At 40.7% G+C, this 66,654-nt stretch overlaps 2 pseudogenes; both read right to left on the minus strand.

The window, feature by feature from the left end:
• Positions 1 to 9,114: 9,114 nt before the first annotated feature.
• LOC150055136 (putative fatty acid-binding protein 5-like protein 3 pseudogene) lies at positions 9,115 to 9,501 on the minus strand (annotated as a pseudogene).
• A 5,276-nt stretch (positions 9,502 to 14,777) lies between these two features.
• LOC150055137 (epidermal growth factor receptor substrate 15 pseudogene) lies at positions 14,778 to 51,350 on the minus strand (annotated as a pseudogene).
• Between the last annotated feature and the right edge of the window lie 15,304 nt (positions 51,351 to 66,654).

Genomic DNA, 66,654 nt, shown 5'->3' on the forward strand with positions numbered 1-66,654 from the left:
TATAAAAACACCGAAGATCAATTGGGTTATGCAAAGGAGGCCTATTTACAAATAAATGCTGCAGCGAGAGAGGCTTGGAAAAAGTTACGCAATTCCAATCGTACAAAAAATCTAGTAGAAGTTAAACAGGGACCGAATGAACCTTATCTAGAATTTTTGTCTTGATTAATGGAGACTGCAGACTGCCTAGTACAAGATGAGAATGCAAGGAAGAGTATAGTTAGACACATAGCCTATGAAAATGCCAACGCCGCCTGTCAGGCGGCTATCAGACCCCATAGGAATAAGGGAGGAATCACGGACTTTATTTCACTGTGTGCTGATATTGGACCCTCCCATGTACAAGGCCTTACTTTAGCCGCCGCTCCTCAAGGAAAGACTGTTACTGAGTCTCTAAAATATAGAGGTCAGCGGCATTCTCGGGATGCTAGACCCCCAGGGCGATGCTTTTCTTGTGGACAATTAGGACATTGGATGACGCAATGCCCACGCCAGGCCAGGCAAAAGAGAGAAAAATCACCTGGCACATGTCCACACTGTGGTAAAGGGAAGCACTGGGCTAAAGATTGCAAGTCAGCAACAAATCGCAATGGCCGCCCGTATTTGGGAAACTGGAGAAGGGGCCAGCCCCTGGCCCCGCAAAACTATGGGGCAGTCCCTCCCTCTTCTCGGCCACAAGTGCATCTTCTAACAACCCCCAAGATCAGTCTCCGGCCTCCTCCGTGCCACCCCAGGAAGTGCAGGATTGGACCTCTGTTCCTCCACCTGCTCAGTATTGACCCCAGAGATGGGGACACAAGCTCTCCCCACGGGGGTCTTCGGCCCCCTTCCCCCGGGAGTGGCTGGATTGCTGTTAGGGCGAAGTAGCTCAGCCCTTAAAGGGATACAGATTACACCTAGCAAAATTGACCAGGATTTTACTGGAGAAATCAAAGTTATGGCCTCTGCCCCGAAACACGTGGTATAGATCCCAGCCGGTCAAAAATTAGCACAATTAATACTTGTGCCTTTACCTCCCGGGGAGACTGCTAATTCCCCATGTGGACAGAGAGGATTTAGATCTTCTGATATCTATTGGGTACAAAGCATAAAACAAGAGAGGCCTGAGATGACTATATTTATACAAGAAAAGCCCTTTAAAGGAATATTAGACACTGGAGCAGATGTGTCTGTGATATCTAAAAAACATTGGCCAGCTCAATGGCCCCTGACAACCCCTATGACTTCCCTACAGGGGGTTGGGCAAGCAACTGACCCACAGCAGAGCAGTGCGATCCTTGTTTGGAGAGATGAGGAAGGGCACTCTGGTCATTTTCAGCCATTTGTCTTGGATCATCTGCCAATTAATTTATGGGGTCGTGATATCATGGAAAAAATGGGAGTGTATATGTTTAGTCCTAGTGCTGCGGTCACTAAGCAGTTACTTGATCAAGGCCTCCTCCCCTTTAGGGGACTAGGCCGAGCAACACAGGGGGAGCTAGAGCCACTCCAACCCCAGTCTCACCCTAGGAGACAAGGATTAGGGTATCCCTTGACGGGAGCTGTCATTTGCCCTCCCCCTCATGCTGATCCCATAAATTGGCTCTCTGAACAACCGGTATGGGTTGAACAGTGGCCTCTTTCTCTAGAAAAGATCATTGCAGTTCAGCAGCTGGTACAGGAACAGCTGGACTTGGGACATGTGGCCCCTTCTAACTCTCCATGGAATTCTCCAATTTTTGTTATAAAGAAAAAGTCAGGTAAATGGAGGCTGTTACAGGATTTGAGAAAGGTTAACGCGACAATGGAACTGATGGGGGCCCTACAGCCTGGCTTGCCTTCACCCATGGCAATCCCAAAGGATACTTATAAGATTATTATAGATTTGAAGGATTGTTTCTATACTATACCCCTGGCGCCTCAAGACTGTAAGCGCTTTGCCTTCAGCGTCCCCTCTGTTAATTTTAAAGAACCCATGAAGCGATATCACTGGCTTGTGCTCCCACAGGGCATGGCAAATAGCCCAACTTTATGTCAAAGTTTTGTAGCTAGAGCCATTTCTTCCACTCGTGAAAAATTTTCTTCTGTTTATATTGTTCATTATATGGATGACATCTTGTTGGCTTGTTCTGACCCTATCGTCGTATGACAAGCCTTTGGACAACTAAAGCAAGATCTGAGCCTCTTTGGCCTTATAATAGCAGCTGAAAAGGTTCAGGAACACCCCCCTTTTACATATCTAGGCCATATATTAGGCCCACACTATTTTAAAAGCCAAAAAATACAATTAAAAACTTCACACTTAAGAACTCTTCATGATTTTCAGCAATTCTTAGGAGATATAAATTGGCTTCGGCCTTATCTAAAGCTCTCTACAGGAGAGTTAAAACCCCTTTTTGATCTCTTAAAAGGAGATACCAACCCTACATCCTTGCGTGAATTAAATCCTGACGCCAGGAGGGCCATCCAAATTGTAGAAAAGGCAATTTCCCAGCAACAAGTGACCTATTGTGACTATTCTAAATCATGGGGAGTTTATATTTTAGCTACTTCTCACTCCCCAACTGCTGTATTGTGGCAGGATGGCCCACTTTTATGGCTTTATCTACCATCAACACCTGGCAAAGTGCTGACCCCCTACTACGAATTGGTAGCTAATTTGATACATATGTGCCGAGTGGATTCCCGTAAATATTTAGGTCAGGAACCTCATTTTATCTGTGTCCCATATAATCTACAACAACAAGATTGGCTATTCGCCCATTGCGATTCTTGGGCCATTGCTTGGGCCAATTATACGGGGAAAATTTTGCATCACTACCCGTCTAACAAACTTCTCCAATTTGCTGCGTGTCATAAGTTTCTATTTCCTTCCATAGTACAGGCCTCGCCTTTATCTTCTGCTGCTTTGGTATTTACAGATGGATTCTCTAATGGAAAGGCTGCTTTGACCATTAATGGGAAAACTCAATCTTGGGTTACGGGTTTTTCCTCCGCCCAAGAGGTGGAATTAGAGGCTGTTTTACAAGCACTCGTCCTGTTACAAGACGAGCCCTTTAACTTATACTCAGACAGTCAATATGTAATTGTGCTCTTCAAGTCATAGAAACTGTTCCCTTTATTGGAACTACTAACTCCAATATTCAGACCCAATTTCGCCAAGTACAAACTTTGCTTTGTTCTCGCAACCACCCCTGTTTTTTTGGCTTTGTTCGAGCTCACACTAATCTTCCTGGCCCTTTAAGTGAGGGCAATGCAGTTACTGACTCCGCCACCAGAGTTTACTTAACTCAGGTTGAACTTGCTAAGCAGTCACATGCCATCCATCATCAAAACAGTCGAGCCTTGCGCCGACAGTTTAAATTATCTAGAGAAGCAGCACGACAAATAGTTAAGACTTGCTCCAACTGTGTCCCTTTTTCAGCAGCCCCCCATTTAGGCATAAATCCACGAGGACTGCTTTCTAATCACATTTGGCAGATGGATGTCACACATGTTCCATCATTTGGCCGATTAAAATATGTTCATGTTACTGTAGATACTTATTCTAATTTTATCTTGGCCACCCCCCTTGCTGGGGAAGCCACTAAACATTGTATCTCTCACTGCATTCGATGCTTTGCTGAGATGGGGATTCCCTCGCAAATAAAAACAGATAATGGCCCTGGCTATGCAAGCCGAGCATTTCAATCCTTCTGCCATTCCTATAATATCACTCATATTACAGGCATTCCTTACAATCCTCAAGGTCAAGGCATCGTGGAGAGAGCTAATGGATTATTAAAACATCAAATTGCTAAAATACAGAAAGGAGAGTCATATCCCGCTACCCCTGTGAATATACTTAATCATGCTTTATTTGTTTTAAATTTTTTGAATTTGGATTCAAATAATTTATCTGCTGCTCAGCGATTCTGGGAAAGAAGAGCGCAGCGTCCTTTTGCCTTAGTAAAATGGAAGGATCCCCTAACTGGTGCTTGGCATGGACCCGATCCTGTTCTAACCTGGGGTCGAGGGCATGTATGTGTTTTTTCACAAGGAGAAAATGACGCCCGCTGGCTGCCTGAACGCTGCGTTCGGATCGTGGAGAGTGACAGTGGCCATCCAAGCAGCGATTCACTGGGCCTACACCCCCAACCCTCCAGTGGTGCATCCTGCGACGTGGGAAGGACCTGAGTTATTTGTGCATGTCAATCGGGACTGCTACTGATCCACTTGTTCCACACATTCATATGAGCTGTGTTTCTCCTCCTTTTACTATTATGTAGGGACCTTTTAACATATTTATTGACTCTACACAATTTAATATGTGACATTATTTTGTCTTTACCAGCCCTCTTCTTAATAACCTTTTTTGTAAAAGATGCCCAGGTGAAAAGCAAAGGCCTCCAGAGGTAAGTAGAAGTCGGCCGACCCCCTTGTATGTCTGCGTTTTATTTTATTTTATTTTATTTTATTTTATTTTTGTTTGTTTGTTTGAAAAGGTGCACTGTGGGCCTAAAACAGAGGCCTGGGTGGTCAAGGGACGCCTTGACCCCCCTCCCCTTCTGAGTTTCTTATCGATAACAAGGCATACCTGAGAGTCCCACCAGCAAGACATGTCTAAATCTAAAAATAACTGTTTGGTGAAAACATTCATTTGAGCTCATGTTTTTTGTGTTAAGTGTATCTGATTGAGTCCAATTTTCTTGTTATATGTCAATGTCTGATTATTTAAAAGTCTCCGTTTCAATGTCTTGTTCATGTTACATATTTTTTCTTGTCCAGTTTTGTCTTTAAAATTGGTACCATTTCTAAGTATGGATCCTTATGGTTTTTCTGTGCGTACTCAAGCACACATCCTTGTTATTTATTTGAACATTTCTGGGCCTAGCATGGCCGCTCCCCCATGTCTGCAGTTGTGACAAGCCCTGGAAAAATAAATTCCAGCTAAGTTGCCTTGCAAAAAGTTTTGTTTTGAACCTGGTTCTCACCTGTAAGAGTAAAATTGGCAAAACTCTCTTGACACAAACTTCTGGAAAACGAACAGCCAATATTAATTTTGCGCACTTTATGATCTTTGAGTATGAATGTGTGTGAATGAGTGAGTGAACATGTTCAAGGTTAAATTGTCAGCATGCTGTATAAAACAATGGTTGAACTCATTTGAAACAAAGGCAATTGGGTAAATCTAAGTCTAAACTTCAAGAAAATTATTATGCTTGAATGTTTCCTATGTCTTAAAAGTATTATTGCATTGTTTTAAAGAAAAACTGGTAAAAAGTATTTTTCTAAAGATCCTGAAATCTGCATTTTAAAAAATCTGGTATTGCAATACATACAGCTGTTTACATTGTAAACATTGTATCCTGTTCAGCACAGAGGTGTTAGGGAATTTGGGATTTATTACTTTAAGTTAAAGTTTGGAAACATGTATTAGAAATTTAAATGTAAAATTGTTCATTAACGTCAGAAATTTTGCCTGTCCTTTCTTGCAAACTGACACTAGAAATCTGATGGTAAAATGTGGATAATGTGATTAGTATTTTAAAGGAATGCTTAAAGGTTTATCTCCATGCTATTGGGTGTATTTTAAAAAAGGAGAGGAAACTAAGTCCAGACTTAGACTTTTGGTGCACTGATGTCTATAGTTCTTGAATTAGGGAAAAACTGTTATTTGAGTTTAAACTGTTGTTGGAGTTCTAGACAGTAATCTAAACTGCAAAAGAGCCCTTTTTTCTAAAAGGCAAGAGGAGTGCCTTGAGCCTTAGAGGGCCTGGAGGCAAAGGGAATTCCTTTAGCCTTAAAGGTTTTTCAAATGCAAATAAAGACCAAAGTGTTAAGAGTTTAAGTTAAAAAGTGTAAAAGTTTTAAAGAAAATTAGAAATGATTTCTGAACAAAATTTAAAAGTAAAGTTGTCCTAAAGCTTTGTTTCAAAAAAAGAAACAAGGAAAATTAGGACTACCAAAATGGTTGCTTAATTGCTATTTCAGCTTACTCTTGTAAGTTATTTTATAGCAATCTCCAGAAGGCCCATGGAGAAGGACAGCAGATCCTCATTCAGATGTAAGTTTGGCCCTCACCAAGTTCCAGGTAAGATCATGCTTAGAGACTATTTCTGAATTGACCACCTTGTTGCTTCTAATTGGAGTAAAGTGGCCTTTTGTAGGACTCATTGATCTGAAAGCCACAGTTTTGAGCCTGCCCGGGCAAAGCAAAGTCCCTGTGAGACTGTGGTGTCTAATCTGCCAGCAGGATGCTGGGACAGAGTTGCTTTGGAGCTCGAAGTGGCAGAGTGCTAGCTCTGAGCTGAAAAGCTGGGGGGAAGCACTCAAGCACCAAGCTCGGGACTCACAGTGGCAGGGTGCTAGCCTTGAGCTGGAGAGCTGAGAGACAGCGCCCAGACCCTGAGTTCAAATCCAGCAACCAACAAAGTGAAATGCCAATGGGATGTTTATCCCTGTGTGGAGAGACACTACTGGGACAGGAAAGCCTCTGCTTGGATGGCAGAGATGGTGTCAGATCTTAGAGTCACTTGTGCTTGGCCATTCAAATTAATCAGAGCCGGGAGGTCATAGAATAGTTTGTAAGCATGCCTTACTAATGCCCGTGCCTTTCATAACTGGGCAGGAACTTGTCAATCTTCTGTGATAGTGGGTAGTTTAAAGTCCTAATTGAGCGAATTTTTTTATTTTTGACACCAGCCACAAATTCAGGAAAAGTTTGTGGATCTGAGGCTTGTGTCTCTATTAATCTGTTTAGATCTGACAACTGAAGCATTGTTAAGGTTGCAGAAATTTAGTTCCCCAGACAATCAAGAAAAAGCCTTTGCAAATGGGTGCTAGGTAGGCTGCGCTGTTGTGGCCAAGGATGGTTTGTGCAGTTGTTGAATGTCAAGTATGATTTCTAGTTTGGAGTAGATTGTTGTTCCTGGTGTCTAATCCTTGCAACCCCTTGATAAAACAGGCTGGGCTTCTTAAGGTCCCTGGTCAAGCGTGGAGACGGCGCCCCTGAGTCAGCTTGAAGAAGTCATGGAAGTTGAATCTCCGCCCATCAAATCCCCGTTGGACCAAGGGACCAAAGTCATTTTTGGAAAATGTGACAGGATAAATTAGGGGTATAGAAAAGAGTAAAAATTGCACTTGTGTTTCTTTTAAAATAAAAAACGGGGACATGTTGGGAGCCAGAGTGGAATCAAACTGTACCTTGACTTGCATCAGACGATGGCTATATTGTCTTATTGCTTTCTGGCCCTATTCTATGTAAATGACCTGAGAATTACCATATGAATGTAACACCTGGAGGTTCCCTGGGAGAGGAGGAGGGAAGAAGGGGGAGGGGAAAATAAACGCGGCAGTCTCGGCAGTCTTTGCCTGGACTGCGGACATCCCGGACCCGGTGTGTCTGTCTCTCTTCTTTTTCTTCCTAGTCCTTGTCCCCTATTTCAGGAACCCCAATCTGCGAACCCTGGTTTGCTGCCGGTTGGCCCCGGCAACCTGGTATATAGTATATATGTTTACTTGTTTATTTGAAATAGGGAAGGGAAGTGGGGAAAACAAGATGAATGGGAGGAGGTGTGGGAGGGAAAAGGGGATAAAAACATGAGATGGGGTGTCAAGGTTCAGAAGTAATGCATCTACTACCCGATGGATGTAACTGTAACCCCTCCATATGTTACCCCGAGAATAAAATACAATTAAAAATAAAAATAAATAAAACAAGAAAAATGTAGGAATGCTTTCTTGAGGAAGACACAAAAATCATTAATGAACCACAAAGAAATCAGTCACTTAACTCTCTGCGCTGAATTCTTCCAGCAGTGAGGACATGGCTGAGTGGCAGAGCACTGGGTATCCAAAACAAAACAAAACAAAAATCTTCTGTACCTCAAACATCTCTTCTATGTAAAAACTTGTGAATACTTATGCATCTTCTTACTTTCTTTCTTGAACATCTGTTCAGATTCTCCATCATCACTGTCATCACCACACCCATCATCTCACTGCCATTATCCCTACCCCTTACCCCTCACCATCACTATCATTACCACCATCAACACACAAACACACACACACACACACACTCCACCACCACCACCCCCATCACCACCATCACCATCACCATCAGCAACAGCATTCCTTCAAGGCTACACTTTGAGAAAGTACAGGCCTTGGCTAAGTCAACTCTATTCTCAAAAAATTACGTTCACGCAGCATCTGATAAATGACAGATTGGCTTTACTTTTAGAAATATCACTGGTACATATTTACAATGGATTTGTACAAGGTCTAGAAGTAAGAAACAAGCTGTGCTGTTTACTCTGACTTATCCCAAGGCCTGTGACCCTAGAACAAACCCATTCCACTCTGTAACATGTTCTTCCAATATCAAGTGAATCTCATTCTTAAGAGGCTATTTTATTTTATTTTTGGATATTTGGCTAAGGTGAGCTCTTGATCAGAAAAATATGTTGTTTTCAATAAAGAAGTGTGATGTACAATGGAATCACCTAGTCAGCCAGCAGCTTTTGACCTCATAGGTTTCTTTTATTTCAGTCCCCCCCCTCCATTTTGTCATCACTGAGATCTGAACCCAGGGCCTCACATTTATTTGACTCGCTTGCTTAACTGACACTCTCTCACTGAAGTCATATCCAGACTGGCTTTTTGCTTGTTAATTGGGAATGGAGTGTCACACATTTTTCTGCTCAGACTGCTTCAAATCTATATCCTCCAGATCTCAGACAGCTGAATAGCTAGGGTTACAGTTATGAGCCACTAGTGTCTGGCACCACTTGCTTGTTTTGGCATCTCCTGATTATTATTGCCTTAGTGAAGTATGACAGGATTGTAAATGGAATATTTCCAACTCTCACCACATTTACAATATCCAGCATGTTTTTTTCCTTCCTTCCTTCCTTCTTTCCTTCCTTCCTTCTTTCCTTCCTTCCTTCCTTCCTTCCTTCCTTTCTTCCTTCCTTCCTTCCTTCTTTTCTTCCCCCTTTCTCTCTCTCTTTCTTTCTTTCTCTCTATTATTTAATACATTTCCATTAGTTAGACCCATTCTTTTTTTTACTTTGAAACTGTTGCATTTAAAATGTTTGTGATATAGATTAATGAACACAGTAGTGGGGAAAAAAGTAGTTTTATGGAGATTTACTCATTGAATTGAGCTTTTGCATTCTTGCAGCTAATTCCTGTCCAAAATGCTAATGGAATTTTTATTCTACTTTCTCGGATCACCTGAGTACAGGTGACAGGGTTCATGACACATTCCACCACCAACTTTCCATCTTTCAGTTTTCTTGTTATTGTGCTTTCCTTCCCATCCCATGTCTGATGCTGAACCAAAGCACCGTCGGTGAAGTTACAGACCGTCTGTGTTTTCCTTCCATCAGCTGCAGTTTCTTCAAACTGCTGTCCCTGGCCGCAAGAAAACTGTGTGGTCTTCAGAGTGCTCTCAGTTTTGATGTTGACCTTGTTGCCATCGCAAGAGATGATGCAGTTGGATCCGCCCATGGCACTCATATTTTGGAGAGCTAGTCCCACTCCTGTTTCCTTCAGGTACTCGTCAAAGCCTTGGCTGTCCACCAGTCACAGTCTTCCTTTTGATTGCTTCAGCGTGGCCACGGTGGGCACGGTGGGTGGAGGTGCCCGGTGAGCCGAGAGGGTAGGGTGCAGGGAGCGTGCCTCATTCTTTTTAATGCTCTAATGATTCCACATTTAGCCAGTGGAAGCTCTTTGAGCTGAAGCCTGTCACCTTTTAACATGGTAGCATTAGTTCTGGAGCATTTCCTTACTCTGGAATGAGATGTCAAGATTCACCTTGAACTCTTCCCGCCCAGAGAGAGACTCTGCTATTCAGAAAGAGCCTTAGTTCCTGCTAATAGAAAATGCTGTCTAGGATTCTGATTATAAAAGCAATGCATGTTTGTCATAGAAAAAGCTGCCAGACAAAGGAAATACAAAGACAAAAAATTGAAACCACATCATTGTCTATCATCTAACCACAGAAGCATTCATGCACTTACTTCCAGAGTTTTAAGCATGTATTTATAAATGAATCGTTTAAATTTAAATTATGGGTAGATACTCCATATTTGGTACTGTGCCCTGCTTTTATCAATATCATGAGCTTCTCTCCATGTGAATAAAGCACTCTTTGAATTAATCATTGTAATGGTTGTATTATTGACACTATGTCTTAAAGTATTTTAATCTTTCTCAGAGCATAATATGCATCTATTTCAATTAAAGCCAGTCCACAGCTACGAAGCTGCAGCCTAAATCTCCAAGAAGTTGAATAGCAAATAATAATGCTTTGGAATGGATTCATCTCTTGAAGACAGAAACTTCCATAAAGATTTTATTCCACATTTATCATATGTCAGTTGCTGGCAGGGAGTGGGACATTTTTGCTTTGGGTTTTTTTTTTTTGGCCAGTCGTGGGCTTAAGCTCACAGCCTGAGCACTGTCCTTGGTCTTTCTCAAGGATAGAGCTCTAACTCTTGAGCCTCAGCACCACTTCTGGCTTTTTGTATGTATGTGGTACTGAGGAATTGAACCCAGGTCTTGGTGCCTGCTAGGCAAGCACTCTACCACTAGGCTAAACCCCCAGCCTGGCCCTTTGGTTTTTTAAAAGACATCCACTGATAACAAAGCACCATGAGTTTTGTTGTAAGTGTTCCATAGGTGGAACTATTTTTTTTAAATACAATTAACCAACAAATAGAGATTGCCCTTCTAATTCTTCCTTTCCATATATGTGGCCATGGAAATGCTATTTCACCACTCTGTAAGGTGCTTATTTTATAAGAATACAGAATATTGGTATGACAATTGAGCTGTGAAGTGTTTATTACAGGGGTTGGCATTCAGTAAGGGCTTGGTAATTGCTAACTTATTAGAATTAATAACTTAATCTGCAGGGTAGAATGATGAGTAGGATTTGAAATAACATTAATGGAAGAATAGGATTTAGGTTCGTGATGAGGCAAGGGGGTATTCTGGAAGAGAGAAAAAGAGCAGAGTTCAGAACATATTGCTCTATGGAGCAAATCTATTAAACTGGAGTAGCCATGTGTACTGGGATGATTCAGTACAATAGCTAAATATAAGCTTTTCTATCTTCCATTCTTCTTTGTACACATACAAGCCTCATCCACGTTCTGACTTGAATTAAGACAACAGAGGTAGTTGTTGTAGGAAAGAGTTGAAAATTTGCCACAGGAAAGCGAAAGTCTGAGGCTGGATGTTAGTAGTTCCTAATGAGATTTCTTACAGCTTTGAAACCATTTTAGCATCCACTAAATTGTAAAACCTCCCTACTCCCATGTCCCCTTCCAGATCTGATCACTGATGATCAAACACATGCACCGGTCCCTTCTGTCTGTGTGACTATAGCAAACCACTTAAGCCCTGAGGCCCACCGTCCTGAACCTTCAGAACAAGAATCACAACAATGTTGCCTATGCTATAGAATGTCATTGTGAGAATAACATAGAATGTCATCTCTGTCACACCTGTCACCATGCTCTCTCTCTCTCTTGCTCTTTCTCTCTCTCTATAAAACAAAACTGAAATTTATGTAGGATACTACATACTACACACTTGAGGTTGTAAACCCTTCCAAATTTCAGCATTCAGTTTCTTACTATCACCATGATTCCTTACTAATGTGTGATCTAAACTATCTAAGATATAGTCAATGAGGAAACTTTTCATATTGGCAAAGAATTGCACTTAGGTACTGGGAGCTCACTTCTGTCACCCTTGCTGTACAGGAGACTGAGATCAGAAGGATATTGATTTGAAGGCAGCCCAAGAAGAAAAGAATATGAGGTTCCATCTCTAAAATAGGCTGGGAGTGTTGCCTATTGGTAGAGTTCTTGCCTAGCATGTACAAATCCCTGGGTTCAATTCCTTGTTACCACATATACAGAAAAAGTGGGAAATGGTACTGTGGCTTAAGAGGTACAGCACTAGCCTTGAGAAAACCCAAGGATAGTGTCTAGGCCCTGAGTTCAAGCCCCAAGACTGGCAAAACAGCAAGCTAAAGCTGAGCTGGAAGCAAGATTCAAGTGGTATAGTGCCAGCTGAATGAACAAGCAAACCGAGAGAGTGCAGTGTTGTCAGATATAACCCCTATACTGGCAAAAAAAAATTCACCTCTGTCTATTCCCACCATAGGCATCCGGGCAATGCATCCATCAATTCTTTCAACAAAGGAAGACCCTTGAGGACCAGTGCAGAGCCTGGAAGGTCCTAGACATTCATGTTGCCTGTGATAATAGTTTTGGAGTTGAAAGTCAGAAGTGTAGCATGTTTCATAGTAACAGTGCTTTCTAAGAAGTGGAAAATGATATTCCACATAAGAATTAAGGACACTGAGAAGGCATATCTCCCAGGCAGCCTCAAAGGGGAGAGGGGCATTTGATGGCATTGTTTGGAAACATGCTCTCTGGATTAGGATGTCATAAGTAAGTGAGTGCATGGCTCTATCTTATGTTTGGAGATCTGTCATCCTGGAAGAGAATACTGACTCAGTGACAAGCCAACAATGAACATTTTAGTTCTGGATCCCCCAAAATTTATTTCAGGAAGGGTCCTTCAAAAATGTCCTGGGCTTGGGGACAGGGTTGATGAGATAGTGTACAGAATGCTTCTGGAATAATATACTAACTCCAGACAAATTATACCAACTCTCCTGGGACTAGCTGTGGAGTTCTGTCATAGTCATCAATGAGCACTTACTTCCACAAGAATAAAAGAAAAATGTGGACGTGACAGAGACAGGATGAGGAAGAGATAGAAACACTACCACCTGATTGGCCTCCTTCCCTCATTCACTGAACGTATAACCTTGTGTGCCCTTCACATGTTCAAACACTGGGCTTGCTAGGTGAACCAGGTTTGTGTCAAAGTACTCTTCTTGGGACACAGTGACTCAGAGACACAGTATTAATATACTTGGAATTTTTATTACTTACCCCCAAAGCATCCTGAGAGAAAATGAGAGTATTTTTAAGTTTAGTATGTGATTATCTAATGTTAGTTTTCTATAAGGAAACAAATTAACACCATCATAGTATAAGAAGTAGAAGCAAGCTGGGTGTGGTGGCTCACTCCTGTAATCCTAGCTACTCAGGAGGCTGAGATCTGAAGAAGAAGGTTCAAAGTCAGCCCAGGCACAAAAAGACCTGAGACTCTTATCTCCAATTAACCTGTAGAAAATTGGAAGTGGGGCTTGGCTCAAGTGTAGGGTGGTAGCCTTGAGCTGAAGAGCTCAGGGACAGTGCCCAGGCTGGGTTAAAGCCCTATGACCCACCAAAAAAACAAACAAACAAAAAAACAACCCCCCCCCAAAAAAAACAACAACAACAAAAAACGAAGAAGAAGTAGAGGCATCAGGTAAGTTCCTCACTGGCATTCTTTTGTTATTTTTTTTTGAATTAGATATTTTGGAATTTATTTATAGGCCGGGTAATAAGTTACTCTGATTAATACATATCAAAAGGTTTTCAGGTGCATTTTTCTTTGTCTTGCTATTCAATACACTAAGTCAGGAATGTAGGTTAAAAAAAGGTTATAATTTGCAGCCTCCTTCAGTCTATTTCAAATTCAGCTTGTCTGCTAGGTCATTTTTACAGAAACTGAGCTTTTAATACAAGCAGAGGTCTTTTTCTGTTTTAAAATCTCCCAATTAAAAAAATAAATTTTTTGGTTAGCTTGCCAATTTTATAGGTGAAAAACATGAAGAGAGTAGATAAACTAAACCACAAAGTACACAAAATACAAAAAGATGCAATACATGCCACTTTTTCCATTTATATTCAGTGGAAGTTTTTTCAAGTAGCTGAACCTTCATTAAAGAAAACAAAACAAAACAAAAACTATATATGAAAAAGTGAAGTACCTTCCAGTTCCAGCTTGCAAGAGTTTCTTGTGTGAAGTTCAAGAACAAACCTGTCATGAGCTACAGAACAGTACTACAGTACAGGAATAAGGGCTGCATGCTAAGATTTCTTACATACTGATGGTATATTTTAAATGACACATTTTCTCTACCATCTGACAGGTAAAATGAGTATTTCCTTATAAATTGTTCTTGTAAGAAATTTATTTTATTAATTAGCACACATATAGAGAGGTATCAGTTGATCTAAAATTCTTTTAAGTCCAGAGAGTATTGTTTTTCAAAATATATTTCATATATGTGGCTTTAATATTTTCATTTAGGGAAAATGGGATTCTCAAGGTATAATGGTTCAACCTAATGCAACCCTTTTCCAATACTGGAGTTAAACTATACAAAATATTTTGTATTTCTTATCTCTAAAAAAACAATTAAATAGCATTTTTACTATAAGGAAATTTAAAAAAATGCACATTTGCCAATTTGCAACAATCATAAAAGAAATAGGATCTTCTTTCCCTCCCCCTCCAACCATTGACATCCAGGAAAAATACTGAAAACATTAAGATATCTTCTGGTTACTGTCAGAATAACTATAGAACAAGGGTAGCATAGGGTGAGACTATTTCTCTATATTCCAGAAAGTAGAAGCTTGGGTGCTCTAGCTTTATGAGTAAAAGTAGCACAGGCAGTCAAAAGCTCACAATAAATGCACACCAGAACAGGGCCTAGGTGAAGCCGATTAGGTTACTGCTTTTGGAGAAGTAAAATAAAAGACAGATATGAAAGAGAGAAGAAAAAAGTAGACTTTTGTCACATTTACAGGATTCTCAAAACCCTTGTTTTCCCATGCTCATAGGTAGTTTTGATACACATGGTAAATAGCTTCGGTATTCCAGGAAGAAGAGAAGTGTGTTGTTGACAAAAGACAAGAGAATTCATGCTTCTGATATCTCAGACTTGCTGAGTGCAATAGGCAGTTCTAAGTCTTCTTGCTCTTGTTGATTGAGTCGGGCAAGCCCGACTTTCCCTCTTGGCCCATTCAATCATATTTTCTTCAGAGGGATAAGCACTGAAGTTAGCAAAATTGCTTGGGTCAGCTTCTTTAATGGTAGTGGTAGCAGTAGAAGTGAATGGGTCAGAATACATACCAGGATCTTTTTCTTTGGGGCTATCATTGCCTTGGAAAGGCTGAAATGGATCCTTCAGTTTAAAGGGATCAGAAGATTCCAATTTGTTGATGGGTCTTTTTCCAGGCGGTGGTGGGCAGGGTCTTGTAGGAGTTCCAATCTTTGGTGGCAGTGCTGGGGGTACATCTTCACACTTGACTGATGTTTCCTCAAACATATTTTGTGAAATGCTCTCTCGGCCGACAGAGCTTGATGTGGCTGAATTAAAAGGATCTTCATTGTTCACCTTTGATAATGTGCTGAAGTCGGCAAATCCTTCTCCAAAGGACTCGTTTCCAAAAACAGAAGCAAAGGGGCTGTGACTGAATCAGTTGCTGCAATAACAACCGTTCCACCAGGTGCAAAGGGATCATTGTTCTTCAGTGTTTCCCCAGATGTATTACTGTTATTGCTGAGTGCACTAAAAGGGTCAGTACTTGAAGTGGCAAAAGGATCAGTAGCAGATTGTTTGAAGAAGCAGTCAGATGAAATGGACCTGAACCTTTGACAGGATCACCACCAAATGGATCAATCTTCCCAAAAGGATCATCTTTAAAAGGATCACTTCCAACAAAAGGATCAGATTGGAAAAAATCCAAGTTTGTATCTGCAGCTGGTTCTGTCAGTGAACTTGATTCTACATTAAACGGATCTTCCTCTTTTGGACGTCCCTCATTGTCATATTCAGGACCAACTTTCTCATTAACAGTCAGTACTTCATTTTCATCAGTCACATCAGAAGGTGGTAGTTCAGGCCTACTTCTCGCTGAGCTGATTTCCTGCTGTGAATCATGCAGGTGCTGCTGAAGAGGTTCCGGCCGAGCCTTCCCTGACTCCACACTCTCCTCTAATTCTGCTGTCTCTTGTTGCCGGCGGCTCAGCTCTTCTCTAGTTTTGGCCAGTTCCTCTTCATAAGTAGAGATCTGTGATTCTTGACTAGTTATTTCAGCTTTCAGAGAAGAGATCAGCTGGGCCTCCTCTGCACATTTCTTTCTGCCTTCCTTGAGTTGGTCTTCCAGCTGGGCTTTCTGTTCATCTAGTTCTTCAAAGAGTTCCTGTACTTGCTGTTTCTGGGCCTGTAATTTCTGCAGGTTAACATTTTCCCTCTGAACTTCATCTTGAAGATCCTGAACCCTCACTTGTCCTCTGTTTAATAGTATCTTCTTTTTCCTTAAGATCCTGCTCCACATTATTCTTTTCCCTCTGCAGGTCAACTATTTCATTGTTTCTCCTTAATAGCAGAAAAATCTGCAACAGGACTTGAGCCTATGATGTTCTTTTGTAAGCTGGTCCTGTCTGATGGTGGAATCATCTCAGGAGTAAGTGTGTGAGGAGGCTCAATGCCCTTTATTAACTTTTGATTAAGTGAAAAGCCAAGGCAAACTGATCTTTTGAAAGCTTCCCACAGTCCTTTGTGTCACATAATGACCATATGTGGGCTAGTAAAGTAGAAGGCAAACCTGTTTTCAGGACTATTTCACGGACCTCCATTCCAGACACAAATCCATCCATATCTTTATCAGTTTTCAGGAAGATCTCATCAGATTTAGCTTTTTCTGCAGAAGATACAACCCCTGTTTTCCTCTTAGAAGGTGGCATCAAGGCTGCAGGCAAGGACATTGGCACAGGTTCTTTCTCCAGGGCGTAGTATATCAAAAACATGGCAACTGCAAATTCATCTCTGTCAAGTTTTCCATCATGGTCAATATCACTTAACTCCCAAACCTTTCCAAGGATTTCCACAGGTAACTTAGAGTTGAGCAACACTGGTTTCACTTTATCACCAGACAAAAATCCATCCACAGGGCTTAAGCTGTCAAAAAGAGCATCATATTTGGCCTTATCTTCAGCTTTTACAGCCCTCGGGAGCTCAACTGCGGAGGTTCCACTGGTTAACAAAGGACTACTGCTATCATGAAATCTTGGTGAAGGAACAGCCAGGTTTAAGCTACTCAGTTTGTTTTGTTTTGTTCTCTCCCTTTGACCCCACCCTACCCTTTCAAGTAGCAGTTTCCTGGTGTTTATTTTGTTAAGCTTTGACCTTGCCTTTCTAAGGAATAACACTATTTCAGTTCTCCTTTGAAATGACCATATTTTTGTTTATATATTTATATACAGCTGCATAACATCTGATGTACTTGTTTATAAGTTTATAAGCTAAATGTAGCTTCCACATAAGAGGGTAAACAAGCAACTTTTGTCTCTCTAGGCTCAACTTATATCACTTAACATGATTGTTTTCCAGGTCTTCCCATTTCTTTACAAATGGCCCAATAGCATTCTTTCTAATGTATGAGTAAAATACCATTGTGCATGTATACTACATTTGCTTGATCCATCCATCCATGAGGGCAAACTGGGTTGATTCCATACTTTGGCTATGGTGAATACTGCTGCATTCTTTTCCACTGAACATCTGGATAACAATCCAGTTGTCTCTTTCCTATGCTATGGTCCTGCTGGCTTTGCCCTGAAGGGATTAGCAGAGTGGTTCATCTCTGACCACTTTGTCATGATCCTGCTCATTACTAAGCTCGCTTTAGCTCCAAGGAAGCTTCCAGAAATCATGGCATGCACACCTGAAGGGAACAGATGTGTGTGTCTACTCGCCCTTGAAGCCAGTTCCACTTTTGCATTGAGAAGAGCATTAACTGGACTGGATGAAGGCTCTTGGATGGCGGTATTGTCTGGAATAGACAGCATTTAATGGGCCTATGGCAGAACAGTTGAGGCATACTTGGAGAGAGAGGACAAGGATTTCTTTGGTGATGGCATTATCAGGGCTTGGGTGGGCTCCCAACTCAAGTCTCAGACAGCCAGGCATCTGTTGCTGGCAGCCATCCACTAGCCATATTCACATGCTGCCACCATGAGTTCCTTCTGAGAGAAGTTTCTAGAAGTTTCTGTGAATTCTGTGACATTGTTTAGGCAGGAAGAGCAGAGAGCGTGGATTTCCATTCTTACATCAGTGTCCTAACATCTGGCATGGGATGAGTTTCCTCTTGGTAAACGATGAAGAAATACATATGCAGGCCCTACATGCCTCACCATCTGCTCCAGTCCTAGCTTCTTCCCCATTTCTCACCTTCCTTTCCTGCCTTGCTTTCCCATCAAAGGGATTTTACAGTTCTGGTCCCAGAAGGGCATTTTGGGTCTCACACTCTGCCCCCATTCCCAGCACTATAAACTGCAGCTCCCATAGCCTTGAAGCCTCCTTCTCTTCTAGTTTTTGTTCCATAGGGATTTTTTAAATGCCTCTTCTTCAATGTCTATTTTCCTCTGTGCTCTGTGCTGTTCTGGGCTCCATTTTTTCCTTTCTTCCTCCACCCTGGGTCTTTCATCCAAGCCCACAGTTTAAAATCTCCACTGGGTCTCTAGTCTGGATTTCTCTTCCAAACTCTGCACACTTTTGATGTCTCCTCCAGGATATGCCACTGTCATGCTTGGATTCAACGCAGCCAAAATTGGAGACAGCATCTTGCCTCGAAATGGAATTGCTCTTTTTTAAAGGACACCAACCTTCATGAGTGTCATCTTAATTCCTCACACATCCTCTTTCCTGTTTCAGTCACCCTTATGGAGACATCCACAATTGATATGTCTGGCAATGGGATAAAGAAATTGTATATATTTCTCTCTATATATACAATGTGGATTTACATGTTGGTTTGCATATTGATTTATCTATCTATTAATAAATAAGAATATTGTATTGTATATTTGTTTATTTGAAATAGAATAGGGAAGGGGGAAAAACAAGATGAAGGGAGAGTCTGGGAGGGAAATGGGGACAAAAACATGAGAAGGGGTAGCAATGATTGTTAACAAATGTACCTGCTATCTGGTGAATATAATGTAACCCTTTTATTAATTACAATAAAAAAAAGAAAAAAAAAGAATATTGACTTTTTTTGCCACTCCTGGGCCTTGAACTCAGGGCCTGGGTGCTGTCCTTGGGCTTTCTCAAGGCTAGAGCTTTAACATTTGAGCCACAGCACCATTTCTGGCTTTTTTTTCCTATGTATGTGGTACCGAGGAATTGAACCTGGATCGTAGTGCATGCTAGGCAAGCACTCTACCACTAGGCCAAATTCCCGGCCCCCAAAATATTGACTTTTATTGATATTTCCCGCAATTTTCTGATTTTTCTCATCTATAGTTTTTACTGAGTATATAATCATTCCAGTGTTTTCTTTTATGTTTTGTATTATTTATTTTTAACCTTAAAACAAACTTCTATGACTATAACTCACTCACACATTTAACTATATTTTCCTAGTATTTTTATGTTTGGATGTGCTTTCATATTTAATACTTTGATCTACTCAAATTTAATGTGATATGGCACGTGAAATAGATATTACATTTTTTTTTCCTCTCAAGAGGTAAACGGTTGGGTAAGTACCCTTTTGAAAACATTACAGTTTGCATTGCATTGGATTTGTTAGTATCACATTTTTGTTTATTTGTTAGCTTACTCATTGAATAATATTCAAGGCAAGATTGCTACAAGGAAGTCAGGGTAATGTTCCGAATTAATGAAACAACCTCCTCATGTATCTGAGATCACAAGTGAAGGGCCTGGTTCCCCGAGCCAGGAGCGGCGTGGGTTGAGTGTGTAAGGCATCAAGGCAGGGAATGAATTCCATTTCCAAAAGTAGTAATCACTGGTATCCTTACTATGTGGCTATTAGATCCAAAGAGTACAAGAGCGAGGACTCAATATTGGCATACCCAATGCTATGGACATGGTAATGGAAATATAAACAACTATATAGACATAAAAACTTATGACTCTATAGACATAATGTTTTCTTTCACAAATTAATATGTTTCTATGACATACAAACTCACAGCTTAATTTTATTATGTTCTAAAATCTGTGTGCCAGTGATTGTATCTAGAGATTCTTTTCTTGAACACTTGTTTGTTAAACTTGTCATTTGAAATATGATGTAAAAATCAATGTTAATAAATTCTTTAATAAAAAACAAGTAGTAATCACTGTGGTGGCACCAAGTAGCTGAAGCAAGGATGTGGTTTTGGACCTCTCAGGCCTAGAAATCACACCTAAAAAGCACTTAATCCAGCAACACTTAGATATGACCGTGCCAAGCCATATCTACGGAGATCAACAGATACCATGAGATGGCAGCATTTCAGAGCCTTTCTGTTACTTCATACCCAGAGTCAGTCCTTGACCCCAGTCATGAGGCTTGAGCTCAGGGCCTGAGCACTGTCCTTGAGCTTTCTCAAGGCGAGAGCTCTACCACTTGAGCCACAGCACCACTTCTGGCTTTTTTCTATGTATGTGGTACCAAGGAATTGACCTCAGGTTTTCCTGCATGGTAGGTAAGCACTTTTAACACTAGACCAAACTCCTGGCCCTATTTAGTTTATTTATTTTTGCTGGTTCTTGGGATAACATTATCCCATTTGAGCCACAGTGCCACGTCCAGCTTTTTTGAGTAGTTTCTTGGAGACAAGTATCTCATGGGGACTCTTCTGCCCAGGATTGGCTTTAAATAGTGACCCCCAGATCTCAGCTCCTGAGTGGCTAGCACAGTAGCCATGATGCTGAAACAGTGACTTTTTTTTTTTTTTGGCAGTCTTGGGGCTTGAATTCAGAGCCTGGGTACTGTCCTTGAACACTTTTTCTCAAGGTTAGCACTCTGCCACTTGAGCTGCAGTGCCACTTCTACCTTTTTCTATGTATATGGTTCCAAGGAATGGAACCCAGGGCTTTGTGCTTGCGAGGCAAGCCACTCCACCACTAGGCTATGCTCCTGGCCACCAAAACAGTGACATTTATGTCCACACCTTGAGGTTATTTTAAAGGCTACAGAAATGCAGTATAATCTGAGTGAATCCAGATTTCTTTGCAAAGACAGAGTTCCTTTAATGATGTTTATTCTGTCGGGGCTAACTTTCTCATAGGAAAGAAATGGCTGTACAGATCCACTTGGTCTGGTTATGGACTGAGAGGGGCTGAGAGTGACATACAGTCATCCCCCTTCTCAGCATATCTGGGTTACAATCTAGGAAGCCACATACAGAGCTCAGCACGGCTTGCCAAGGAGCTCAGGACTGGCTTGGTAGGCTCAGGCAAGCCACTATGCCTACTTGTGCCTTTTCAGCCATCATAGCAGAATAACTTTATTTCTGATATCAGCTTGACCTTGCAGAACCTGGGCATGCACAAAAAAGGGGAGAGAGAGAGAAAGACAGAGTTGCAATTGTATATTCAAACATGCTTTCGCGATACACAAACACGCATTTGGCTTGGCTTTACTTTATTTACTTGGAAATAAAACAATGTTATGGTTGAAAGCTTATAAAATCGACCCAAAAAATCACTAAATAAATACAACAGATCTTTATATTACCAAGACATGGACTATATGCAAATTACTCATTTTTCTCTAAATTAAAAAAAAAGAGACAGCGGGCTCAAGCTGGAAGACACTCACATCGTGACTGTGGTATAGGGCTGCTCTGTTACATTCTGAAGTTTGAAATCTATTTTTCAATATTTTTTCTTGTTTATTATTTCTAGTACTCTCTGTTATTGTTGTTGTTGCTTTCTGGGTTTGAACTCAGAGCTTGGCTCCTAGCTCTACCAATTAAGTCACACTTCCAGCCCTTCTACCTTTAGTTTATTACCAGATAGGTTCCCATGGGTTTTGCCCCGTACTAATTCCTCCCACATCTGGAATTAGAGGTGAGCATCGCCACGTCCTGCCTGTTTCTGAGCTAGGGTTTCACTAACAATAGTTTGCAGAGGCAAGCACACTGTTCCATCTCTACCTCCTGCCTCTCCTTGGAGTCCTCAGTTACCAAATGGCCAAGCACAAGAACTGTACCCTCACTGTCATGCTCACAAGCACAGCTTGTTGTCTTGCTCATGGTAAAACATGCAGGGCATATGAAAGATGGAGTTGGTGCTATACAGCTTTCAGCACCACCGTAGCCAAGCAAACGCAACGATGTATCTTGTTCTGTTAGATGGTCCTGCAGGATGAACAAGACACTCTGCATCCATCGCTAATACATGATGAAGGCAAAAACAACCAGCACAGGCAAAAATAACTTAGCTACTGTATCAAAGATGAGGATCTTGACTTTGACTGCCCAGGCCTCTGTCTTTCCTCCTCTTTGGAAGGAGAAGTAGAAACACAGAACTGGAAGCTTTTCCAGATGAATGTCCCTGTCAACCAAGTCAGATAAAGGATCAAGTATCTTCATGACCTACTAGAAACCACCAGAAGCTTCTCTAACTTTGATCCTGAGGCTCAAAGTTCCAGAATTTGGTCACTCATTTCTAGCAATTAAAACAAATAATAATAATCTGACTTTGTTACCAAGTATATTGTATATACATTTATTTGTTTATTCGAAATAGGAAAGGGAAGGGGGAAAGCAAGATGATTGGGAGGGGGTGAGGGGAGAGAGATGGAGACAAAAACATGAGAAGGGGTGTCAATGTGTGAGAAGTAATGCACCTACTATCTGGTGAATATAACCGTAACCCTCTATACATTACCCTAACAATAAAAAATATAAATAAAAAAGTAGAAATGTGGTCCACTGGTAATTTGAAGAACTATGAGTTGTTGCCTTTTGTTTCACAGAGATTTAATGAGGCCTAAAGTGATATAGCTGTAGAGAACTTCCCCTCATCCACAGAGCTTTCTCAAGATGATTTGAAGATCATGGCTCCCACCTCCAACCCTAAGCAATATTGATATCTTTCTGTCTAAAATTAGTTGTGTGTTCCAAAGGCATCCCATGAAAGCACTCATCTATGCAATAATGTAGGCTTTTGCATCTGGCTGCTCTGTCTTAGTGAAATGTTTCAGCAGTTTGTCTGTGTCGGTTTGGGTTGGTAGTTCTTTTGTTTGAGCAATGAATGTTATTCCATTGCATGCAGTTAGCACGTTTTGTTCTTCTGTCCTTCAGATAGCAGATAGGTGGAAAGTTTAGGGAATTGTGAATAATGCTCCCGTGAAAAGTCATGGCTACGTTTAACTTTTTGTGTTTGCTAGTACTAGGGCTCGAACTCAGGGCCTCAAACGCTCATTTGGCTTTTTCTCTCACAGATGGTGGTCTACTACTTGAGCCACCTCTCTACCTCTGTCTTTTTTGATGTTTAGTTGGAAACCAGAGATTCTCTGATTTTTTCCCAAGGCTAGCATCATACCTAGATCCTCAAATTTCACTTCCTGTGAATAGGTGTGAATCACTGGGCCCAGCTTATATTTAACTCCTTAAGAGACTTCTAAGCTGTTTTCTAAAGTAGTGTTACTTTCCTGTCAGTGGTGCATGAAGCTTCCAATTTCTCCATATCCTTTCCAGCTCCTGGTATTGTCTGTCATTCTAATGCATATGTAATGCTATTTCACGTGGCTTTAATTTGTTACACTAATGAGGGATGCCATCAAAAAACTTGTCATGTTCTAATTTCCTTTTCTGTTTTTTTTCCTTTGGTACAAGAATCATTCCTAACTTTTCTTATTCCTTTTTAAAAAGATTTTATTTCAAATATCATGTTTAACAAACAAGAATTCAAGAAGGGAATCTCTATATAATCACTGGCACACAGATTTTAGAATATAATTAAAATTAAGCTGAGAGTTTGTATGTCATAAATACATATTGATCTAAATAACATTATGTCTGTAGAGTATATATCTCATCATAGAACTTTTCTTATTCTTGATCTGTCAGTTTTTAAAGTACTTAGAATGGACGTAAATCTTTTATTAGGTATTTTATTTATAATCATTTTAGACAATATTCCATGTCTTCTTTTTTTAAGGATATCTTTGAAAGCAGAAAAGATTTTATATTTGATAATTTATCAGTCATTTGTCTTAGGCATCATGCTTTTGATGGAATAATAGCATTTTATAACTGAAATTTTAATATTAAATATGCCCAATCTAAAACATATTTAACATTGTATTAAGTATTTTTATGAAGGAAAGGAAAGTTTTCTCCAGGATCCCTCCCAATCTACTTTGCATTTTCTAAAATAAAAATTCTCCATTATAAACTGATATGAAAGTTTCCAAAACTACATTGAAAGAGATCCACTATCCATCACCTAGCACAAGCGACGCAATAGGATACTTGAGCCTTAGCCCCAGTGCCAAATATTCTTCCAAACAGAACTTCATCCTAAACAAAACAGATACGCTTCCGCTGCCTGGTCAATTCCCTTCCTGTCCTGTACTTCCTGTTTGTGTTTTTACCATTTTCTTTTGTGTGAGGGTTCTCTCTCTCTGTCTCTCTGTCTCTCTGTCTGTCTGTCTCTCTCTCTCTCTCTCTCTCTCTCTCTCTCTCTCTCTCTCTCTCTCTCTCTCTCTCTCTCTCTCTCTCTCTTCCTTCCTTCCTCTGCCAGAGTTTTCACTGTGTGAATAGGAGACCCTCAAGTCCCCAGGAAAGCAATTTCCCAAAGGATTGCTGGATGGGCTGCTTTTTCATTGTACGTGAAAGCCGCTTTGCTTGAACGGGACAAGCATGTCAGGAGGGAAGCATACTTAAGTCAGTGTTTTGTGCTCCATGCTTAGCATGCTGAGCAAGTTGGGCTCTAGAAATAAAAAGAAATGGATTGATAGTGCAAGTAAAGTCCATTTTTCACATGATAAGACAGATGGATTAAAAAAATAACTTCAATTCTGAATAGCAAATCCAAGAGACATCTGGAAGTATTTACTCCTCCTGAATTGGCCATCAGGAGGCAGCAAGATCTGACAAAGGATGCTAGGAGTGCGGATGAGAGGGAGTAAGAAAGAGGAGAGAGGAGTCTAAGGAGGCTGAATGAGTGGCACAGGGGGAGGGGGAGGGGAGAGGGTGGGCAGAACATGATCACTGGCAAATTGGGACCTGCAGAGATGCAGACAGCATGGTATGGATGCCAGGCTGGAGGCACTGAGCTGACCTGAAGTGTGAGCACTCATCCTCTGCAATGAAGGGGAGGGCAAGGAAGAAAGGGTCGCACTTGGGGCGGACTTGTTACCTGAGTGAAGAAAAGAAAACATATCATCCAAAGGCTGTAGAAGTTGGGGAATTATCAGTGAAGAGTTGGAGACTAGAGGAAGCAACAGATTTGTTAGGAGTTCAATAGACACATGTAGAGTGAGCCACAGTGTGAGGGATGCAAGGTGAGACTGCATTCATGCAGGTGTGTGAGTGAGTGTGTGTGTGTGTGTGAGTGTGTGTGTGTGTGTGTGTGTGTGTGGTGCAAAACAGTATGTTGTGTACTGAGTATGTTTCTGTGACTCATCTGCCATTACTCTTATCAAAAGCTACTTACTCATTTCAGAGATAAAAGAACTGACACAGGGGCAATTGGACCGTGATTCTCAAGGTGGACTCTGCAAACTAGCAAGTATCAACATGATCCATTTGCCTGACATGGTAATAAATAATGCAAACTAGAAATGCAAATTCTTGAGCTCCACCTACACCCACTGAACTGGAAATTCTGCTGTAGGTTTCAGCTGGCTGTTTAACCAAGTCTTCCAGATGATCCTGCTGCCTGTGAAAGTTTGATAATCACTGAACTAGGTGAAAAGAAAACGATCCAGGTCCTGTTCCTGGAGACCCCTCCAAGTAAAGAGGTAGCAAGCAAACGGTGAGGCCTAGTGTACTGTGATGTCATACACGGGCAGACTCTCACTAGCTCAGTTTTGAGGATCAAAAGGGGCAAGAAAGTAAAGATAGTTAGTGTGTCCGATGGCTGCCCACATACATGGGTAAATACTCGAGCAGTGTGTCAGGAGGGAAGGATAGCAGAATGGAAGGGATCAAAACGAAGCAGAAAGTTGAGGAAGATGGACAGCATGACAGAGGCGAGAGTCTGATGTTGAAGGCTGGGAAGAGGAAGTCCCATTTGACGTTGAGCCAGTGGTCTTGGAGTGACTGTTCGAAAGGCACTGATCAATCTGTCTGACCAACTCCCTCCACAGGAGTTATCTGGTGCCATGGTGATAGGGAGCAGAGTCACTGTGCCTGCAAGCCAGGATCTCCAGCAAGGCTGAGTGGTGTTGGATGGAGCAACCATGGAGACAGGTTCAGTGGAAGCTGAACCTGCAGGGGCGGATTCCATCTTCCACACAGGCCACACTCCTCAGAGCCAGCAGGCAAAGCTGCCTGCTTTATCAATTCCTGGGATGCTTGTGAGCATAAAGGAAAATTAGGACCAGAAGAATCTCTAAAACTTTAAAAAAAAAAAAAACACTTATCTTAGCCAACTGATAAGGAGATGAGGAGGAGGAGGAGGAAGAGGAGGAGAAAGAGGAGGAGGAAGATGGGAAGGAGGAGGAGGATCAGGAGGAGGAGGAAGACTAGGAAGAAGAGGTGGAGGAGGAGGAAGAGGAGGAGGAGGAAGAGGAAGAAGAGGAGGAGGAGGATGGGAAGGAGGAGGAGGACCAGGAGGAGGAGGAAGAGGAGGAAGAGGAGGAAGAGGAAGAGGAGGAGGAGGAGGAGGAAGAGGAGGAGGAAGGGAGGGAGGACTATACCAAGGAGATAATAAAAACAAGAAGAAAACAAGTTGGTTTTTTGTTGTTCTTTTTCCCCACCCCTCTTGGCCTGAAGAGTGTAAATCATGATTTCTGTCATAACTCATGACTACACTGAGGATTCTGGACACATTCTACCTAAGTCTGAAGCAGGCATTCTAATGGCCATGAGATGTAGCTTAGTTTATAATCTAATTAAAATTACTTAGGTTCGTGCAAAACTGAATTGTGAGGCTGCTGAAATGCATTTCTGAATGTACATGATTTGGGGGCCTCATTTCCTTCTCCAAGAATCATTCAGGATTCTCCCCAGAGCTGGGACTACACACATCGGAGGCTTTTCTCTTCCTCTGCAGCACGTTCTGATGGACAGGCCTGACTGTCTAGTCATCACTAAGGATTTTAATATTCATCCTACTGTGTCACTCCCCAAATACTCTGGGCACAGGTCTTGGGGGTTGAGGGTCCACAATAACAACCCTTTCACAGTTGTTAGTGAGGATTATTCACTATGTGTAGCAAGAAGACCCTCAAGAGAAGTCTCTACTTTCACTATCTCAGTTCCTCCATTCCTGTTGTTAGATATATTCTTCTCAAGATTCTGTCTGCCAGGTGGCAGATACAGATATAATACATTCCACCAGCAACTGCTTAGGAACCTCCTGATATGACTTTACAGTAAAGTAGAGGTGACGCTTAAGGGTGAATGTGTCCTTGGATCACTCTCCAGTGACAAGGAAGGTTGAGACAAGAAGGTCACAAGAGTTCAGAAGTTCAAAGCCAACCTCAGGATTTTTTTCTAAAACACGAGGAACAAGTTATTAGTCAAGGAATGAAACCAGTATTTGTAGAATTCCAGGAAGGATTTTCTTTTCAAGTGTGATATTTGAGGGCTATCAAAAAATGGTAATATTGGCTTTGGAAAAGTATTATGAACACCATTCTATAGACTACATTTACTGGTTACCATAGCCAGCTCACTGCAGCATCTTTTCTGTGACCAATGAGCTGGTGACTCTCACATGGTTGTGGGAGAGTGTCCCTACCATTCCCCCCCTTTTTTATTTTACAGCAATATTGGTATAATGGGAATATGGGATCTATTGTGCTTTTATGACTCATCGTTGGGATAGCCAACATTTTACAAAACTGGTTGAGTTGGTAAACATGGTCTCTACCCCTTGGACAATTTCTTGACAGGACAAACAGCAACAAAAACAGGCCGGGGGTGAGGGGGGAAGAATTTGTGGAGTGTTGACCTTCTTAAATAACAAAAACAGCACGTTGACTAAATAACCCACTGGTGTTTTTAGAGGCGAGGAAAGGGGCCTCTGAGGGGCTGACAGGAGAAGAGAAAGCAAGAATTAGCAGCAGGAGTCCTTGCCTTTCTGTTAATTTATAGGGGAGGCCTTTCCTGGTGACTGAAAATAAAGCTTGTCAGCCAGCTGGGAGACAAGAGACAGTGCTGGGTGACAGTGGCAGATGAAAGGCTGGCGAGATGCTAATGTGACTCCCTCCAGAGGGTGACAAATCCTGTGCAGCAAGCTGTGTGGATGACAGTGTCCCTTGCTGCTGGGTAAGGACTTTGCCCGCTCAATGCAAAGGCTTCCAAAGAGAGGCCTTTCATGGGCAAGAAGAAAACTGTTACCTGAGCGACTTCCCGGAAACCATCCCAGGGCCTAATGCACGCAGGAAGCGTGTGACCTGAGGTACTCATACTTAGGAAGCAAATATTCTAGACATAGACTTTGCTGTCTCTCCCCCTCACACACACCCCGTCTTCACTTTAGGCATTCTATTTGTTTCTGCCATGTTCTCACAGCAACATTTTCTGGATTTATCATTGAACAGTTGAAACAAAACTATCATATATAAACATAAAGGTCATTTTCCAAGTGAGGTGACTCATTAAATAAGGTATTTCAAAATGAAAGAGAAAACAATAAAAATTGTATATATTCTAAATGATTTTCTTTGCATGTAATTAGATGAACTCAGTTTTTGAAGGCTCTCTCTGAGGCCTTAGCAGAAGAGGATACAAGAGAAAGCTTCTGGGCTGTTCTTATCCTCATTAATTACCGCAGGCTCAGGTGAGATAAGGAAGGAAGCTGAGAGACAACAAGCTGAGAATCAGATACATAGCACAAGGCATCAGAAATAGGCAGTAGAGTAAAAGACTAAGCATATAAGCCTTGTCATTTTTCTTTAAGCTTCTAAACCTACCTTTCTACTCCCTTTCTTTCAGTTAGAGAAGGAGAAAAAAATATTTAGCTCACTTAACCTGTAGAAATAGTTCAGCAACTCAAAGCTATCGAGATAGTCAGAGAACAATTTCAGACTTCCTTCCCCAGTTCAGCCTTCCCCATTCACAACTGCGGAGAGATCCAGAGCCTACAACTTCCCCTAAAGAGAAGCTTCAATGTCAACCTGCAATGAAAAACTTGTTTTAATACACACAGACATTTTCAGCCTTATATTTTTAAGTGTTCTTAGCTAATACTGATTAAATAAAGCAAAGCTTCATCAGAAAATTGGATGTCAAAAAAAATACCTCATTTTGTATTGTTACCAATACCTAGACATAGAAAGAAGAAAAATAATTAAATCCCTCTACTAAATATTGTTAGGTATAAAGTTGAAAGCATGATTTGTGTGAACATAAGTGAAAACTGGGCACAGTGATACATGCCTGTAATGCTAGCACATTGGAGGTGTGATGCAAGAGACTCATAAGATTAAGGCTACCCTGGGTTATACAATGAGACTCTTGTCGAAAAAGAAAAAAGAAAACCAGCTTGAACTCAGGATCTCATGACTTCATAGCTGGTGTCCTAACACTTGAACCATACCTACATCCACTGGAGATGGAATCTTTCAGACTTTTCTGTCCTGATTGGTTCTGAACCACAGTCCTCCAGATCATAGGCCCCTGAGAAGCTAGAAATATAGAAATGATTCACTGGCTCCCAGATGAGGTCAAAAGTTTTCTTACTCGTTAATAAAGGAATAAGCAGGATGCTTCAGAAAGAATTAGAAAGATTGAAGTGTTCACAGAGGCTGAGCAATAGTGAAAGTTTCAATAATATTCATAGTTGGGACACAAAGTAATTTCCTGTTTTACAGGGCAGTAACTGTAACCTTGGTGATTGTTTTTCAACCCAAATCTTATTTTCAGCCCCTCTGAATAACTCTCACAAGAACCAATTGCAAAGTCGTCTACTATTTTTTATTTAATTTTTCTTGTTTGTTGTGAAAATCAAGCCTGAGTGCTGTCTCTGAATTCTTTTGCTCAAGACTAGTGCTTTACCACTTTAGATGAGAGCTTGACTTCTGATTTTTGAGTGGTCAATTGGAGATAAGAGTCTCATGAGGACTTTTCTACCTGGGCTCGCTTCAAACCATGATCTTCAGATCTCAGCTTCCTGAGTATCTAGGATTATAGGCCTGAGCCACAGGCACATAGCCAAATTATCTTTTACATTTTCAAGCTATAAAATGCTAATTAATAGTAAATAGCAAGTCATAAAAAATCTATTCATGGAGAATTAGCTAATTCTCCCCTTCTGGCCTACACATAGTCTTGCTCAACACTGAGACGTCAGAAATGTTCAAATGTTGAATGACTATTTCAACTAGCTCCTTAGAACAAAATGTAGCATTTATTAATTCTCTACTCATAAATGAGAAAATTGAAATAGATATTTCAAATTCAATCTGAATTAGAAAGTGGTGGCTCCTCTCATTACACTGTGTATGTTAACAACAAAAACAAAAATGTAAACAGATACAGCATTCATACAGCAATGGGCATAAACTTCAAAGATATGGTCCAGTGACATTTTAAAAACATGTGCATGTACTTTGGGCCAATGGGATATTACCATGGCTCAGATAAGGATATACAAAGTGTCTGTTACCAGAAGTTGTCTCATGCCCTTTCCCACACAAAAGCCACCATCACCACTAACTTCAAGTCACCACTTTTCTGACGTCAGTTGCCATACATTTCTTTTGCTTGGGTCTGTGTCCTCGTGTATCTGGCATCTTTCTCATAACTCAATCTAAGGCATACATCTACAGCAGAATTTTTTTTTTCAAGACCTGAAGCATGAACTCAGGGAATGAAAGTTGTCCTTGCAATTTTTTGCTCAATGCTAGCACTCTACCTCTTGAGACACAGCTCTACTTCTGGCTTTTGGGTGATTAATTGGAGATAAAAGTCTCACAGACTTTCCTTCCTAGGCTGGCTTTGAACTGTGATCCTCAGGTCTCAAACATCTGAGTAGCTAGGATTACAAGTGTCAGCCACCTGTGCCCAGTGTTTCATTTTACAAAGGGGCATTAACTTATTCTCTTAATGAGAACATTTAAGTTGATTTTAATTTTACACTATATATAATACATGAAAAACGTATTTTAAAATATACTTAATTGTTGGGTTATAAAGGATATGTAGATTTTTTTTCGAGATTATACTCATTTATATCCTCATCGGAAAAGTGAGAGAATTCTAGCTGTTTCACATCTTCACCTACATTCTTAATTTTAATCAGTTTGCAGAGTGAACATGCACTCCTCTACACTTAAGTTTGGTAGAAAAACAATTCTAAACAAAGGAAATCATGTAATAGTTCCATAAAGCATTGTGACTAAATGTCTTACTCCAAATATTAGCTCTGCCTTTAGTGGATGAATCTCATGCTGCCAAGATGGGGTGTTACTTCAATAGAAGAACATAATGTATTAGAGAGCTGCAATGACACGTTTCTCATCCATTCCTAAATGCTCATTTGGGGTCACAACTGCTGATCACTCAAATTCTGTTTAGCAATATTTAAAAGGTTCTTTAAATTTTCCACTATGTACAAAGAAAACATTAGGAACTTTATTCATACTATGAAGAGAACCACACACACACTTAAATATATCTGATCAGAAATGCTGATACATCAAGCTATAGTGAATATACAGAGATCTAACTTCAGAATGGCTCATATCAGGAAGATAGTTGGTGGATGTCTGTGAATAGAATGGGTGGTACACCTCTGAGGAGGAAGTATTGTTTTGTGTTATGGCTGTTGTGTGTAATGGCAGTACTGGGGTTTGAAGTCAGGGTTTTGGACTCTCTCGACAGGAACTCCACCACTTTTTTGCTTTGGTAATTTTATTGAGATTTTGGATGTTCTATTTTTTGCCCAGGCACTCTGTACCACGATCTTCCAATTACGATTTCCCTCAGAGCTGGTATGGCAGGCATATACCATTACACTCATCTTTTTTTGCTGTTGTTGAGATGGAGTCTTTCAAATCTTTTTACCTTTGCGGATCTTGAATCATGATCTTCCTGAACCAGGATCACCTCTAGAAGTAGCCGGGATGATTATAAGCATGAGCTGTTGTACCCAGACATACTCCTAGATTTGTTGTTTGTTTGTTTGTTGAGGTGTCCTGAGCTGGCTTTGCAGTGTTTTACAGAGAGTCATGAAGATCACCTACAAAATCATTTGCTTTGGTCAAGACAAATTCACAAATTCACAGAAATTTTGCAGTACATTTTTTTCTGGAGACAGGCTGAATTTAAATTTTAGCTGGTCTGCAGCTGTACTTCCAAAGCTATAGTTATTTTTGGTCCTACTGCACAAAATTATACAGTTTAAAACTCTAAGGAAGACTTCTGTCCATCACTGACCAGACTTTAACTTTGCTCTGGCTTCTCTTTACTACAGAAGGTTTTTGATAGATGAATGTGATTTTTTGGCAGGAAGAAGACAATTAAGTTGCAAAAATATACACATATATTAAAATTCTTTTCTCAAACACTGTTTACTTTGGGTTCTTCTATGCCCTCTTTGACCATCCCAAGCTGTACCCCTTTCTCCTACACCAATACATGCAAAATACACTTAGCACCAGAAAAGTTAGATGTTCAGCAACCAAGGACCCCCAGGTATAGGTAACACCTGGATGAAACACCATGGGTACTACAGAGCCAGGCTCAAGAGGCTGTGTATGATGCTTTTCATTTGACCTTCTGGACAAGGAAAAATGGCAGCTAAGAATAGGTGATTGTAAAGTAGCCCATGTGGGAGAGAAGTTAGCTCTGCAAAGGAACGGGAGAGAATTGGGGGTATGCAACGTCACTGTTACATACCTTAATTGTAATGGTGGCTATACTCTGCAATTGAATATATGTATCAAATCTCACACTGGTATACTTTCTAAGGGGTAATTTTTTTATGGAAATTGTACCTAATCTTCCTAAAAATGGAAAAGACAGTGATGTGCCATAAAGTCTTCGCTTGATCATAAAAAAGCCCATGTGTATATATAAAGAAAGCTGAACTATATGTGCAACCACATTCTTTTACTTCTAACTCTAGCCATTTCCTGCAATTCTAGAAGCAGCTCTTCAGCAGTTCTGAATCTTCAGCCTGCTGCAGATGCTCTTGGAGAGATGGCATTGCTTACCTATATTGCAGGGAACACTAGAAATGGTCACTCACAGTAGACAGCTTCAAGGACTTGAGAAGCTATGAAAATGCCTGTAGGCATGACGTTTCCCTGTGCTGTGAAATCATGAGAGCTCCCAGGCAGCTTCGTGAAGAGCTGTGTGTCACTGCAGGAACTGGGGCCTTAGAGGCCTGCACCTTCATTCCAAGAGCACAACACGGAGTTTTCTGCTTTCCTTCCACAACTTTCTCCCTTATATGTCTCTATAGATGTTTCTTCCTTTATGTTTCTATGCTACATCTGATGTGCCTTTCCATCAGGCACATTCTACGTGACAGCTATGGAATATCCTACACAAAATTGAAGAATCACAAGTGGCTTCTTGAGCCCATTTCCTTCCCCTTCTTTATTGAGCTGAATCTCAGCTCTCCTCTCTGGGTGAAATTCACAAAGTTGCCTCAACTCTTGAAACACTTCTCCCCTGTACAAATGTTACCTTGCACTGGTTCTCCCATCTCCTAAAACGCTCTACATTTTAAGTTTTCTTCTCTAACTTGTTTCTTGTATGTCAGATAACCAAGAATTTTTCTGGGATAAACAGACAATGGTTTTAGATCCAATGAGAGGATAAAAGAAAGAAGGAAGCTACCTTCACAGGTCTGCTCTCAACCCTAGACGAGCAACCAAGCTTAAGTACCTCAAGCTTGAAGACATTAATTGTAAGTGACTTTGTTGAGTTACATTGCCTATACTAAAAAACATATTAAAAGACAGTTACATTCATGAGCAAATCCCTGAAACTTCTTCTTCCTTGCAGTATTCAAACCTTAAAATCACAATGCAGTATGCACACCTATAGTGCCTGAAATATCACTTTTGCTTCCCAACCCAGTAAACAAATTCCATGGAAGCTTGTGGATCTGGTCATTATTTCCCCCCCCCCCCCAAATAGAGAACAAAGATAAGTCCTGAGGAATGGGCTCAAATGCAAAATGGGAAACTCGGCTTTAACAAAATACTATGATGAGTGAGTTTAACAAGTTGGGATAGTTCTATATAGAGATCTACACTTGGTAGGCAGACATCTATAAAACTGGAGACTTTCCATTGTGAGAATAAGAGGGAGGAAAGCTATGCAGCATGGGAGGGGACAGAGACATCTCTACCTTCTGCAAGCTATAGGTAGTAGTTCCCAACTGTCACTCGAAGGAGCCAGTCCCTGTCTAGATGATGGCAATCTCTGAAAGTATGTCCAGGAATCTGTACTATACACTATCCCTACAGAGTATTCTTCATATTCAACCAGGTCTGGGAATCCCATGTTTAGACTACCTAGGAAGAAAGTCTATCCATGTTTCATATATTCCACACAGTAATCCTCTGGGGAGAGGTAGTGTTATTACCCTCATTTTACAAACAAGGACATCAAGCACTGAGGCTACTCAACCAGTATGCGGCAAAATCTCAATCTAAACCCAGGTAGGCTGCTTTATCTTTTAACTGCATTTGAATTTCAGTAATAGGGACAGAAGCGAGGGCCTCACACATGCTAGGCAAAGGACTCTATCACTTGAGCCAGGTTCTAACCCCTTGGTTTGTATTTTCTTTTGCAAAATAGAGGCTAATTTTTCTTGGGCTAGCTTCACATTCAAGGTCTTCCTGCTTCCACCTCCCGAGTAGCTGAGACTACAGACATCAAACACTGGTCACCCCTGTGCAGCTCTAATCTCCAAACTGCCAACTATCCAGCCTCATGCTTCACCTCAACAGAACTATTAAGAAACAAATAAAATAAAACATCAAGATATGAGAATGGAATGGATTAGAAAGGCACATAAGAAAAATGCTCTATGGTGATCAGTAGATAATTATGAAAAATGGACAGGAATTCTAGCATAGAGAGGTAAGGACAAGATTCAAGGGAATACTGTTCTCTGGAGCTGTACAGAAACAACTTGGACTTTAATGAAAGCCTCTAGACAGTGCAAACTTCGCTAGCAAAGAGGAACACAGTGTAAAAGAGACCACACATGAAAATATACTAATATGTTTAGGAATGATATTTTGGCTGTTCACAAGCAGTAGTGCAGAAAGTACCACTGAGGAAAATACCCAGAATCCCTAACCATTCTGCTTAATAGAGTTGTGGATCCAATATACGTCATTTCCCCTTTGTTCAAAGGCTTTATTTTTGTCTAACCTAGACGATAACCATGACGTCATGCTTATTTGCTCTTCTTTCCTGATCTAAACCATAATAAATTGAGAGCTCTCAAACGGCCTCTTATTCAGAGCCAAGACATCCATAGCTTATTCAGATATGAGACAATCGTGCTGATAATATCTAGTCTAGACACAGGGATTCACGAAAGAAAGTACAATTAGAATCTTTTCATTTAAAGTGGGTGTCTTGAAATAGATTTTCTAAAATCCAATTTTAATGTTATTTTTGTAGAGGGAGATTGCAAATGGCCAGATCATCAGTGGAACATTTCATTGTGTTTTCCCTTCTGCCTCTTTGGAAACTGTCCACCCTGGGCCCACCAGTTATTGAACCTGTGATTGGCAGGAGGAATTTCATTTGCAGCAGCCAGAGGGCTTTGCACACACAAACGCAGAAGTGCTAAGGGGCTGGAGGCACCCTTTGTCTCAGAGTAAGAGTGACTTTTTCTGACATTCCTCTCCAAGTGGTGGCAGATCTGCTCAGAGTCCAACATTATACAACTCAATGGTTACTTGGCTTATGTTGCCCCATTTTCACAGAGGGCAACCATGTACCAGAACTGAAGAACAAAGCATGTCTCTCCCTCTGGAGACCTCTGCCTCTAATCTGGTTGTCATAAAGGCTACAGTCTGAGAGACTGCAGCAAAAAGACCCACCACTGTTGTTGTAAAGCGGAAGAGACCAACAACTCAATTATGTTATAATTAGCTGAACTGTTTCAAATGCTTTGAATCAATGCGTTCCTTACCATAAGTCATTGGGAAGGTCTTCAAGGACAAAAGGAGGAAATGATTGTTGAATAGACATGAAAACATTGCCTTTGAGAGCAATTCTGACTTCCACTTTCTTGCTGTTCTTGTTTCTTCCGGCTGGACACTCTGAAACATGTGACCGTGATCATCAAGTGCCTGGGAACCCTGAATCTGGAGTGTGTTTCTGCTTCCTCCTACCTCACCTTCCCCCTGCTCCCTCTTGGTGCCTAACCACATTGTCACAGAAAGGCCTTTCCACTAGACACCTGGCTATGTGAGTTCCCTGGTTAAACTGTTCCCCAACTCATCATTTCTCCACATTGCTTGAAGGATCATCGTGGAAGGCACTTCCAACTGACCCCAGCCCACCTCACCCATCCAACACAGCCCAGCCTTTTGCTTCCACTATGCCAAGTCCTCCCAGGCTCACAGAATCGGCCATCTCCTCCTCATGTCTCTGAACTGCCTGTCACCCCAGCGGCACACTCCCCTTTCTCTCTCTCCACCCTTGGCTTCCATCTCAATCTCTATCCCTGTTGCAGACTCCCCTGGCAACCAGGCAAAGTAAATTTATCTCCTCCTTGTGTGTCCTCATTTCTCTTCTCTGTGTTCCTCCTCCATGTTTACATGGCTGTCCCAGCTGCTGGGCCCCATTTGACTGAAGACATCCAAAGTGTTGAGGTAAACACAGGGACTAATTTTATCTCCAATGTGCCTGCTGCCAACTGAGTTTCCAGTCCTTCCCCTATGGGCGGTAGGGATCCTGGAACAATATTTCATTCTGTGCCCTAGCTCTTTGGTCACTGGCATTTGTTCAGATTATCTAGTCCTGTTACCCACTGCAAGTTTGGTTCCAGCCTCTTTCCCTCTCCCCAGGGCAGGATAGGTAAGGGGCAGACTCATTCTTAGATCCTATCATCTTCTTCCTTAGGGTGCCCTCGTGTGAATTAGGAGTGGGAGAAGAAGGCTCCTTATTTCATTTTCTTCATTGGCTTCATTAGAGTGGGGAAGCTGCTTGCAATTCTGCTGCTTTCTGTATCTGGAATGGGCGAGATCTTCCCCTGAAGAGTCATGTGCTCATATGGATACCCTAAAATTTCTGTTGGAGAGGATTTGGTTCTAAGAATGTTACCTGAGCAGAAACGGATTGTTCCTTCGGAGGAGAATCCACCACATCTGTGATACCCTCATTCCTCTTTGCTCTCTATCACAGTTTTCGCTGAAACAAGCTGAAGATTCTATTAGAAAATTTCCTCAATCAGATCAAATAGAACTATAACAAAATCCTGAAAGTAAATGTTCATGTACTTAAAATATTGTGAAACATCCCTTATTTATTATAGATTCCTTTTGAGCCCCAGCTCCCTTGGGAATCTGTGCATCTAGGGATTTACTTAGGGTACCTTATGGAACTTATAAAAAATATGTAATTTTAATCATAAATTAGAATTTATGTATCTATGGTCAAAAATGTTTGAAAAATACCATATTCTCCAGAAGTTCTCTTAAAATCCTTACAGACAACAGAATATCCAAGAAAAGGCCCCATCGGTGAGAATGTAGTTGAATGATAAAATGCTTGCCTTTCGCCTGTTAGATGCTGTGTTGGTCCCTAGTATAATTTCCTTCCACCTCCCAAATAAATGAGACCACTGATCGGTCGCTCATGCTTGTAACCATACCTACTTGGGAGACTGAGATAGGAAGGATTTTGTTTCAAGGCCAACTCAGACAGAAAGCTAATAAGATTTCTTCTCCATTGGAACTGGGTGTACTTGGTATGCTCTTGTTATCCTAGTTGCAATGGAAAGCCTAAAATAAGTGGATAGCAAAGAAAGCTTGGGCAGACACAGAACAGGCCTAGAGGCATAGCTCAGCAGTAGAGCAGCCTAGCAAGCTGAAAGCCCTAACTTCAAACCCTACGACTAACAAATGAAAAGGTAAAGAATAACCTAAAAAAAGTTCTGTCAAGTCATATAGTTAACATATTTGGTTGACATTCTGGAACTAAGATTTGTATAAGATTATTTAAACTCAGAATCCCCCATGCCAACTTTTTACCTTGTGGAATACAGATTGATCTAGTTTGTGACATGCTGGTTTTAGGATAAGATGGAGCAGAATGGTAGGAAGAATAGAAAGGAAGGGCAGTGGTAGCCTGAGTCCATCCTCTTTGACAAGACAAGACAAGAGAGTTAAAATGACTGTAATATGCAGCTGATAAAATTAATACAAAGACCTCATAACTACGTGTGTGTGTGTGTGTGTGTGTGTGTGTGTGTGTGTGTGTGTGTGTGTGTGTGTTGTTTCAGTATATCTGTGAAAGTAATGACTAAGTGGGGTTTTAGAACATATAAAGCATCAAAAGTAAGAAAGATGTTTTTGGAAAAGAAAAACCATTCATTTTAATCCATGTGGCTCAAGTCAAGGTGGTGAGTTATCAACAATGTTACCTTTATGCTAACATAAAGTATGTTTTACATTTTTACATGCAAGTAAACATCACAGATATTACCCATTACAGATAATAAGTAAGGTTATGAGAATCAGAGATATCTGAGTTAGTCAGTTTTTAGTGCATAGCTTTATTAGGCCATTACAAATGAATTTTTGAAAAAAGAAGACTTAAAAAAATATACCAGCATTTTGTTGTTGATTCTCCAATGTCATTGGTTAGAAATAAAATCTCAACGTCGGCCATTGGAACACTGAGATCATTTGAAAACTGAATTGCAAAAATTTAAATCCATTCAAGCAAAGCATTCTAAAAGAGAAAAAGAATGTCTGTGAGGCCTACTTTTTGTTTTGAAACTTAATTCTTCCCTTCCAGCTAAATATTTCAGATTTCCTCTGTGTGGGCCTCCAACTGATTGCTAAAGGGTTCTAGTCACCTGAGAATGTCTTCCTGTCACCAGGCCGAGCCCTGGGGATTTCCCCTTGTTCCCAGTCTTCCTCCGGCGTGGGAGAGCCCTCACTTCCACCTCAGGAAGAACACTATTTTTAATTACAGTTGGTTCCTTTCCACCTCTTTTGGGGGAGAGAAGAAAGCTGGCAATGAAGCTGTCTTTTTAAATATTATATGTTTTTTTGAAATTCTGTTTTGTTTTCTTGCTCTCCTTGCTGACGCCTTTGTGTGCTGTGCAGCGGCTGGGATCCCACTGCAGTTACATGGCAACCAGAAATCAGTCATTCGGGGTTGCCATGGTAACCAGAGGGGGAAGGGAGGAGAAGCCCATTTATCTCAGTAGGTTGTGTCCCTTCTTGGAAGACTACCAGAATTTTTAGACAGAGGTCATTCTAAAAGCATCAAGAGCAAATAAAACATTAAAAACAAAAACACAACGAAGTGAACAACAACAAAATCAGTGCCTGTTGATGTCAAATTTGAGATAGGCCTGAGCACTGGCCTCATCAAGCCCTCTGTGGACCACTGTAAATATGGCAAATTCTACACAGAGAGGTAAAAGGGGGTTCTTTTTCCAGCTTGCCAGTGTCTGCAGGGAGAGAAGACTAACCTGAGTTACCAAATCTTGAAGCAAGCTTTATGTCTGCAAAGGAAGCTGGCTGCGGGAGAGCTCGGTGGGGCACTGCTTTACTTTCATGGTTAGAAGATCCTGGCTGCGGAAGCAAGGCACTGGGTGCTGTCCCCTGAAAAGCGGAAGTGTCTGTGCTGAGTCTTGTTTCCTATCACATCTTCTGGGAGCTAACGATTGTCAGCTTTTAAATCCAGAAGCTACTTATGTGATGCTAACTAGTGAAAATATCTTTTACAGACCCAGTTATTAAAATACTAGAGGGAGCAAAATCGTTTACCTATAAACTGATTGTGTTTTGTAACATACAAAAGGGGCCCGCACTGGCCCTCTCACTCCCCACCACCACATTCTCCCCAACACAGTTTTAGTTCCTGAAGTTGCTTAATCCAAACCATAAAAAGGCAACTGACCTAGAGTTGATCCCACTTCCCATTAAAGTTGAGAAAGCACTACTTGATTTTAAATTCTTCTAATGGCAATACTTTAACTGGCCAGGAGATACGAATGTGATTGTATGAATGTAGATTTCATTTTTGTTGGATATTTTCTCTATTTTTCCTTTCTCCTTTTCCCCCCTCAACTTCCTTTATTTAAGACGGTAGATTACTCCTTTTCTCTTTGATAGCTGAGATGGACATATTCTTGGGGCTTTGAACTCAAGGTCTGGTTGCTATCTCTGAGCTTTCTTTGTTCTGCCCCTTGAACCACAGCTCCACTTTCGGGTTTTTTTTCCCATTGGACAGAAGAGTCTCGTGAACATTTTTGCTCAGGTTGGCTTAGAACCAAAACCCTCAGATTTTAGCACATTCCTAATCTCCCCTCTCCCCACCTCCCCTGCAACCTGCCCTTCTCCACCCTGGGGTTTTCCTCTCAGTACTTGCTCTACCATTCCTCATTCACAGTGAGCCTTTCTCCTTTCTACTCTCCTTTCAGTACATTCAACTCAGCCTACATTTTAAAATATGTCTTGAATCAATCACTTTGCTGTCATCCTAAAGCAAGCCACCACCATCTTTCTAAGTTCGAAAAATGCTTCCCAATTGTTCTTCCTGTTTCCAACATGTCTACCTACATTCTGGTCTCACCAGGAAAATCAGACCATATCCTTGTTCTAGATTATTCCCCATTCAGGGCTACACATCACATTCACCATATCGCCATGACCCACAAAGGTCTACTTGATTGTAGCCCTTGAGTACTTATGCATTCTCAGGCGTTACTGCCATCCTCGGTGTTGACCTCTTCTCTTTTCCTTGATCATACCTGTGAATCTCAAGCATTTTGCACCTATGAATATTCTCCCTTGGAGATAAGAAGCTTCCCCTACACACTGTCCAAATTTCTTCTACAGGAGGACTTTTGTATCATCCTGGAAATAGAAGGCAAATTAGGTTTTAGGAGAATAAAGTGACTACTTACCAAGGGCCATTCAGGGTTCAGAAGATCATTAGCAAGGTCTGATGCCATACCTTGGTTTGAAGGGGTTAATACCATAAAAGTGCAGAAAGCTGCTGCCCTGAAGAACCAGTGGAGCTCTCTGGAGGAGCTGTGGGCTTTGTGGAAGGAAACCAAGACCAGGACACAATGCTAAGGAACACACTGACTTCACTTTTCCACCCATTGACCAAGCACAGATGGAAACCAGAGGCGAAAAGAATCAGGACTAAGGATGAGGTCACTTAGTTACATAATGAATTCCCCCTGATCATGGTAGCTTGACGCAGTAAGTATTGGGAGGCAGCACATTTTGGTTTTTTTTCCTCTGGACCTATCTTGCTTGAGATTGCCGTCAAAAGTTATTATTAATTTGAAGACAGTGCTTTGGTGGGAGGATCCATTGCCAGATGGCTTACTTGTTGCTGCTGGCTGTTGGTCCTTTCCCCGTGTTGTCTCCACAGAGCCACTTGAATGTCTTCACATTACAGCACATGGACTACCCCAAGAAACCAGGTTGGACAGCACTGCTTTGGGGAACCTAGCCTTGAAAGCCACCTACTGTTACCTTGGTCATCACACAGATAACTTCTAAGTCAGTGTAAAAAGAGGAGACAAAACGATATCAATAACTGAGAGCCCAAAATAAGAATGGAGAGAGAGAGAGAGAGAGAGAGAGAGAGAGAGAGAGAGAGAGAGAGAGAGCACATTTTGAAAATATAGCAGGCATAGTACAAAGCTAAGACCATAAAATAGAAATTGACAAGTATGAAGGAAAAGACAGATCCAAGGGAAAAAATTGCAACATAACAGTGCCTTTCCATGACCATCCTACTTAAAACATGCCTGCCAATTTGCTATCCTTTGCTCTGTCTTAACTTTTCTTCATAGAATTTAATTTATATGATACATATTTATCTGTTAAATATTTTAGTTTCCATTCCTCTACAAACATAAAAACTCCACAAAATAAGAGATTTATTGTATTTTGTTTCCTGCAGGCACCTAGTAAGCGCCTAAAACTTATTTATATAGTACATATTTGAATATATAAATTACCCCCAATTGTAGAGAAAAAGGAAATGTTTTAAAATGCCCAATTCTTGTAATATTTCCATCATTTTTCAGCTATCAAAAGAATAATACTATTCAGTAAATTAGATTTCACCTTTTGTTACTTTCCAGGCAACATTATTGCCCCTTGGCCCCCCCTTTCCCATCTTTTATTCTCACTTATTTTCATTTGAAGTTTTGTTTGGGCTTTTTAGGTTTTGAGGAGTTATTTCCTAAATATTAAAGCCAGGGATTTGTTTTGTTTTGCGGTGGTGTGGCTTGAAATATGGGCCTGGGTGCTGTTCTTGAGTTCTTCAGCTCAAGGCTACCACCCTACCCCTGGAGCCACAGCGCCTTTTACGGTTTTCTAGTGATTAATTGGAGGTAAGAGTCTCATGGACTTTAGTGTCCATGCTGGCTTTGAACCATGATCCTCAGATCTCAACCTCCTGATTAGCTAGGATTACAGGCCTGAGCCACCATGCCCTGCTTAAAGCCAGGTTTTTGTTGTTGTTGTTGTTGCTTGGATTTTTCCCCCCTAATAAGTGTGAAAGTGATTGTCTACCATTTGCATTTAGGTTCAACCACTGGCATTTCAAAAAACAAAAATAAGCAAGACAAAACAAAAACTTCTCTAAAAGCAAGTTTTCTTATTTCTATATCCTAAAACAAAAGTACATTAATCTAACTGTGGTTAATATTGCTCTCATTTGACTTCTCTCATTAGAGTTGGTTTTTGTTTTTGTTTTGGTCAGTCACAGGGCTTGAACTTGGGCCCTGGACACTGTTCATGAGCCTTTTATTCAAGGCTAGTGCCTACAACTTTGAGCCGTAATGCCACTGCCAGTGTTCTGGTGGTTAATTGGAGATAAGTCTCAGCAGCATTCCTGCCTAGGCTGGCTTTGAACCACAATCCTCAGCCTCCTGAGTAGCTGGGATTACAGGCGTGATCCACCAGTGCCCAGCTTTCATTAAAGATGATAAACAGACCCTTCTCTCTGAATTATCTCTTTTATCCCCCTCCCCTGAACTCCCACCCTGGGAAATCTGCAAAGTGTACCTGTGATAACAAATTCTTTTTTCCTTGTAGTACTTGTGAGACAAAGCATATGCTAACCTGTGGTTGCTGATGGTCAGAAGATCATGGCAGAAGAAATTTCTTCATGTAGAACACACAAATATTGAAATATTTGTATTAAGAATGGACAATACAAAAGTGATTTGCGTGTGTGCGTGTGTGTGTGTGTGTGTGTGTGTGTGTGTGTTCAGTAGGGGCTTGAACTCAGAGCATGTCCTTAGCACACAGTATTTTCAGTTTGAGCCTATCTTCATTTCTGACTTTCTAGAGATTATTGTCTCATAGACTTTTCTGTCTGGAGTGGTTTCAAACTGAGATCCTCAAGTCTCAGCCTTTTGAGTAGCTAGGATTATAAACAAGACCCACTGGTACCCAGCTTAGATAATTTTTTCAATAATTAAAAAAACTGTTTTTGTATTTTATTGTTAGGGTAGCATATAGAAGGGTTACAGTTACATTTGTCAGGTAGTGGGTACATTACTTCTTGAACATTGATACCCGTTCTCAAATTTTTCTTGCGACTCCCAATCTATTATAGACCACCCAATTGTTCTCTGTTGAAATTTCCCTGACTAGTTATATAACATAAGCAATGTTGAATTATTTCATCCTAAAGTGACTGCAGTCAGTTTAGCAACACTTTATGGAAAATTATATCAAATGTTTTGCATTATTGAAAATGTAGCTTCCAAAATTTCAGACTGGCAAGAAGAACAATCAGTTGACAACATTTCCCTTTATAAGAGCTACCTACATATATTGGGACTTCATATCTTTTAAGAACAAATTTATTTTTTGTGTTTTTCTTTTCCAGGTTCATAAATATACATGTGTATAATATATATGTATATTAATATGTATGTTAATATTGAGGGTTGACTTCAAGGCCTTGTGTTTGTTCGGCAAGTATTTTACCATTTAAGCCAATCCTTCAGCTCCTTTTGCTTTAGTTTTTGCATTGTTTTGTTTTGTTTCAATTTTGTCTTCATGGGGCCTTAACTCGGGGCATAAACACCATCCCTGAGCTCTTTCACTCAAGGCTAGCGCTCTGAATACAGCTCTACTTCTGGTTTTTGAGTGGTTAATTGGAGTTAAGAGTCAAACAGGGACTTTTCTGCCGAGGCTGGCCTAGAACTGTGATCCTCAGGTCTCAGCCTCTGGAGTAACTAAGATTACAGGTATGAACAACCAGCACCAGGCTTTAGTTTTTTGTTTGTTTTGGATAATGTTTCATGTGTATGCTCAGGTTGGCCTGAACAATGATACTCCCTTTTATCTATCTATATTACTGGGTTGACAGTCATATACCACCGACATCCAACTTTTATCAACCAAAATGGAATCTCACAAACTTTTTTTGCCTTGAACAGTGATCTTCCATCCTGCTTAGCTAAAATTACAGAAGTGAGGCACTGTACTTGTGAAATATACTTTTATATCATAATTCATTCCTGAAATGTATCTTTCCATGTAACTGTTGTAACTTTTCTAAAAATTTCATCCAACACATTCCTTATTTTAAATTAGTGCTTCTAAGACCTTTTGCTTTAACTATGGATTTTATTTATTTTTAATTTTAAAATGTACACGAATTCATTTTGATGTCTCCATACTTTGATCCTATTTATTCCCTCTATTATTCTTTCTTATTCCTCATTCTCTTTTTGCTACAGTTTTAATATGTTTCATTATTCCACTTTTACATTGGCATATAATATACTTCACTCATATCCACTACCTAACACCCCTCCCTGGACTCCTCCTTCAGATGGTCCCCCTTTACATTCATGTCCTTAGTTTCATTTTGTTTTGTTTGAGGTCTAGATTCTGCATAAGAAAGAGAATGTGTGTTACTTGTCTTTCTGAGACTGGTTTATTTAACATGATGCATCCCAACTATATTTAATTTCCTAAAAAAAAAATTGCATGATTTTGTTCATATGTGCATATGAATCATATATCATGTATATGTGGCATGTCATGTATCATATTGCATGAATCATATGTGTTTGGTGCATGAGATTTTTATCACATGTGCGTCATATATGTGTCACATGTTCTGACAGGTGTCATACATATTTCTCTTAATATCATTACTTGATTGGTGATTTCAGGGTGTTTCCTTTTTCATAATCAAAGGGTGTTTCCTTTTTCATAATCAATGCCATATCTCCTCACCATATTCTCTTCTCACTTCTGATTTTTGGAAAACATTTTTGGGTACTATTTTAAGCAGCCTGGGTGGTTGTTTACTCCTTTCCCTAGAACTTGACCTAATTTTATATAATATTTTTTTTATATTTTCAAAAACATTACCCAGGACTTTTTTGTTGCACAAGTTCAGCTAACCTTACTGGGCATGTAGTGATCCTGTAAACTGTATATCCCTTTATAGCAGTGAAGTCAACAAAGACACAAGACAAAATGGCTTCAATGTATCCTTTAATTCCCTTTCCTCTTTTTGCCAACCTATTTTCTGTCAAAATAGATCACCCTGCTGCAGTTGTCATGGAAAAACCAAGTGTCACCTTTCTGCTTTGCTGGCAAATGATTGGGGTTATTATTGCATACCTTTCTTTTTTAAAAAAGATACTTCAGAATGATTTACTTGTATCTTAGCCACCCAGATTTGTATTCTTTAAATTCTGACATTCTCTTGAAAGAGTTGTTTGTCTGGGGCTTTGCTAGCGCCCATTGTTCCCAAACCTCTGTCACACTTGGTTGCTGACTCGGGCTCCTCCATCTTGTCACTCATTTCCTGTTGTCCCTGAACTTCCAAAACTGATCTTTAGAGACTTTCTAGCGGGGACACATTTTATTTCGCAGAATTCCTTGTTTCTGTTTCTGTTCTTGCACTACATTTGCTTTAAACATTTCCATATGACTCCAGCATTACCCCAACTCCAGCTTCTGCTGTGGGAGGGAAGACTTACGAGAAGACCAGAGCCTCAGACCCAGGACATTAGGCAACATCTTGGCCTTGCTCATACATAAGCCCAGGCCAACTGTTTCCATGCATAAAAACTTGGCTTCTCATCCAGGTCTCCAGGGCTATTTCTTACCTAGCTCTTGTTCTTTATCCCTGACCACATGTATCCTATGTATCCTACTTCCTTCCTCCCTGCGTCCCTTCACGTCTAGAGTCTTCTTCAGCAAGACCCTGCTTCATGGTTAGCTTTCTTCCAAAACAGCTTACTCCATCCACCCTCAGTCACCTTACTTATCCTGTCCTCTCCCCCAACAATTCAGTGTTTATTTTATCAGAAAGAAAGTTTCTCAGGAAAGCAAGTTTTCTTTTTTAAAAATTTTGTCAGGATGATGTACATATGTAAGGTGGGGAGTACATTTCTGGTTGAATATTGTTATCTCCTCCCATATTCTTCTCCCACTTTCCTTCTCCCAACCCCCTCCCCAAGTCGTAAAGTTCATTTCCAACATATTGTCTTGTGAATATCGCTGTTGCTATGTCATTGGTTCAGCCTTTGTCCTCTGTCTCACCATTTTACTGTTCTCCTTTCCCTTCCCTAATTCAAATACACGTATATACAATACACCAGGTAGCAAAATCAGATAAGTGACAACAGGGGGGTAAGCCATGGAGGAAAAAAGAAAATGAGATGAAAAAAAAGAAATAGTACATCAAATGTACTATTTAATGTACATAGTACATTAAAAACAACAACCAGAAAGAAAAACCTCTTGTTTCCATGTCTTGGGGTTCATTTTGCTTAGCATCATCAGATGAACATAGCTATTGAGCTATTGTGATCCTCTATTAGAAAATTCCTAGACATATACTAATTATTACAAATGAGGGAAGCCATAGAGCCTGTGTTTCTCTAGTTCTGGCTTATTTCACTTAATATAATTTTTTTCCAAGTAAGAAAGCAAGTTTCTTGAATTCCTTCACCCCTGCTAGCTGGACTTAGCAGGAGAGAAGAACAGTATTATGAAGAGATTAAAGAAGGAGTTTGGGGATTTTTCTATTTAGATGCAACGCAAACACATGTTCATCTATGCATGACAATCAAGCCCTACAGGGAAGAATCTGGGGGCTTCTGACTATTCCTCTGAGTCTCCTAATTAGCCTGGAGAACAAGGAGAACACATACATGGTATTCACAGTGATTCTGAAAGGAGAGCCAGCTTCACATCTCAGCCCCTTGTCCTACCAACTTTTGGCTGGGCCATGAAACAGAGGCTAACATTGTCTGATAGTGAAACCAGCTACTTTCTCTCAAGAAAGATGGGGTCTGTCCTACTGGCGACATTCTTTTTAAAACAAATATAATTCAGTCTTCTCAGTTTCTCGCGTCTGGACTAGAGTCACATGTCAGGAAAGCAAATAGTCCCACAAACACACAAATCACAGCGCAATGATGCCTTTTGGGAGAACTCTTTAGACAGATTTCATTGTGTCTAGCTGATCCAAGAAATGCATGGAAGTCTGATATTTTTGTGCTAAGGCAACAGTTCAATTATTTCTTCTTTGTTACTAAGGCACAAACATTATACAAGTCATTAAATGTATCATCCAAATCTATTAGTAGACAAGTTTTGGCAGTGGTGTGTGAACTCATCTTCTTCCTCTTTTCCTGTTCCCTCCTGACCACTCTTACATGCATGCGTGGAATAGCTTTGCTGACATGGTTTGTGGCTTCTTTCTGAGATGACAGTGAAAAAGGGAGAAAGAAATCAGAATTGAGACATGGAAGAAAAAGTAGAGAGAACTTGGCCAGAGAAAGCAAGTCAGTCAAAATAGCAAAGAACTAGCTGGGCTTAGCAGGAGAGGAGAACAGTACTGTGAAGCGATTAGAGGAAGAGTTTGGGGATTTGGCATCTGAGAAGCTCAGGGGCAGCTGTGCAGAGGCAAAGATTAGAAAGTGCAGAAGGGATGTGTGAAATGTTTCTGGCTTATAAATTGGCCTCTGTAAATTTCCTCCTGAGATGCGACTAAAAGAATAGTTTTCTCTCCTGCTTTCAAGTGCTTTTCTAAATTTCTTTAAAAGTTACTTTTTGTAGTTGGGCATTCGTGGCTTGTGCATGCAATCGTGGGTACTCAGGAGGCTCTTATTTCCAATTGACCACCAAAAAGTGGTATGCAGAGCTGTGACTCAGGTGGTAGATCCCCAGACTTGAGTGAAACGCTAAAGAACAGTGCCCAGGCCCGAGTGTAAGCCCCAATACCAGAACACACAAAAAGTTATTTCTTTCTAGGCTCTTCCTCTTTAGGCAATTAATTGCAGAAATGGAACCAGAAATTGCCCCAGAACTCTTCATAATAGATATCCAAAATTTGATGCGCCCATAGCATGGTTTTCTGCAGACAATTTGAAAAAAGTAAATACAGGGCTTATTCTTCATCCCATGAACAACTTCTCATTTTAGGTCTCCTTCTCTATCATCTGACCACCCCCAGGTATGTACTCTAGGCACCGAAAAGCATACAAAAGCAGATTAAGAATTTCTGCCAGGCCTCCAGGATATGGAAACAAGAGCTTTATAATGTGTGATTGTTGTTCTTAATGTAGTTATTTCTCATCTCCTGTTATCCCTTGGTTATTCTCATATTGTTACAGTATCTTACCTTGTTATCTGGTATATTATATACATGTTTATTTGTTTATTTGAAATAAGATAGGGAAGGGGGAAAAAACAAGGTGAGGGAAGAGAGTGGGGGGAGGAAAATGGGGACATGGGAAGGGGTATCAATGGTTGTGACATAATGCACCTTCTATCTGGTGAATATAATGTAATCCTTCTATTAATTACAATAAAAAGAGAGGAAAAAAAGAATATCTGCCAATCACACCATTATAATGTGTGTTCATCTATGAACTAACGGTTATGTTAGTTAAACAAACTCAAAAATGAATAAAACATGGCCCTAATTTTAAGGCCATGTTTTATTCGTTTCATAAGGGGTGAAATGGACATATATCCAATTCCTGTTATTTTTGTTGGTGATGAAATGGATTCCGAAGCAATTCCTTACATGCTCACAAAGGAAGAAACTGCCTCTGCTTACATGATCAAGAGAAGCTTCTGAGAAAGTCTGAGTCCTGAAGGATAAACACACAAAAGGGAATAAGGGACAAGGGCGTGGCCAACGTGTGTCCAGGTGAGTAGGAGGAGAAAAGAGCAAGCTCCATCGGAAACTCTCTAAGGAGGTAGAACATGCAGATGCAGCTCGTAGCAGGGCTGGAGTGTAGACAGCTGAATTTGTGAACCTCTTGCCTCTGCCTTCTGAGTTATAGGATTACAGGTATAGCTGGGCATAATCCTTGAATTGATTTGAACTCATATTGTATTGGATATCTGCCCAGACCTCTTGCTAAGGTAGTTCTTTTGTTTTTATCTTAAAACAATCCATTTTGCAATTTTCAGGTCTTAGAAAACTGACATCAGAGAGTCCTTTTTGAAGAATGATTTCCAGGAACAAAAATAAGACCAGTCTGTTCATGGACCATCATATAAAAACCAATGCTATTCAGGGACTGTCTTAGAACATTTTATAGAAATTAAATTCTATAGCTAGCAGTTCTCGGTAATGAACTATGATCCCCAAGCTGTGTGGCGAAAGATCATTTGGTGAATTATCATGTTATAGTTCTAGGTTTCTAACATTCCCTGGCCATTGACATGCTGGACAATTAAAGCAAAACAGGTTTGAAAAGCAGAGTTGGGACGGAACTGTGCCTGGGAAAGCTGAGAGCCCAGGCACTGATTCTGAGCAGAGATCTTAGTGTCACACGGTCTCCAGGACAAGGATGCTCTTCCCTGTATCCTCTGTAGCTTTTTCAAAGCACCATGTTGGAACTAGAGAAGAAAGACTCTACAAATTGAATAAGTTGTTATGGTTACCCGGAGCCATCAGGGTTTAGCTGTGAACATAAAACTGTGGAGCAAAGCAAGCTCTGGTCTTGGTCTGGCCACTGGCTACCCAAGTCACGCGTCATCTTTGAGCTTCACCCTCTAAAAATAATCCTGGGTTGAATAATATGTGTTGAATACTTCCTATGTTCCCGGAACTATTATTAGATCTTGTGTCCGGTTTTATTTAGTCCTCAGGTTTCCACTGTGGAGTTATGACTATAATCATCTCTGCTTTGCAGATGAGGAAATTGAGGCATGCAAAAGTTACATAATTTTTCCAGGTTCATACAGTCAGAATAAAAACTCGGGGAGGCCGACCACCTTGTGCTCTCTTCCTTCCTGCATGGCACTACCCCATCTTCTACAATGCAGGAAAGTAGAGTCAGATGCTGGTAGCTCAAATCTGCAATCCGAGCTATTCAGGGGACACTTATCACCAATTAAGCTGGAATTGGAGATATGGCTTAAGTAGTAGTATGCTCAACCTTGAGCAAAAATGCTGCAGAAAACCCTGTCTTTAGGTTCAAGATCCAGTACCAACACTGAATGAATGGATGAATGAATGAAGAGGCTAGAGGGCTCTACTTTGGGGTGGGGGGTGAATCTGGTTTGGATATCCACCGCATTCAGCACTACCTCTTCCTCCCATCTATGAGACTCTGAGGAATAGATCTTCTTTAGGCTTATGGCAGCAGTACAGGACTTGGCTCCCATTCTGTGCCCCAGAAAGATGCTTCCATGACCATTCTTTTTCAAGCATCTGGGTTAAGCAAAGCTTCAGTGGTTAGTGGGTCTTTGGAGAAAGGAAGTGCCTGCAAAGTTGGTCACAGAGCCAAGAGCTGCAGCAAGAAGCTGCAAGCGCCAGGTCCCAATAAGGCTAGAAATTAGCATCAGTCAGGAGGAGCAGGGGAGGCTGGTGCTGGATTGCAGGGGCCACAGCTTGGCCACAGGGGCTACAGACCCAACTAAAACAGCCAAGCAGCCAAGTTCAGAATAAGACAGTAAAGCAGCCTGAGTGTCAGGAAGGAGGCCCACTGAGACAGTGTGCGAGGTTGGCAGGTGACTGAGAAGGCAACTGGAGGCCCTGGGAACAAAGGCGTGGAGGGCTTTTGTCAGATGACCCTCCGGCCCCCAGAAGCAGGCAAACCCACTAGAGTCAAACCCTCAGCGGGGACGAGAAGGAATTGAAGAAAGCTGCTAGCAGCTACCAAGAGGAGGAGGAAGTGGGAGATGGGCTGCTTCCTGTAGCTAGAACCATGAAGACAAAGCTGGGTGGAGACTAGTCCCTGGGCTGCGGCCGCTGCTACACATAGCACGCACGCCACTGCCACCGCTGCTGCTGCTCTGCTGCTGCTGCTGCTGCTGCTGCTTCTGCCTCATTGCTTCCTCCCGGAGCAACTCCTACTACTGTGGGCTGGGCTGGGCTGGGCTGGGCTGGGCTGGGCAGGCGGCGCCAGGCTACTGCACACACCAGCTCCAGGGACACGGGGGAAACGTTCCTGAACAAGCCTCTGATCCGCCAAGGTAAGGGACACATTTTCCAGATTGCTTCTTTTTCACAGAAAGAAAGAAAAATCAAAACAATAACCAAAATCACCCTTGCCTGAAATTGTGAAGGCAAATTTGGAGGTGAGGGGTGGACAGCAGGGGACATTGTTTCAGGATTGGGGGAAGCAAGTAGGAAGGGTTCTTTTTCAAAGGGGTTGGAAGATTGATGGACAAATTCGTGACACATTCCCTTCCCAAAATACAAATACAAATAAAAATCTCAGTGCTTAGCTTTAGTGACTGGCCAGGAAGGCACAGCGAATGCAAGAATGGGTGTTTGCATAGTTGCAAGGAAAAGCCAGAGGGAATTGAATGGGGCTTGAAGCTGTGGTCTGGGCATTGCAGCCCCTTGTGTAGGGGTGTAAATGTCAAGAAATGGGAAGGGCTTTGCACTGGGCTTTCTGCTTTGCCACATGATGGCTGTGATTTGGCTTTTGAGGGGGGTGGTGGTGGTGGCAAATCCTTTTGTGCTAAGATATTGCCAACAAAGGCTGGTATTGCATATGTAAGGAGGCAGTATTTACCATTAAGAAACCAATGCCCCTGTCTTTCTCCTCCTCGGCTCTGTGCAAAATCAGCTACCTTTTGCCATTAGGTCTTATCTTATAGTTGCATTCTCCTTCAAAGGAGTGTGGAGGGGGTTAGGGACAGAAACTTGTCCAGAGTCCCTGACTACTGTATGCGTGGGTTTCCTGTTTTATTTTAGGGACTTTATTCATCTCTAGGTCAGTGTGGATGGGAATTTCAGGCAGAGATACAATACAAAAGTGGACATTGTTGTTCCCTCACCTGTACCTACCATTGACTGAAGTTAAATGATCCAAGTATTGTCTTTATTCATTAATTTTCCCTAGCAATAGGTGCCATTAATGAGAGCCTGGGACTTGTTCATATTTGTGAATGGTACCTAAAAGTGTGGTAAATAGGTCTCAGAGACGAGAAATGAGAGTGTAAGATTTCTCTGGCAGGATATGTAGGAGATGCAGTTTAACATAGTAGTGTGTGTCATGATTATTTTGTAAATTATTTTTTTTAAATCAGGCTTTGTATGTTCCACACAAAGTATGGTTAAGCAGTCATTGAAAAGGGGGTTTTCTTGGAATTTTATAATGAAAGATGCTAGATTTTTTTTGAAAAAAGAATGAATTGTTTTTAATGAATCTAGAATGATAAAAATGGCATATTAAACCATTCATACATTCTTAAAATACATGTTTTTCACAACCAAATATAATACCAATTAAGAATGTACATGTGTCCCAGATAAGGATCACCATTATCATATGAAGAGTGGCAAAGCTGTTTATTTAAGGGTTTGTTATTGTTATTATTGCCATTTTAATGAAGTTGATTTTGTTTTTCTGAATTTGTGAGCTGGCAGCACATTTTTTTTTGAGACAGAAGCTTTTATTGATATTAAAGAAAAACCTGTCTGTTCTGAGGCTACTGCTGATTAGAGGAAACCTGCACTCTGTCACAGAGACAAAGTATTACTGGCATTGAAAGCATGGTGCTCATCTAAAGGATTCAGTGAATCTCATCAAAGCGGTGGGCAAAACAAGTCATGTCATGACACCACAGTTTCCATCCTAACGGAAAATATGTAAAGCTAATCTTCCTAGCTAGGAGACCTGGAGTAGATCTGAGAGTCCTGGAATCAAGCTATATGCCACTAAATGAAGTAAGAAGTTATGGATCTGGGCTGAATAATGAGGACAGGGCTTTGATATTGATCCATCTCAGGCAGTAGCTAATGCCAACACCCTGCTTTGTTTGGGTATGTAGAGAAAGTGTGTGTGTGTGTGTGTGTGTGTGTGTGTGTGTGTGTGTGTGTGTGTGTATTTTCCTTCAGAGTAAGAAAATGAAACCTTGGAGCATAAGCTTTGTAGAATCAAAAGGGGCTCCTGCTATTTTTTTTTGAAAGCAACAAAAAGAGGTGCCTGTTTTCTGTATAGCACAAAGCATTTCCTTAATTGTTAAAGTCTGGCTCGAAGCAGAACATGAATAACAGCAGTTCAATAACAATGGTAGAATGTTTAGGGAAAAATGAATTTTACTTCTATGCTGCAAAATAAACTGTACGCACTCCTTTTGACCATATGGAATATTGAACGACATTATGCTTTTGCTCAGGGTATTCAGAGGCTTTTGATGGAAGCGATCAACATTGAAAATTTAATTGTATGTTTTTGCCCCCCCACCCTCAACTCTGTACTCCCTCCTCCTGCCATATGGCCGATGACTGAATGGAAACATGACTCCATTATTTTATGGCCAGCTCTGGGCCTCATATGGTAAGCACATACTGAATGTGTTTGGTTGACTGACTTTTTTAATCTACTTAGAAGGCAGACCCAACTTTTTAGTCTAAAAGCCTGTTCAAAAATGACTTCTGAGAGTAGATGGAAAGGCTATCTTGAGTGAAAGGACACAGGTTTCAGAGGCAGGTAGATTGCCTGAATATTGCACCCAGTCCTACTGCTTCCCCTGGTGCATTACCGTACGGAGCTTCATTTGCTCATGCAAAGCAGAGAGGGGCAGCTAGGATCAGGGTCTTGGCTTTGCTTGGCTCTTGCTTTTGTATGTGGATGTGAGTGTCTGGTGAATAGGAAACACTTCAGTGTCATTTTTTTCTTTCTTTCTTAGTGGCATAAGGAAAAGTTGGCTGATTCTTCATCCTTGCCCCTGCTGCCTTCAAGAGTAAAGGAGATTTTTATTACAAAAAGTACTCATAACATGAAATTCCCCATTTTACTTTTTTTTTTTTTTTGGTCTGTCATGGGACTTGAACTCTGCGACTGGGCGATGTCCCTGAGCTCTTCAGTTCAAGGTTACCGTCCTACCCCCAGAGCCACAGTGCCACTTCCAGTTTCCCAGTGGTTAATTGGAGATGAAAGTCTCATGGACTTTTATGCCTGGGCTGGCTTTGAACCTCAATCCCCAGATCTCAGCCTCCTGCGTAGTTAGGATTATAGCTGTGAGCCATTGGTGCCTGGTCCATTTTACCTATTTTTAAACACACCTATTTACATATTTTAAATGATATTAGATATGGTTTTGTAATGTCCACTTATCCATAGAACTTAGCCTTGTGAAACAGAAACTCTGTACCTAAAAAAAAAAAAAAAAAATGCTCAGTCCAGGAAGTTAGCCTAGTGGTAGAGTGCTTGCCCAGCACGCACAAAGACCCGGGTTCAATTCCTCGGTACCACATACATAGAAATAAATGGAGCTGTGGCTCAAGTGGTAAAGCTCTAGACTTGAGAAAGCCCAAGGACAGTGTCTAGGCCCTGAGTTCAAGGCCCAAGACTGCCAAAAAAAAATAAAAATAAAAGCTCATTCTCACCAACACCCACTGTCTCTATGAATTTGACTACGTTTCTCACATAAATAGAACTATACAACATTTTCCCTGATTGGCAAAATGTCCTCAAGGCTCACCCATATAGCATGTGTCAGAATTTCTCTTTCCTAAAGCAGAATAATGTTACATTATATGCCAATACCATATGTTCCATATGTTTATTCATTTATCCTTCAGTGTATACTTGGACCTCTGCTTTGGCTATAAATAATAATGCTGTAAATACAGATATACAGATAACTGCTAAGAGCACCTGCATTTGGGATATCCAGAATTGCTGGAACACAGCAATCTTACGTTTTTGCTTCTGTTTGTTTAATTTTAATTTTGTGTGTGTGTGTACTAGTCTTGGGGCTTAAACTCAGGGCTTCACTACTGTCCCTGAGCTTTTGTGCTCAAGGCTAATACTCTACCATCTGAGCCACACTTCCGCCTCTAGCCTTTTGGTTAGTTGGAAATAAGAATCTCACAGACCTTCCTGCCTGGACTGGCTTTAAACTGCAACCCTCATATCTCATCCTCTTGAGTAGCTAGCTGGGATTACAGGTTTGAGCCTCTGTGCTCTTCTGTGTGTGTTTTTGTTTGATTTTTTTTTTGTCGGTTATGAGGCTTGAACTCTGGGCCTGGGCTCTGTCCCTGAGCTCTTCAGCTCAGCACCACTTCAGGTTTCCTGGTAGTAAACTGGAGACACGAGACTCACAGTATGTAGTGCCCAGGCTGACCTGGAACTGGGATCCTCAGATCTCAGCCCCCTGAGTAGCTAGGGTTACAGGCCTGACCTAATTTTTTTTTAAAGGACCACGCAGGTTCCCACAGCTAGCAGCTACACCATTTTACAAGGCCACTAGCAGTGCACAAGGGTTCCAGTTTTCCCACTGACATTTGTTATTTTCTGGGTTTTGTTTGTTTTTGATAATAGCTATCCTGGTGGGTAGGAAATGGTATCCCATTGTGCTTTTGATTTGCATTTTCCTGTCCGTGGTTGTGCCACTCTGGATGGTCCCTGGAATCCCATCTCCTCAGATTTGCATTTTCCTAATAAGGAGAGATGTGGAGCTTCTTTTGCTGTGCTTATTGGTATATCTTCTTTGGAGAAAAAGCTACTCACTAGTCCTTTGCCAATTTTTAATTGGATCATTTTTTTCAAAGAGACTTTTTAAACGGTAGAATCTCTCAACAGAGTGCCATTAGATTATGATTGCGATGTTTGCCTTTCATCTCCTACATACAAGCCTTATCCCCTCCCAAATTTAATGTTATTCTCAAAACTAACTTCAGGGAAGCATAGTTAGTGGTAGAGTGCTCTCGTGGCATGCATGAGCCCTGGGTTCGATTCCTCGGTACCACATACAATGAAAAAGCCGGAAGTGGTACTGTGGTTCAAGGGGCAGAACACTAGCCTTGAGCAAAAAGTGACCAAGGACTGTGCCCAAGGCCTGAATTCAAGCTCCAGGACTAGCAAAAAAAAAAAAAAGTAACTTCAAAGCCGGGTGCTGATGGCTCATACCTGTAATCCTAAGAGGCTAAGATCTGAAGATTGCAGTTCAAAGCCAGCCCACACAGAGATAGCTTCAATTAACCAACAGAAAACCAGAAGTGGTACTGTGGCTAGAGGGCTAGCGCCCAGGCTGTAAGTTCAAGCCTCACCACTGACCCCCCCAAAAAAAGTATCTTTTAAAATCAAAAGAAGAAAGTAAGGATAGTAGCCCCTGTAACTCTTTGGGTCAGATCACAGACCTGGCCAGCACACCAGTCCATCAGCACAGAGACTGATGCTTCTGGTCTCCTCTATGTGACATTACTTGGACTGGGGAAAAAAAATCCCACAAGTAGCAGAATCAGACAAGAGAGGAGGAAGTGAGGTACCAAATTTGTCCCCAGTTTACATGATGGGGACGTTTACCTGTACCGAGGGCTCTCGTGGGTTAACCAATGAATGTCTGACACGAGTTCCTGCTAATAAAAGGTGATCAGAATACAATTTCCCTTTTCAAATTTAAAACCCTTTTCATTTCATTTTCCACTACAGATGTCTACTCCTAATCCTAAAATCACAGGGGCTGGATCTGTGTGGTATGAAGGAGAGCTGGGTGGAAGACTGGGGAGGACTCTTGAATGCTAACACTAACTAAACTTAGTGCTGTGGGTGCAGACGTTGGTCTTACGGGTTTGTTAGCATTTCGTAATATGCTGTGTGTGTGGAGATGAATGGGGTATATTATAGCTATTGATCCTAATTGCATTGAATTAGTAAACCTGCTCATTCTACAATTTCTAGAATCCAAGCTCCTCCCTTTACCAGATGTAGACAGAAGAGGAAAGTTATACAGTTGTTTAAAGACTCTGCCCCTACCGCAAGAGCCATGTTAATTAGATAGTAATTAATCATTATGCAACATTTATATGTATTGAACCATTCATATTATCCTCAATAAATATATGCAATTATGGTCCCCACCCCCGGATGAATAATGAACTAGGCTTAGAATTTAGTGTTGCACTGCTGATTAATCAATGCATTAGGAGAAATTGCAGTTTTTTTCTCTCCAAATGGATAGAGAAAAATCTTTATACTTTGTCACGCTTTAAATTATAAGCCTAAATTACTTCGCGCAAAAAAAAGAGTGATACTTAAATTCAATACAGTATGCAAGTGTGGGGTTTATGTGTTCAAATTTGTTCAAGTGTGAAGAGATGATACCGTGGAAGAAAGGTTCCACATTACTGGAGAGTATCTGAGACATTCGTGACTCCTATGAACTTATTGTGTGAAAGAAAGCAAGTAGTGTCCCATGGGACTGAACGTTCAAACCAACACAGAGGTCTTCATTTTGAAAAACATTGCCAAAACAATTAGCATATTTTGGTACTAGGTCATTTCCTAGCAGTGGTATCACTGTATGCTCAAGTTGGAGGTAACACAGAATAAGCCCTTTCATTTCTTGACAAGTACTGTAGACAGTGGAGCTCCTAAGGGAAAGACTGAAATATCAGCCTACTACCCTAACTTCTGGTCCTTGCACCCCATCCTGGATGGTTATTGGGTTTGCATTCCCCACATTGCCTCCCATGTCCCTAGCATGCAGAGGTAAGGCAGAAGGTCTGGGAACTGCATTAATCGGTACTCTCCTGGATTCAGTGTCATGTCACAGGGCCATCCATTGAAAACCCTTTGCCTTATTTTTTGAGTGCTTTGCTTTTCCTCTTCCCCATGCATTTCCAGTGACAACCATACAACCCGAATCCTTATGCTCCATCACCTTCTCTGTTGGGAGTGTCCTTTGTCTCATTTCTCATCCCTTCAGAATTGTTCTGTCTTCACTGGTCTATGGAGATTGCACAAACAAATGGATGCAGTGATTTCTAAACAACAGATTGTTTCTTAAAATTCTGGAGTTTGGAGCATCCAAGATCAAAATGCCAGTCATCGAGATATTTGGCGAAGACTGGTTCCTCTTAAGTGAGGCATTCTGTATGTCCACAGAGCTGGTGATTGTCAGTACCTAGCTAAAGCTCCCCTAACCTCTGCAGGACTAACTTGCCTTTTTGTGTTCTTTCCTCCCCTCTAGAATAGCTGCCCTACTTCCCCTTCTACACTGCGTCCCACCATTTTGCTTCTTTGATGAGTCAGGTTCCCTCTGTTTTGGAAGGCTCAGTCCAGATATGACTTCTTCCATGAAGTCTTCCTTGCTTTCTTCCTTCCCCTTTTCCAGTAAGAAATAATCTCTAAAATCTTAGTTCTTTCACCGTAATATTCAGCATTTAGCCTATTCTCCATGTTTGTTTTTGTTTTGATTTTGTTATGACTGATGGCAAGCTCTTTGAGGACATCAGCCATCTCCCCCACCCCCTTACAGCATACAGTGCAGTTTCTATGTTATTCATTGATTTAATGAACTTTTTTGAGTGACTCATTCACCAGGTGACAACATGGGATCAAACAAGCCAGGTCTTTGTTTTCTTGGAACTTATCATTTTAGTTTTGAGACAGATTCAAGAAAACATGTAAACCAGCCAGACACCAATGGTTCATGCCTTTAATCCTAGCTACTCAAGAGTCTGTGATCTGAAGATTATGGTTCAAAGCCAACCTGGACAATCTATGAGCTCTTATCTCCAACTAAATCACAGAAAAAGCTGGAAGTGGTACAGTAGCTCAAGTAGTAAAGCAAAAGTAACTCAGAGATAGTACCCAGACTAGAGTTTAACTCTCAAGTCCAAAATAAAAACAAAAACAAAATCAAAAAACCATGTGAGCCGATAGCTTTTGAGATCTAAATACCCATTAGAAATCACAAGGGATATTTGAAATATATGTATCTTTATATATATATATATGTCCCAGCTTCACCCCCAAACTAACTAAATCAAAGGCAGTCAAGATTAGAACCTTTATCAAAATCAAATCTGTAGCAATGTTTTTGTTGTTGTTGTTGTTGTTTATTTTGTTTTGTTGTGGGTCATGGGGCTTGAACCCAGCTGTCCCTGAACTCTTCAGCTCAAGGCTACTGCCCTACCCCTTGAGCCACAGCCCCGCCTCCCATTTCCTAGTGATTAATTTGAAATAAGAGTCTCACGTTCTTTAGTGCCTGGGCTGGCTTTGAACCTCAATCCTCAGATCTCAGCCTCCTGAGTAGCTAGGATTTCAGGCGTGAGCCACTGCACCCCACAGCAATGGGTTTTATGATGGCTTAGGATAGAAACAGAATGGTAGAGTTGCTGGTTCACCTCTTAATCCTAGTTACTCAGGAGGTTGAGATCTACAGGATCTTGATTTGAAAGCCAGCCCAGGAAGAAAAGTCTTGCAGAATCTATCTCTAATTAGCCAGCAAAAATGCTAACTAGCATGGAAGTATGGCACAAGTGGTAGATTTCCAACCTAGCAAAGGTGAGGATGAGTTCAAACCTCGTACTGTTCTGAGCGACAAAGATTGGGTGGATGATTTTATTTAGATCAAATTAACTTCACAGTCAGGAAGACTATTCCATCTCATTAGATCTCTTTTTTTTCCTGTTCTGTAACCATGGGGCTTATTGTCTGAATTAAACCTGATCTTTATTGTTTAAAATAACCAGAGATATGTCTCTAAGATGAACAAAAAAAGGGATAGCAGTGATTTCTACCCTTAATTCTGTTTTGAGGAAATAGGGAAAACCTCACCTGAACCACACAGCCCATACTCATGTCAGAATGGATGAAGAGTAGAAAGTTACTGGAACTGAGTTGACCAGGGGTGTTTGCTAAGTGTTTGTTGGTGCTAGAATCTTTCTATATCCTTAGTGCTTTCAACTAATTTTTATAATAATCCTACAAAATGAGGACAATATACGTTTAGCTGGAGGCAAAAAAGGAAATAAGTTCCAAATGGCTTGAACCATGTGAAAATTATCTCTCAACCTGTAAGTTGGGCAATGCAAGTTAGTGGCTTAGTAGCTGGTACCTGTCCTTAGCAAGCTAAATTCTTTCCTTCCTCCCACAGCTACTTCAAAATTAAAGATAGACGTGTAACAAAGGGGCTGAATTCTTCTCATTAAATTTGCAGAAGAGCTGTCCCCAACAGAATTCCTGTCCCACCTGGCATGCTTTATGAATTTGTGACCACAAAGACAATATCACTGTGATTGGGTAATTTAAGATTTTGCCAAGGCCAAGGTTTCTGGAGAACATAATTCCTAAACCCCAGCAAAACAATCTATTTCTTTCTGCCAGGATAAAAAAGGCTTAATAGATTTTTTAGATAGGCAATCAACAGAATCAGCCACTATTATTATTCCTGCTTTATAAGTGAAGATACCAAAATTCAGAGAGATTCAATGACTTACCAAGATTCACACAGCTTTGGAATGAAGACTTTCCATGCATGTCCCTTGGAGAAAAACCTGTGCATACAGTTACATGTACATAGAATGCAAACATGCACACACAGACACACGCACATTCATGCTGTAATGATGATCTGCAGGATATAGAAGGAATCCTAGAAGAGAATAGAGAGGGCTGAAGTGAGACAAAGTAATTCACATAGAATCTTCTAGAAAGAAATACATTGGGCACTAGAAAAGCAATAGATAGGATGGCATTTACATTACGTAACCAGTCCTATATTGAAAAAAAGAAACATATAATTACATTGAATCTTTGTCAATGGTCATTTAAAAACCACTCTAAAATTTACTCTGGGCTGAGCTGGAGATTTTTGGCAATGAGATAGTTAGATAATAGGTCACCACTTGCTTTTTCTTTCTTTTCCTTTTAAATTTTTATTGTAAAGGTGATGTACAGAAAGGTTACAGTTACATGTCAGGTAATGAGTACATTACATTGTGAAAAGCATCATCTCTTCTGTACTTTTCTCCCAGTTTTTTCCCACTCCAGCCCCTACCCTGCACAAGTTGTGTAGGGGCTGGAACTCTGGGCCTAGGCTCTGTCCCTGAGCTCTTCAGCTCAAGGCTCGTGCTCTTTCACTTGAGCCACAGCATCACTTCTGGTTTTCTGGTGGCTAATTGGAGATAAGAGTCTCACTGACTTCCATGCCTGGACTGACTTTTAACTCTGATCCTCAGATCTCAGCCTCCTGAGTAGCTAGGATGATAGGTGTGAGCCACTAGCGCCAAGCTATAGGCACAATCTAATTACATCAAATGAAGGAAATCACACAAACTATGTTTCTTTGGGTTTGGCTTACTTTGCTTAATATAGTTTCCCCTCCAAGTCTTTCCATTTTCTTATTAATGGTGCAATTTTCTGATAAAATTTCATTGTGTATATTTCCCACATTTTCTTGATCTATTTATCCACGGAGGGGCATTTGAATTGCTGCCTAATATTTAATAAGGGAGCCAAAAATACAGAATGGAAGAAAGACAGCCTTTAAAACAAATGTTGCTGGCAAATTGGCTATACATGTACAGAAGACTGAAGCTAGATACTCATATATCACCCTGAACAAGATTCAATTTCAGATGAGTCAAAGACATCAAATACCATGCAAATATTACAGGAAGGGACAGGGAAAACACTGGAGCCCCTACGCATGGGTTGGAACTTCTTAAGTTCCAGAATCACAACAAATGAAAGAAAGACTGGCTAAATGGAATTGCATCAAACTGAGGAGTTTCTGCATGGCAAGAGCTATAGGAAGCCTAGCAAAATAAATAGAAAGCCTGCGAGATGCGAGAAGATCTTTACTAGCAATATGTCAGACAAGGGCCTCGTATCTAAAATATTCATAGAGCTAAGAATTTACTCCCCAATCAAACCCTCAAAGAAATAACAACCCAATTAATAAATGGCCAAAAGACTTAAAGAGAGACAGCTCAAAAGAGGACATAAGAATGGCCTATAGACACGTGAAGAGATGGTCAACATCTCTGGCCATAACAGAAATGCAAATCAAGACAACACTGAGATTCCACCTCACTCCAGTTGGAATGGCCATTGTCAAGAAAACTAAAAGCAACAGATGCTGGCTGGGATGGGGCCAATAAAAAAGAACACAACTACACTGTTGGTGGAGTTGTAAACTTGTTCAGCCACTCTGGAAATCATTCATGGAGATCACTCAAAAGACTAAACCCAGCAATCCCACTCCTGTGCATTTATCCAATTGACCATAGACACTAAAGCTACCAGCACAACTGTGTTCACTGAAGCATGGTTTATCATAGCCAAGATATGGGATCAGTCCACTTGCTTTTTCTTGTAGCTTTTCCTGTCTGAGTTAGTATGTTTTGAGGCTGTGAGAAGTAGCAATAGTAAAGGAAGGATTTCAGGGGAATTGCTGTACTTCAGTGTTTTGACTACTTCTATGGAAGGCGTGTTTCCGTACATTTTCCTCCTAACAGATTCACATTAATAGTAAGAATGCTTTTTTTTCCTACAATACATGACAGAATATCTCCTACTCTTAGGGTTGCATTCTTAGGCAGGAAAGTCAAGTTAATTTTTAGATTCTGCCAACAAAGCTCTGTATAAGAAGGATATGTTTCTAATCTGCATAGAACCATATAAGAAAAAGATGTAAAAAAAAAAAGCATTGCTGTCCTTTTTGAGGCTTTCCTTGGAAAAATAAATTGATTCTTAGTTCTTTTAAAACAAATAAACCTCATGATCATTGGCTATATCTGAGGAATATTGCTGCAGATGAGTGTTAGGCAGTCTCACTAATTGGTTTTTTAATTTGTTTTGTGCCAATATTATAGGGGCTTGAGTCAGGGACTTACATTCTTACTTAGCCTTTTCTGCTCAAGACTAGTACTCTACTACTTGAGCCACACCTCTACTTTCAGCATTTGCTAGCTAATTGGAGATGAAAGTCTTACTGATTTTCCTGCCTGAGCAACTTGGAATCTCACATCTTAGCCTCCTGGGTAGCTAAGATTACAGGGATGAGCCACCAGTACCCAGCCACACTAGCAGGTTTTTGTTGTTGCTGTTGTTTTCTCTTTCCTTTAGAAAAAAAAAGTTGGTATTGAATGGCTCCAAGATTTTTTTAAGAAAAATGAATGTAAGAGAAAGTGGGAATTATTAGCAAAAAATATTCAAATGTGTCTGTTTTTTTTATCATACGTTTTAAAATAATTCTGATGTAGTAGTGTAGGTCTAAGGAGAGCCAAGTTCTTGGCTAGCACGCATGTTAGTCTGGAATCATTCTCTTAGAAGTTGCTTAAATTTCCTATGCCTCGCTTTCCCCATCTATACAACCTGAGAAATAATAATGATGATACTTCACAAAGTTATCCAAAAGAAATTACTTTCTTATATAAAGTGTTTACTTGGAAAGTTATTTGAATTATAGTAACTTCCAAAATATATGGGCTATTATTTTCAAGATGTACAACAATAATTGTTGCAAGTCTGAAGTAGAGTATCTTATTTTACTTAAGGATGTCTTACCAATTTCTAACAGAAGTGATTGTTAGAAATGTAAGTTAATCCCAAGTTCTCAGACCACTGAGTCTGAAATCAACTAAGCAAGCTTCTTTCCTCGAAACAGACTTTATCAAAACAGATACTTCAACTTGAGTGGTATGTTGGTCTTTGATTTGTACTGTTTGTACAGAAACCTGTAGGCTGAACTGTATGTATAGGTGTATATATGTGAATGTATATGCATTTGTATTTATCTCTAGTCTTTTTTTTCAGTTCACAATAGGTCCCATGCCTGTCACTTTTCATGGCCACGTGTCAGCATATGGGCACATTTCAGGTATATGTCACTGGTAGGAAGCACATTTCTTGGCAGTTGACAGTGATATGGCATGAGTGTCTTAAAGACAACATAAAGCAGATCTTTCTGCTGAGCTAGAAAGAATGTGGAATATTAGTGGGGAAGGCTTTGCTTTCTTAAACTGGATTATTTTTTTTATCACAGTATAATCTTAACTATCTTGGTTGATAGTCGTTTTTTCCTTTTAGAACTCTATAGAAAAAGATATATATATATTAAATGAACATAAAATGGTAGCTGCTTGGAGATGTTATGTGCATGCGTGTGTGTGCAATGTTGTATTGCATGTTAATATCAAGGGATTTAAGTTGAATATGTTTTTTTGATATGAATAATTTACATTTTATTTAAAATAAGATTTGTTGCTGAACATCTATGGCTTACCCTATATTATCTACTCAGGAGGCAAAATCTGAGAATCAAGGTTCAAAGGTAGCCTGGGAAAACAGATCCCCAAAACTCTGATCTTCCATTAATCAGCAAAATGTCAGAATTGGAGGTGTGGATCAAATGGTAGAAAGCACCAGCCATGAGGGGGTGGAAAATGAACAATTTCAATTTCACACAGAGAACATCAACATACTAAATATACTAGCATATCTTTCCTTGAGGGAGTCTTATAATGTCAAGGTTGGGTCCCCAAATTCTATCCCCCATGGTCAACAGGTAAGGATCCTTAGGTAATCACAACTCCACCCACATAACCCCTTGTGAAGCAAAGCATTTTCCAGTCGAGAAGCCCTGTTGTATGTCCCGATTATCAACAATGGGACTGGGTTCATAGAGGATCTTAAGTAGTATTTATTGAATAGATAAAAGGAAGTAGTTCATTCATGTTGCTTCCAAATGTCTGGAATTGCTTTATTTTGGATACTGATTTTAAAAGATTTTGCATGAAGGTTTTCATTTGTTCTTTTGTAACACTTCACATGGGGCTGGAAACTACCAGATTTAGGTTATTTTATTTTGTATATTTTTTTACTACCATTATATTTTACCTCATTATTTCATTTGGATCTCTAAAACTACATTATGAAATACCTTAATTATTTAAGTTAGGAACAGATTAATTATCTCCAGTGTACAGATGCCACTTAATTTCATTATAAACCTGAGGTTTAAATTGATTAATCTTAAAATATGCTTAAGAAACCGAGTGATTTTTTTCTTTTACTTTTTTCATGCCTAAGAACATATTTAATCTAATGACTTGCTTGCCATCATACAGATGTTAATAGGAGTAACAAAAAATTACAAGAAAACTTCCCGTGGATTTTATAAACCAGCCAGAGACTGTATGTCTGGGGCTTCTGGGGGAACAATCTGTGAGTCACTTAAAACAAACAAAAAAAATACACTCATAATCACACTGCATGTCGTTACCATGGTAATTAGGCCGGTTGAGTTGGCTCCCTTATGTTCCTGATGAGAGGAAGAGGGAGAAACTGCAGACTCAAAGCTTCAACTACTGGCTCCTATTTGCCTGTTGCAGGAGAGAGTTCAGGGGTTTCTTGAGAATACACTGGCACTGTCTCCTGAAGTGGAGAAGCTCTGGCATTCTTCTTTGTTACTGAGTCTAGGCTCGCCATGTTAGTCTTTGGTATTGTGGTTCATTGGGGAGAAAAGAACCAATTGCTAGTCCCTTGTGAAAAAGGTCAAAAATAGTTTCTTTTAGCTTATATATAATTACAGCTGCATCTCTAAGGTGAAGGAGGCGCCTTGTTTGGCTGTGCACAGGACTCTGATGATCTTCTAAAAGGCACCAAGCGCAGCTAGCCTAACATTATCACAGATTGAAATGACCCTAATGTAGTTAGAGGCTGGTCTTAATGAGGCCATTGTTTCTCATCCAGTTCCTTAGCAGACCCGGTATCCTTTCTATATTTTATTGGCTGAGTGTGACAATGGTCTTATAGTATAGGTGCAGGGTTACCACAGAGATCCGCCAAGTAGTGGGAGGGCTGCCAAAGCTGCTGTCAAGGGTCCAGAGGAAAACAAAGCCAAGGCGCATGCTTAGCACTTGGCTGGTTGACATCCAACTGGGCACGAGCAAGTGGAATTTTGTGGGCCTTCTCCATTATGATTCTATATGAAGAACAATTGAGATTCCTTAATTAAAAATAGGGAAGTACCTACAAAACTATATCACAATCTATAGCTCAGGTTGGCCTGGAATTTTGTCTCCGCCTTCTGAATGCCGTAATTGCCGTTATATACCACCAAGCCTCATTGGGAATCCTCTTAAATAGATGATTATAGTGTATTATCTTAAATTTTATTCTTTCTTGTGTGTGTAGGGGGGGGGGTGTATATATGTATGTTGGTCCTGGAGCTTGAACTCAGGGCATGGGCCTGAGTTTTTGTGCTCAAAGCTAGTACTCTACCACTTGAGCCACAGCTCTTCTTCCAGCTTTTTAGTGGTTAATTGGAGGTAAGAATCTCATGGAGTTTCCTGTCCAGCTGGCTTTGAGCCATGATCCTCAGAGCTCAGCTTCCTGAGTAGCTAGGATTATAGGTGTGAGCCATCGGTGCCTGGCTGAAA

This window comes from Megascapheus bottae, chromosome 14 (genome assembly GCF_031878675.1).
Source record: "Megascapheus bottae isolate mThoBot1 chromosome 14, mThoBot2.hap1, whole genome shotgun sequence".
In the NCBI taxonomy this organism is placed as follows: Eukaryota; Metazoa; Chordata; class Mammalia; order Rodentia; family Geomyidae; genus Megascapheus; species Megascapheus bottae.